Source organism: Pongo pygmaeus, chromosome 5 (genome assembly GCF_028885625.2).
Source record: "Pongo pygmaeus isolate AG05252 chromosome 5, NHGRI_mPonPyg2-v2.0_pri, whole genome shotgun sequence".
NCBI classification, from domain to species: domain Eukaryota; kingdom Metazoa; phylum Chordata; class Mammalia; order Primates; family Hominidae; genus Pongo; species Pongo pygmaeus.
The window spans coordinates 28,130,857-28,202,018 of NC_072378.2; the positions used below are offsets into that span (position 1 = coordinate 28,130,857).

Genomic DNA, 71,162 nt, shown 5'->3' on the forward strand with positions numbered 1-71,162 from the left:
TCTTCGAACCTGGAGAAAGTTTAAGCTTAGCTGGCATAAGCCTTGATTCACAGTCAGCTATAAACTGGGGAAGAGGGACACAGATGACGTCTTAGTACTTGGTTAGGCCCAAGATAACTAAAAGGTAAGAAACAAGATGGTAAGTGTTACAGAATGTGTTCAAAATTCATAATAATCATTTTGATCTAACTCAATAAGTTGGTTTTTATTTACCTGAATGTGAAAGATTCCCCCTAAAGAGTAGCAAAATTAATGTAAACTAACATAATTAACATTGACTAAACAGTGAAGTTCTATGGATGGAGCAGTCTCACAATGTCTTAATGATAAAGAAGCTGTTTAAGGCATTCTTCTCATCTATACTATCATGGTAGAGAAATATGGATTCCCCCACCCAAATTCTGAAAACAGTATGTACGTGGCAACAAATACACTAGATTGACCCAGAATCTAGAACCTCAGAGAATAATACATAAACCCAAATGGCATGAGTTAGAAATTTCTCATAAATATAGACAACATCAAATTTTTGGAGCTACAAAGGCCATCTTACTGGTACATTTAGTAAATGTTTATTAGCACCTATCATACAAGGCACAAAGAAGAGCAAAAGACCTCATGGATCTGACCAATTTGTGAAAGATTCATTAGAGGCAAAATGAATGGTCAGAGCAGCAGCCCCCCAGACCAGAGCCATCCAACCAGATGTCCTAAAGTGCTGGCTGAGGGCAATTAAGTCCAGAAGGCCATTTAAATCCACTGGGTGAGAACAAACTATTTTAGGTCCTACAACTTCCAGACCACTCTCCCATGGCCTCCTATCAAATGACTTCTTCTCCCATTCACTTTCTGGAATGTAGAAGATAACTCATCATCCCAGCCAGACTACATTGTCCAATACCCGATGATGTATAGTGGTAAATAAAGCCCTTGTCCACAATTTCTGTAACCATTAAGGGCTCCAGGGTGGCTTCAGTTCAGTGACAAATGAGCACCAATGTTGGCATGAATACCATGAGTCACTGTGAAAGAATTTTTTTCCCTACATGGCTTCTCTGATGTTGAACAAGGTATGAAGTTCGAGTGAAACCTTTTCCACATGTGTCACACTGATAGGGTTTCTCACCAGTGTGGATTTTTTGATGTTCAATAAGACTTCTATTCCGTGTGAAACTTCTCTCACACTCGTTACATTTATAAGACACAGGAGCCTCAGTATTTTCCCACTGGCTTTCCGTCCTACCCTGACTTTCCCAGGACTCCCCATGCTCAGGATTCTGAACATTTTTATCACCATGAATCCTCTGATGTCTCAGGAGATGTGAATTCCGCCTAAAAGCTTTGCCACACATATTGCACTGGTATGGCTTCTCCCCAGTATGAATTTTGTGATGTTCAAGGAGGCTGCAGCTCTGGCTGAAGGTCTTCCCACAGTCATCACACTCATAGGGCTTCTCCCCAGTGTGGGTTCTCTGGTGTTTGATAAGGTTTGAGCTGTGACTGAAGACCTTACCACATTCTTCACACTCATATGGCTTCTCACCAGTGTGGACTCTCTGATGAATGACGAGGGCAGAGCTTCCAATGAAGGTCTTCCCACAGTCTTCACATTCGTAGGGTTTCTCACCAGTGTGGATTCTCCTGTGTTTAGTCAGGCCTGAACTTTGAGCAAAACTCTTTCCACATTCATGGCAATAATGTCGCCTACTCCCTACGGCATTTTTCTGCTTTCTTTGTAACCTGCCCTCCTGTTCACCAGCTTCTGCACATGTAGGAATCTGGGCAATGTCTTCCCTCAGGTGGCATGATATCTTCCCATGCTCCTTTTCTGGAAGCTTCTTGACTGGAGGCAAGTCCCTGCTCTTAGTCTGTATTTCACCACCTGAAACAATAAATGGCCGGCAACTGTGGGTTATGCCCTCCCGTGGGAGGAAAGCTCTGTGATGAGTACCAGGGAGGCAAGAATTACAGAAGTCTATATATGCCCAGGATGAGGATTTAAGTGCTAGAATAAGAACGGGAATAAAAGGGGAGAACAGGGGTGCTGGGGAGGAAGGAGACCTGAGAATGAGAATGGGGCCATTGGAAGGGTACAAACTGGGAGTGGAGGGAAAATGGTGAGGACCCAGGACTATGCAGGGGACATATGTGGTGGTTCTAAGCTCTAAGAATAGTAAGGCATGGCCATGCACCTAGGATTAGATTTTGAAAGAGCTGAGCAGAGGGTGATAGTAACAGGGCAAGTGGAAGGATTTCTGAAGCATCTGCAAGAAATGGCAAAAGCAAAGACTAGAAATTGGTGATGAATCAATGACATGGGTCGTCATCTCTAACTGTGCCCCAGGCAGAGGCAAAGTTCTCAAACAGAACTGGCATTGGCGCTAGGAGTTCTGAGAGCCCCTACTGTGCCACAAATAAGCTATGAGATTTCAAACAAGTGAGGTAATCTACGCCTCTGCACCCTCACCCCTAAGGTCAGGGTCTGTAGTTGATGTCTAAGGTTGCTTCTGGCTCTCACATTCTGAATCCGTGGCCCATTTCCTGAAGAGGCCCCCCAGCTTTCCTCTTCAGTCAGGGATAGCAACAAGAAGACATCAACATTTACTGAGCATCTCCTATGAGCCAGACCTGTACAAGGAGTTGTGTCAATTTCACCCCACTTATCCTAACTAGAACACTGGCATGGCAGAGGAGAAAGCAAGGTCAAAAGGAGTAAGGAGGTAGTAGTCAGTAACAGGCTTTCAGGAATGGTGATTCTGAATCCAAACATAATGGGGGCTCAACAGCTTCTAACAGCCCAATAGGTTCTAATACGCAAAGAATGCCAAGAAATCTTAAGACAAATTAGTGTCTCAGTCTTACCAAGGGAGACCAGGCTACTATGGTTCTCCTGCTTTTCATCTCTGTAGAGGTTCACCTGAGATGAATCCAGCTGTGTCCACCCAGGAGTGAGTGTCAGGGCCACATCTTCCATTTTCAGCAACCCCTAAAACAATAGATAGTCCTAACTAGCTTCTCTTGCCCAAAATTACCCCCAAAGCAAAGAATGAACATCCCCTTTAAAGAGGCTCTTTAAAAAAGATCAAGTGTGGCACACCTACACCAATTTAGCTTTATCTCTAATAACATCTTAATCAAAAAAACCTGCTAAATGAAAGAAATATTACATGCATTTTAGGATAAGTACTTTCATATAAATATCTAAACAGTCCAGAAAGTAAAATGGTTTGGAAGACAAGGGTCAATGCAGCAAAAGGAATGGAACTATGTCCAAAATTTTCAAAAGATTTGCAGTATGCTTTGGCAAAGTGACAGTGGGGGTTCATTTACATTAATAGCTTCAAAAATACAATGAAATCTAGGACTGAAGTGAGAAAAATTAGGGGAAAAAAAGGATACTACACAGCCTCAAACACTGAGATCTTCAAGCAGGACAGGAAAGGCTGAGTAGTAAACTGAAATCTAGGTTGAGAAAAGATTGTTCATATTGTAATATAAATAACTTCAAGATACTATGCCTTATCTGACCTTTCAAGTATAAGTTCTTTGAGGGCAAGGGCCAGGCCTTTATATCCCTCACCAACAGCACAGCTTATTATATCTTAAAAAGCAAAACAGAATGACCATCCCAACAAAACCTTCAGTTTGCTTTTGTGGAACTGCCCTTGTTGAAGGAAAAAAATCACATTGAGGAAGAGGCTGACCGAAGAAATGTAGGAGGAAAGATCTGAGAAGTACAAAGAAAACTCCAAGGTTGTTGTGAAACTGGAAAGTCCTCTTAGGTGGGCACCAAAATGAAGGTGGACAATTATATGCAACTTTGGGATAGATGAGAAAACTCAAATTCATGTAGATGTAGGATAGGGGTGGGGTAGGACCGGGGAGGGAGGAACTTAATGCAGAGCCTAACAGTAGTGAAAGGTATGGGGTGCTGGGGAGGGAGAGGAGCTCCAGCTCACCTGGGACCCTGGAGTGAGCCTGGAAGCTACCATTGCATCTTCTCTGCAGCACCCTCCCTGGGCAAGCCCAGGAACCTGGAGAACTAAGAAAGAAAGAAGCTCTGGATGAGAACTACCCTAGTATTCAGCCTCCCCACCTTGCAAAATCCAAGTTCAAAAACTGGGGCAGTAAGTTCTTGCCAATAAGTTTATACAGAATGTGTTCCTTTCAAAAATGCCTGATTCCCACCAGCTCCAGCCCTAGGGCCGAAAGAAGTCTGGTGCGCTCTGCAGATATACAAAAACCACGTGCAGAATCCTTGGTAGGAGTGGTGAAATGAAAGCAACATAACAAAGCTTTCCATTTGAAGACCTTTGGGTTTTGAATTTTGCTAGGAGATGGGGAGTAAAGAGGGTTTTTTGTTTTTGTTTCGTTTTGGTTAAAATGTCTTTAGTAGATATTAGGATGCTTTCCACTTCAGGTATGAAAAACTAGGAGGAGGCCAGGCACAGTGGCTCATCCCTGTAATCGCAGCACTTTGGGAGGCTAAGACAGGTGGGTTGCCTGAGTTCCGGAATTCGAGGCCATCCTGGGCAACCTGGAGAAACCCGTCTGAACCAAAATTACAAAAAATTAGCAGGTGTAGTGGCATGGGCCTGTGGTCCCAGCTACTCAGGAGGCTGAGGTGGGAGGATTGCTTGAGCCTGGGAGACAGGTTGCAGTGAGCCAAGGTCTCACCACTGCACTCCAGCCTGGGTAACAGAGTGAGACCCCCATCTCAAAAAAAAAAAAAAGAAAAAAAAAGAAAAAGAAAAACTAGGAGGAGTCAAATAAGGCTGGGTCCAGAAAGGAGGCAATGGAAGACTGGAAGACTGCTTAAATAGAACTTGCTCAGACTCAGAAGTAGAAGAAACCTTAGGTTTCCCTACAATAAGTCAATTTGCAAGGGGCAGAAAATAAGTTGGTTTAGGCCAGAAACTCTGCTGAGAAATAAAGATTGCATGTTGGATGGCATGTCCAAGTGTTGTATGTCTTAGGAATCGGGCCAGTTGTTCACAGCAGATGAGGAACAGCATGGAACACACAGCTGCTTCCTATTAAGTGATTTTCACTCTTCTAGTTACAGACTTTACAGGGTTTAGATTTACACTCTTCTATTTGCAGTAGTCCTACTATCTCTGGAATGTTCTGGCTGGCTTTACAAATTCTGCCTTATTTTCTTCATAGCACCTACCAATATCTAAAATTATATTATTAATTTATTTGCTATCCTCCCTGCTAGAATGTAAGCTCCATCCAAGCAAGAATTCTGTCTTATTGGTGGCTCTCTCCCCAGTGCCTACAACACTGGCTACCATAGATGAGGGCTCCCTAAATATATCTTTAATGAATGGAGATCACCATGTTGTTTAAAAAACTGATTCTTTCTAGACATCAATTTTAATAAAATCAGATTTACTATGTCCTAGTTTAGTTAGGAAAGTTTTTCACCATTGTGTGAAATTTCTCTTTTAGTCTCAGTCTTAAAATAGTCTCTCTGTGATGAGTATATAAAGTAACTGTAAATGGATCTTTTAGGTGATCCTTAAATGAAATTGGATGAAGTCTATAGAATACAACCCAGAAGAGAATACTCACCTCTGTCTTGTAAGGGCTGGGATCCCAGAGATTCATGCTTGAACAGAGCCTTCACTGGCTGGCACTGGCTACTTTGAGACCCTTGAGTTTGTGTCAATAGTGCCATCTTGCAACAGAGCAGTTCTTGCCCCTGGTCACCAACGGGAACCTAGAAGTCACGATTTTTAGTTATCTACCCAACATTTCTATGTTTTCCATGTGCAAGTGATTTCTATTTTCTAGGCACTGTTTCTACAGGCCTTATGATATTAACACAATTAATATAGATAACAACCCTATGAGCTATTATTTTGGATTTTTATGATAAGTTGCTGAAAATGGAGATGTGGCCCTGAACCTCTCTCCTGAGTGGACAGCATTTTTGTTGTTGTTGTTTTTGTTTTTTTGTTTTTTTTTTTGAGACGGAATTTCACTGTTGTTGCCCAGGCTGGAATGCAATGGCATGATCTCACCTCACCACAACTTCCACCTCTGGGGTTCAAGCAATTCTTCTGCCTCAGCCTCCCTAGTAGCTGGGATTACAGGCATGTGCCACCACACCTGGCTAATTTTTTGTATTTTTAGTAGAGACCGGGTTTCTCCATGTTGGTCAGGCTGGTCTCGAACTCCCAACCTCAGGTGATCTGCCTGCCTCAGCCTCCCAAAGTGCTGGGATTACAGGCATGAGCGACCACACCCAGCCAAGGGTGGACAGCGTTTAAGCAGCTTGCCCATGTTACCCAGCTAATAAGTGGCAATGCTAGGATGGGAGCTCAGACAGAATGACTCCAGATCCCGTGTTCTTACCATTACTCTAGGCTCCCTCATTATATACATCTGTGTGTTTACGAAAACCCTTTGGACACTGGTGCTAAATTCTCAAAGAATACTAATATATTTTCTAATCTGAAAAATGAGGATAATAATTTCTACTTTATGAGGTTTTGGAGACCAGTAAATAAGATCACAGTATGTGAAATCACCTAACACAGGGCCTGGCACATAGTTATGTCCTCATTAAAAGCAGGTTTCCTTCCAGACATTTATAGTTAAATTACAGTTTTCAAGTTACTGTCTCACGTGCAGCTCAGAATTTCCCACATATTTTATGAAGAATGAAGCTAAGAGATTTGCAATGACTTCCCACTGCTACAGGGCTTGCGTGCAATAGACCTAAGTCAAGAACCTTGGTATCCAGCTCACCAGTTAGAAGATTTGGCCACACAGGTCCTCTGAAGGTGTGTGCACAGGGACACAGGACGATGCAAAGAGGAAACAGTCCCTCATAAAATAGGGAAGAACATGGAGGTAAAAATCGGCCCACTTTCTACCAGAGGTTCATAACCAGTGGTCCATGGACTTTCTCTCAAGTGGTGCATGAACTCAGACAGGACAAAAACTAATCTTATTTTTACTGATCTTTAAGAGAGAGTTAACATTTCCTTCAATTATGAATGGAAGCAACAAGTCAAGGTAGCATAAGCAGTACCCAGGACTTTGTCACCAACAAAACCTGCACATGTTTTCACACCACATTACAACCAGGCAAATAGATGCTTATCACCATTTTGAAATTGCCAATTATAAGCCCTGTCCCTAGGTCTTATTATTTAGTGCAGTAATAAAAATCCATATATATGACTTTAATACAAATTTAATTATTTGCTAACTGTATGTCAATATAGTTGTGTTCTTTTGTAATCCTTGATAATTTCTTTATATATTTAAAAATATAATTCTGAGAAGGAGTCCAGGGACTTCACCTTACTGCCAAGGAGGCTCACAGTACAAAAAGAGATGAAGAACTCTTGGATCTTAAAGGAATGCCCCTCACTCCGATCTGGGATTTCAGGAGGAAACAGACCACAGCGCTCAGATACTAAACCTGTTCTTTCTACCTGCGGCGCCGGCTCATCCAGCTGCCTCTCCAAATACTCCAATAGCACCACCACCTCCTCCCCGCTCTCTGGATGCTGCTCCCGCACCCAGCTCTGCAGATTCCCCGGCAGGATGGTCAGGAACTGCTCCAGCACCAGCAGCTCCAGGATCTGCTCCTTGCTGTGCATCTCAGGCTGCAGCCATTGTCCGCAGAGCTCTCGGAGCCGGCTCAGCGCCTCGCGGGGACCCGCAGCCTCCGGGTAGCGGAAGCCTCGGAAGCGCTGGCGGGAGCGTTCGGGGCCGCGAGCAGGGCTGCAGGGTGCGCTCACCTCCGCCGCCAAGGCGGAGGCTTCCTCCTTCTCCACCTTCACGGTCAGGAGCCCCGTCTGGTCTTCTGCAGACTGGGCGTCCAGGGCTGCGTTTTTTCTCGGTTCTCTAGCCATTCTGACCCAAGGCAGAACTCGGGTCTCACTCTAGTTGCGACCTGTATATCTTCGGAGAATTCTGGAAAGGTGGTAAATTTTCCAGTAAAACTGCAAGTGGTCCCCCTCCTCTCATGCCCAGGGGCCCAGGACACCCCTTGAGGCGCAGCTGCACAGATCTCTCTTATAGTCCGTGCCTTTGCAGGGTCGTCCTCTGCACCCCACTCTGAATCCCACAGTAAGTATTACCAAAGGATGTCTTTGGGAGTGAACGTGATCACTCTCCAGACATAGGAGGGAAGTTGAGGCTGGGGCACAGGAAACCTCGATAGGAACTAAGGCCACTTCCTGGGCTCTCTAGGAAGCTTCTCTCGGTGGTTGTCTCCGAATTAACCCATTAGCTACCCTGTCCTTACCTCCACGCAAGGGAAGGCAGTTGAGGGAAAGAGAAGGAAAGGATGACAGACCTTGGATCATAAGAAATAGGACTGAGCCTTTAAATCCTGGAAGGATGCCGCTGTGGCTCATATTTCTTTCCTATGTAAAGCTTGCTTAAGCAGTTGGCATAAAATTGACACTAAAATTGAGCTGGAAAGCAGGGGTTCCCCATAGCCCTAAGAACCCTGGCAGGGGGACCTTTAGTCTCTCTCAGAAACATCAAGGCAGCAGAACACATCACCAGGCACTTGCCTGGAGTGAGCAGTGGCTGCCCTTGGTCCTTCCCCACTCACCCCCTTAATCTGTCACTTTTTTTCCTCCTCCTTAAGGCCAAACTACTCCTCCCCACCCTGACTGTAGCCCTCACCTCCCACTAATCCTCAACACACTGTCCCACTCCCCCAGTCACCACTTTGCACATTCCATGGCTGCTTCTCTGGCAATCAGGCTTATGCTGCTCTCCACCTCCAGAAACTCTCTAGTCTCTGGCTTCAGGGACCCCGTTCTCTTCTACTTTCTTCCTTCCTGTTTCTTCCCAGCCCCCAATCACAGTCAAGCACAGTGGCTAGATATGCAGGTAGCCAGGTTACCTGTGTAATCCTGGCTTACCCTCCCTGTGCCCGACTTTTCCAATCTGTAAACAGGGAAAGTAATAGTAGATAGGGATGTTGTTGGCATTACTAGGGATTAGATAATGTTGCGAGCACTCTTGTGTAAAGTGCTTAGAACAGTGCCTGGCATGTGATAAACTAGGCCTATCCTATAATAGAAGAAAGCCCTGAGAATTCTTTGAGCTAGATGGGACTCGATTTTAAGCCATAATTGACTGTAAGTTATTTGACTGGACACTTCAGTAAGCCCCTTTCTGCCCAGTGGAATGGAGAAACTACAAAATGCAAGTTCAGTAGTTTATTAGGGGAAAAAATATCATGTCAGTACTTTCCTGAGTTCTTCTTTCTCTGCCTGTGCCTCTACATTCCAAGGATTAGGAAATAACATAAGAAAATGAGAAGTCCCAAAGACTGTTGCAAATGAAAAATACTACAAAATATCTTTCTCTTGATGAGCTACCACAGAAGGTAGAGGGCACTGCCCATGAAGTATCCTTATAAGTGAACTTGAATCTAAGTACTTTTCTAGATCCTAATATTTACAGAAATAAGTTAGCAGTTTTCACACTCTGTGTCACACAGAATTACTGGGGAGCTTTTAAAACATCCTGACACCTAGGCTGCAACCAAGATCAATTAAATCAGAATGTCACAGGATGGGACTCAGGCATGAATAACATTTTTTGGTTGTTTTTGTTTGTTTTGCGACAGAGTCTTGCTGTGTCACCCAGAGCTGGAGTGCAGTGGCACAATCTTGGCTCACTGCAACCTCCACTTGCTGGGTTCAAGTGATTCTAGTGCCTCAGTCACCCGAGTAGCTGGGATTACAGACATGCGTCACCATGCTGGTCTCGAACTCCTGGCCTCGAGTGATCCACCCACCTCAGCCTCCCAAAGTGCTGGGATTACAGGTGTGAGCCACCACTTTCCTAGGTGATTCCAACATGCAGGTGAGTTTGAGAGTTAAGGAATTAAATGACACTTTAAAAAATCAGCCAAATCCAGCATGTGGGACATTCTATAGAACAGAATGATGCAGGACAAGTGAGCCCCAAAATTAGGGCTTAGCTCAAAAGGATGCTTTGCTTCGCCCAGGGAAGAGTTCAAGGGCAAGCCAGTGGTATTAGGCAGCAACTTTTATTGAAGTGTCAGTGTACAGCAGCAGCAGAGGTACTGCTCCTTACAGAGCAGGGCTACCCCCTAGGCAGTGTGCTCAGACTAGCAGCTCAGAAGCAGTTCTGCAGTCACATTTATACCTACATTTAATTATATGCAAATTAAGCACCAGATTATGCAGAAATTTCTAGAAAAGGGGTGTTAACTTCTGAGTCACCTGGTCATGGCCATGGAAAGGGGTGGCAACTTCCCTGTGTTGCCATGGCAATGGTAAACTGACATTGCACACTGGTGGGTATGTCTGGTGGACAGGTGATATTGCCTCTTCCCTCTTTTAGCTAGTCCTCAATTTGGTCAGGTGTTGGAGCCCCACTTCTGGAGTTGAATTCTGCCTCCTACCTCATTCCTCCCTCAGAGATTAGATATGCCTTCTTAATTTTAAGCGGGCTGCAGAAGGGCAGTGGTCCATCTTCTGTAACTGCTTCCTGCTTAGTTTATGGGCATAGGCCCTGCCTAGCACTGGAAGAGTAAAACTCTGGATACCATATCTAAAGGCAGGATGCTTTTATTTTCTGGGTCAGTAGATGGGATGGGTTGGAAGCCCTGTGACAGCATTTTCTTTATCTGGATCTGTTGTAATTTAGAAGACACAGATTTTATAAAGACGTTAAACAAGCAAGGGCCAAAGATTAGTAATAACAAGATGGCTATTAAAGGTCCTAGGAGAGATAAAAACTAGGTGAGACTTTGGATGGCACTTCTGATAATTGACTAGATATAGTTGGGGTCAGTGCCCTTATTATAGATATGTAACACGGTAGCTTGCTTATAGATCTTGTGAATGTTAAATTCAACCTGTTCAGAGTTGTTACTACATGTGCAGCAGGTTTTATTAATAATTGCACAGACTCCATCTTGTTTGGCCAGTAAATAACCTACACATTGGGGCTGGCAAGTCAGGGGCTCTTCTCCGGGCATTCCAGACACCCATCTTGTGACGCTATTTCAGGATGGGTAACCCTCAGGGGTCAGGGGACTTAAAGCATTTGCTAATAATTGCACTTTTTGGCTATTGTTAAATCTCTTTTGTCCTGTCCCTATTGTTGTAAACTTTAAAGGCCATATTTAAATGGCTCATAGGGGTTTGAGGTCCTATTGCTGCTTTTTGTAGCTTCCTCCTAGTATAAGGGGCAGATTGAGTAAGAAAATGCATACCTAGGAGAGCTTGTCCTTTTTGGGAGTCTGAGTCTGCATTAGTATACTTCCTGAGTGTTTCACCAAAATGACCCTGAAATAGAGTGGGATTTTCTCATTTTCCCTGAGTTATTTCTATAACCTTGTCATAAATGACTGGCTTAACCACACAATTTTTCCTTACCTTTTTTCTTTTCATGGCACAGCAAGGAAATGAAATACTTGCAAGTCATGACAAGTTAAATTAAAGAATATGGTAAAATGTCTAAACCTTTTTTTTTTTTTTTTGATTCTCTGAAAACTGGCGAAATTTTTCCTTGTATAAACCCAAATTAGAGATAGACAATGCCCCATGTACTCTAAGTGTTCCTCCATTTCCATCAGCTACCTCCTGCAATGGACATAGGTTTGACTTTAGGGGCTTATATGGGGCCCTACTCCTGGTGGTCCTGGTTGGGCTTACTTTTTTGGGCCCTGAGGGGTAAAGGCTGGGGCTAGTTGGATAAGGGAAAGGGGTGCCTGATGACCTTGAGTTAGAATCCTTCATTAGAAAACTAATGGGACTACTCTCAGAATAGGATTAAGGAGACTTCAGAGAGGGCATAGGCCTTCTAGGGGAAGCTGCTTGGAGAGGATCCCTTAGGTGTGGCTTTCTGGTGTCTGGAAGTAACGTGAGCCACTACGGAGCCATAGAAGCCTGTGCATAAGAGATCTCTATTTTCCTTTCTTTTTACAGAGCAAAACTAATTGTTAAATATCACTACGATGTAAAGAATCATGCCTAGGCCAGATCTGTTGGTTGGCCAGTCTGTATTGAACGCAAACATTATTGCAATAGTAAATGAGTTTCTTTTTAAAATAATTTCTCTAGTTTAAATTTACTCCAGTTGTCTAAAAGGCACCCTAGTGGCGAGTCTCTTGGGATGCTCGCCATTGTCCCCATGTTTAATGAAGATATCTACAGGCGTTTTGGTTACCCTAAGTTTCTTTTATTTTACTTTTTAAGAACAAGTCTCACTCTGTCACTCAGGCTGGAGTGCAATGGCGCAATCTCGGCTCACTGCAACCTCCACCTCCCAGGTTCAAGTGATTCTCATGCCTCAGCCTCCCAAGTAGCTGGGATTACAGGGGCCCACCACCATGCCTGGCTAATTTTTGTGTTTTTAGTAGAAATAGGGTTTCGCCATGTTGCCCAGCCTGGTCTCAAACTCCTGGGCTCAAGCAATCCACCCATGTCAGCCTACCAAAGTGCTGGGATTACAGGCATGAGCCACTGTACCTGGCCTAGTTAGCCTAAGTTTAGCAAATGCCTAGTTACTTTTCCCTTTTAATTTCTCACTTTGTTCTACAAAGAAGGCATGAATGGAGGGAGCAAAGTGTTACGAAAGTGCATTATGAGCTGAGCTATGAATGGACAGTAGAATGTTGAGCCTAAATTTTGCACACAGCAAGGGTTATGCAGAGTGAGGCTAAACAAATGGTGACAGTGGAAGGGAGAAAGGAAAAGGGGTTGCCCAAGGGGAAACCTTGGAGGCCCTGACTTGCTGGAGAACCTACCTACTAGCAGAGACACTGAAAAAAAATGTTTGGGTGGCCACTTGTTTACTGCTGTAGGTGGCTGGCTGTCATGCCAGGGGATTGGGTACTCCCAGCTTCTTCAGCCAAGAGGGCTGGAGCAAGGCAGTTATAAGTCAGCATGAAGGAAGGGGACTGCAACTGGCTATTAGGGAAGTAACTTCTAACTTTAGAGCAGACAAAGGTGAGACCAATATTTCCCTAGAGGTAGGGACTGTAATCCACAATCCTAGAGGGCATGTCAATGCTGAAAACCCCAGAGCATCTGCTGGGGCAGCCAAAAATACCAAAACCCGGAGTGCCTGAGTTTCAGCCAGCGAGGGTCTCCTCACCAAATACTGAAAATCCCATGGAGGCTGGACATGGTGGCTCACACCTGTAATCCCAGCACTATGGGAGGCCAAGATGGGTGGATCACCTGAGGTCAGGAGTTTGAGACCAGCATGGCCAACATAGTGAAACCCCATCTCTACTAAAAATACAAAAATTTGCTGGGCCTGGTGGTGCACGCCTGTAGTCCCAGCTACTCAGGAGGCTGAGGCAGAAGAATCACTTGAACCTGGGAGGCGTAGGCTGCAGTGAGCCAAGATCACGCCACTGCACTCCAGCCTGGGTGACAGCAAGGCTCGGTCTCAAAAGAAAAAAAAAAGACTGAAAACAAAACATATTTTAGGACTAAAAATGACTGGTGGAGCAATAAAATGGAGTCAGAGGAGAAATAACTGGGCGAAGATGTGGCATGGATGTGCTTCAAGGCACTCAAACAGGGGACTTTTAACTGACCACCTATCCAAAGGCTTTTACTTCCTATCTTACCCGATATTAGGGGGTCGGAGAGGGGAACACAGGGAACATTCACTTATCCTCAAGAGTCAAAAGGCTCTGACCGATCTTTCACATGGGACCCAGGTGAAAGTCTCTCCAGATTTCCTCAGCTTAGGTGGGCTCAGCTGTCACATGGTGGACCAGGATGGGACTGGTAACCCACTGACCTGCTGGCTGGAGCACTGGGTCCTATATGAGGCAGCAGCATTATGACTGCTTACACATCTACTTGGCTCCACCTGTCAGGGAAAATGATGGCTCTGAACAAAGCCTCTGGTTACTGTTATAGCTCTGTAGTGTTGGCAGCTCTTTATTGTTAGAGCTATTGCAGCCTTAATCACAGACTGCTTTGCCATCTCTCCATTCACCTTCTCACCAATCGCCATCTCTCACTGGTCTCTTGCTGTCTTGATGACTACCATCTCTCATCATCTCTCGCCAATCACCACTTCTCTGCTGATCACTGATCATCTCTTCTGTCTCGCCGCCTTACTACTGTCTTGCCTTAACGCTGATTGCCTCCTTCTCCACTGTCTCTGCTGTCTTCATCCCATCTGGGTTGACAGATGATGCAGGACAGGTGAGCCCCCAAATTGGGGCATAGACCAGGAGGGTCCTTTTTTTATTTCTTTTTTTTTCTTTTTGCTTGTTTCATAAAATGTATGAATCAAGAGTTCTCAGCTTCATTCAGGAAAGAATTCAAGGGTGAGCTAGTGGTGTTAGCAACTTTTATTGAAGCAGTAATGTACAGCAGCACCAGAGGTACTGCTCCATTGCAGAGCGGGGCTAACCCATAGGCAGCGTGTCCAGAGTAGTCGCTCAGAAGCAGTTCTGCAGCCATATTTATACCCACTTTTAATTATATTCAAATTAAGAGGCAGATTATGCAGAAATTTATAGAGAAAGGGTAGTAACTTCCTGGTCGTCAGGTTGTTGCCATGGAAAGGGGTAGCATGGCAATGGTAAACTGACATGGCACATTGCTGAGCATGTCTCACAGAGAGGTGCTTTTCCCTCTTCCCTGTTTTGGTTAGTTCTCAATCTGGCCTGGTGTCAGTCCCACTTCTGAAGTTGAGTCCAGCCTCCTACCTCAGGAAGACCTAGATTCTTCAACAAATAAATGGCATTAATAAACATTTGGAGGAGAAAGGGGAACTATAGATTAAAAGAGACTGAATAGACTTACCAACCAAATGTAATGGTAATGGTAAACCTTATTTGGACCCTAATAAGAACAAAACAATTGCAAAAAGACATATTTGAGACAATTGGGAAAACTATGATCGCACCAGTACACTCCAGCCTGGATGACAGAGTGAGACCCTTTCTCAAAAAAAAAAAAATTTAAATAGAAAAACTTTGACACTTTCAGAAGAAAATTAGGAGTATTTCTTTATGATCTTAAGTAAAGCAGGAATTCTTTTAAAATACATAGCACACACTATGAAGGAAAAAAATTAGTAAATTTGACCTCATTAAAATTTAAAGCTATATCAAAAGACACCAGAAACATGTGGAAAACACAAAAGACTGAAAGAAGATATTTGCAACCCATATAATCAACAAAGATCAATAGCCAGAATATATAATGAACTTCTATGTATGAACAAGAGAAAAGCCAACAATCAAACAGAAAAATTAACAAGGAGTATGCACAGGCAATTCACAGAGGAGGAATCTTAAATGACCAATAAACATAAGCAAAGATCCTTAGCCTTGTAATTAGAAAAGGCAAATTTTAAGCCAGTTCATACCTATACCTTAGCAAAATCTAAAAGTGTTTCAATAATATTTGCTAGTAAATGTGTGAAAAAACTCTTACACAGCTGATGGGTGTATACATTCACACATTTATCTTAAAAAGCAATTTCAAAATATATGGTAAAGTTGAAAATAATACACACATTACACATTAGGACTCAATAAGCTTTAAATTATTTAACCTTGTACAGAACAAGGATGTTGAGTTACTGTTCTGGGTTGGACACTATTTTAGGTGTTCAGGATACAACAGTGGCAAAAAGGACAAAGGTCTCTGCTCTCATTGTGTTAATATTCCAGTGGAGATTGACAATAGAATAAACCATAAGCAGAATGCATACATAAACTTTAACTGAAAGTTATGAGAATGACGGTTTCAAAAAAAAAGAAAATCAGGATACGAGACCCTAGTCATTTTTTTTAAACCAGTCTATTTCTTAGATTGTTTATGCAGCTGGTGACCTTGAAAGATAATGTTTTCCCCTGTGCAATTATCAGGCTCACTTAACCCCTTGCTGTAAAAGCTGCAGATTCTCTAAGCTCAGGCTTCTCTGGATGCAACACAAACCCACTGTGTGCAGAGCATCCATCTGGGCCCATCATGTCACCTTCTTGAGACTTGGTGGCAGTGGCAACTGATGCAAATATGATAGCTGCTTGATATCTATGAGTAACAAATGGCAGGCTTGCTATCTATGGGAAATGGACTGGTAAAAAAATGATCAGGGCCTTATATCCTTGGCACATACAGCAAGATGTGCAGAAACACAAAAGGCCCAAGAGGGACTGTCTCTCCTAATAAGGTTTTTTTGGTTTTGTTTTTTATAGAGATGGAGTCTAGCTATGTTCCCAAAGCTGGTCTCAAACTCCTGGCCTCAAGTGATACTCCTGCTTCAGTCTCCCAACATGCTGGAATACAGGCATGAGTCACTGGGCCTAGCCTATCCTAATTGGGAAAAAAATAACAATTGTAACTTTGAAATAGTAGGACTGTTTGGGGTGGGTTATTAATGCAGTAGAAAAAGGCAATGAAATTCTGAAGGCAAAGTGTAAAAGTCATAGGGCCTCCTTGTAATCATATAAAATTATTTTGTTTCTGACTTAGGCAATTTGTGTTATATGCCAGATTCTAATGACAGGCTAAGCTATTGCCTTGTTAGTAGAGTAAAATCAAACCTCAGACCCCCAAAATCTAAGATTGCACCTACCAGTTCTTGTTGAAGCCCCTCTGGTCTTGCTTGTTCTTGTATCCATTACTCTGATTATGCATACACATATATTTCACAATTGGGAGCACTATTTATGAATTTTCCTTAGACTCATTCATTCCCTTTCAGTCTTATGATGATAGAGCTTGCACGCCTAACTATTTTTTTGATAATTATAATTCCCTTAAGGCATAAACGTATACAGGGATAGTAGGCCAGTACTCACTATAGACATATTTTAACTTCTGCACAGCTTTTGCCCCTTGAGTAGTAGTTGCCTTGTTTATAAACTGCTCATCTGCTTTTTTCACTCTTATCTTTTACTCGTCTCTCATGTCTCATCCAATTAATCAGGAAATCCCATTAGAACTATCCCAATATATCTGCAAACTAAATCACTTCTCACCATCTCCACTACTACCACTGTTTTTCATTACCATTATATGTTCCCGGGATTACTGCAGTAGCCCCCTTACTGAGTTTTCTTGCTTGCACCTTTGTCTGTCATATGTTTTATTCTCAACACAACAACTACAGTGATCATTTTAAACCCCAAGTCAGATCTTAACTTTCCTCTATCCAAAAATATCGAATGGTTTCCCATTTACTCAGAATAAAAACCAAAGTTCTTACAGTTTTTGAACTCCTATATAATCTGGCTACTTGCCTCCTCTCTGATCAGATTTTTCACTGCTCTCCCTCATTCACTTTGCTCCAGCTACAGCCAGTGAGCTGTTCCTTGAATGCTAGACATATTCTCACCTCAGAGCTTTAGCAGTTGCTGTTTCCTCTGCCTGGGATTCTATGCCCCCGATAACCACATGACTAGCTCTCTCACCTCCTTCAGGTTATCAGTGAGGCCTTCCTCATGACTCTATTTAAAATTTTCACCCCTGTTGCCTGATGGAAGTCCCTGTCCTCTTTTCCATAGCACTTATTACCACCTATGTACTTTATTTTTTAGTTGTTAATTGGCCTACATCCCATAGAAGGTATGTGAGTGTGAATGCAGGATTTTTTTCTGTTTTGTTTATTGTTCTAATACCGATGGCTCCAATACTGCACATGGTACACACAAGGTAAACATTTGTTGAATGAATTAATCAGAAATTTGAGTTGATCAATGAATGATCACCTCAACACAAATCCACTTCATTCACATTCCACATTCCACATTCTCATAACATCCCAGCCAGTTCTTTTTTGAACTGACTCTCACTCTATTCTTTTCCCTCTTTTCCTTATCCTACATATATGCTTACTGCCTTTTTGCCAGTGTTTCCTCTTTTGGCACCACAGATTTCACTTTTCTCATGTTCTCCTCATATTATGCCTCCTTCATATACTTTTCAGATAAACACAAACCTCATACTCTCATATTTTATTAGGAAGATTTTTCTCTCCTATAATAAGCCCCTTCTTTCCATTGGATTATTGTTTCCAATGGTAAGGTGAAGACTGAGAAAAGGACAGCAGCTCCAATTAAGGAAATTACAGAAAACAGAATTATATGGGAAGGTACGTGGAACACTCAATGGGAGCATGTACCAGGATTCTGAGTGTGGAAAAAAAAAATGGATCAGATTAGAACATCAGCAGGGACTTTCACATTAAAAAAAAAATGACACAAATATAATGAATTTGGGAAAAGCTTTGTCCAAAATACAAGCCTAATTTTCCACTACAGAATTCACCTGGGAGAGAAACTTCTTAAATGTCAAGTGGACATAGAAGCTTTCTCTTCATGATTGGTATTCTGTTATCACCAGAAAATATACTCTGGAGTTAGACCTTAAAAATATGATTAGTGTGGGAATGCTTTCAGTGGGGTTTTCAGTTTTGTTCTGTATCAGAGACTCCACAGTGGAGATAAATCTTATCCATGTAAAGAATGGGGAAAGGCCTTCATGAAGAGGTCAAGCGTCGTTCAACATCAGAGTGTTCTCAACAGGGAACTCTGTCTTTTAGACAAAAGATGTCTAGATGTCTTCTAGACATCTACATGTCTTCTATAAAAACTCAGGTGTCAAAGCACTAAAAATGAACAGAAGATGAGCTAATACCAGAGGCTCCAAAATGCATGCAATACAACCTACTACTGAAGAGGAGAGTTAAATGCCATACCTCTGAGGCAGTTTCCTGGGAATAAAAGTTTCTTTTTACATTTTTTTTTTTTTTTTGAGATAGGGTCTCACTCTGCTTCTCAGGCTACAGTGTAGTGGTGTGATCATGGCTCACTGCAGGCTTGATCTCCTGAGCTCAAGCAATCCTCCCACCTCAGCCTCCCAAGTAACTGAGACTACAGGCACATCCCACCACGCCCACCTAATTTTTAAATTTTTTGTAGAGACGGGATTTCACTATGTTGTCCAGGATGGTCTCTAACTCCTGGGCTCAAACGATCCTCCCACCTTGGCCTCCCAAAATGCTGATTACAGGCGTGAGCCACTGCACTCAGCCTTGAATCAAAGTTTCTAGAAAGCCAATTTTAAACTTCCTAGAAAGCCCATAATTAAACTCTCTAGAAACATTTCTAGAATTCCCATAATTAAATTTGCTAAGAAGCAAACTATTTGTTGTTGGTGTTTAAACCCTACATAATTGATTATGGGTGTTAAGAGCATCTGCCTTTTCCCACAGCTTCTCATCCTTTTTTCATTCATATTTTCTGCCACTTGTGTTCATGAAATTCATCATTATATTGAATATTACACAAGATCTTTGATTAAACACTGAAGTCTCTAAAAGTCCCATAAGAGGTACATTTCTTTTGTGCTTAAAGGTATAAAAACTTAATTCTGACACATCCTAATATTATGATCAAGTTAATTGTCCAAGTAACAGTTGAGATGTTGGCTATAAATGTTAGAGGGTGTCTGATCCTTCTAGGGATCAGTATGTATAAGTCTTCAGAACAACATAGAGGGAAACAATTCTCCCAATTCCACAGAAACTTTAAAGATGTCTAATTCTTCAGGTATTTTTGACTCCCTTAGTACAAATCATAGAGATCTTACCAAACTGTTACAATACAAGCTGTATATTGTTCCAACAATCCACAGCATTTTTTTTTCTAGTTCTGTATGTTCTTTGTGGGACTATAGATGACTCATGGAATTTCCTTTATATGTTAAATGAGGAAAAAATGGGATGATCTTTTGTCTGTCACTTATCTTTAAACAGTGCTGGAAGTAGGATAAGGCAAGAGAGGCATTTAGGTCACAACATCTCAGAGAGTGGGTTCATCCTTACTCTTTGTGCCCTCAGTGCCTTTTTTGCCTCACTCTAGCCCCAGCCCTGTGTTTAGTTAACATTAGAGTTCATTAAGACCTTTTATATTTATCTCTTTGATCCTTACAACAGCTGCTAAGTGGCCTTGCTAAGAGTTTATACATATCCCTTGACACCTGATTCTTAACTTACATTACCACTTTCTCTCTTGAAAACTTTGTGTTTAAATAATATTGTTTCTATAATGAAAGAGTTCCTGATTAATTATTACATAATCTGCTCATCTGTGTATGTTTATTTCATACCAGATACAAAGTAGAGTTGTAGAATCTACAAAATAAATGAAAAATGTAGTCCTTGACCTTGTGATGCCTAGAAATTTGTCAGAGAAAAAGGCAAGATTTTAAAAGACAGAAAATAACACTAGAAAGTACAGAGAACTTGAATATGACTTTTGAATGTGGGTGGTGGTAAAAGAACATGGAGTTTAGAGTGATAATGTAAGTGTTTGTCTCCTCCATCCAATATAGATTTAGGTGACCTTGGGCATATCCAATGAGATAACCATTGTAAAAACACTTTAAAATGTAAATCAGAATGCTGAATAAATGTTAGTTGTTTTTACTTATTATCCAAATCATGAATTAGGTTATTTAAAATGGAAAGAATTTTATGTGGTAGAGTTCATGTCCTTCATGAATAGGTTTGGTGTTTTTCTTTTCATTTTGAAACAGTCTCACTGTGTCACCCAAGCTGGAGTGCAGTGGTGTGACCTCGGCTCACTGCAACCTCCACCTCCCGGGTTCAAGTGATTTTCCTGCCTCAGCCTCCTAAATAGCTGGGATTACAGGTGCCTGCCAACACACCCAGCTGAGTTTTGTATTTTTGGTAGAGACGGAGTTTCACCATGTTGGCCAGGCTGGTCTCAAACTCCTGACCTCAGGTGATCCGCCCACCTTGGCTTCCCAAAGTGTTGGGATTACAGGCGTGAGCCACCACACCCGGCTGGTTTGGTGTTTTTCAAAAGTACTGTACTACTGGTAACGCTAAGATTCTGGTGGGAGCCTTGAAACTTATCCTATTAATATCTACTGTTGAAAAAAAGTGACCTATTCATGCAATTAAAATTAGTGTCAAGGCTCATCAGCTTTACTTTCTTTATGCACTTTTCCTCAATTTTGCTAATTCTAATGTCATGCCTCAACTTCATCCCCACTGGACAAGGAATATTTGATTGATATGGGTTCTCATCTGTGAGCACAAGCTTCCTCTCCCACACCTTTCTTACGGCTATTCTCACTTGTTGTTCACCCCGCTGCTTCTCTTGGTTCAGGAGTTCAACATCGAGACTGTTCTTCCCTCTCTTTCCAGTGCTCCTCCATACTCAGGCATCTCTAATAGCTTTACACACCTCTATGAAATTCTGGGTTGACAAAAAGGCCCAAAATAAACATGTGAGCTGGGTGAGGATTTGGACTGTCTTAAATGACTTTTTTCTCAACATATGTAGACATGTATTTTGCCCCTGAGTCTGCTACATCCAGTGCAATTAGGAGACTGAGGGTGGAGTGAACTGCAAGGGGATGGCATACAAGGGACCATTTATTTATCATGGTGTTTCTTTTAGGTGGAACAATTATGTTGGCTTCATCTACTTACTGTTCTCTTCCCTAGGTGATTCCACTCTCTAGGCAATATGCAGGCCCAGAACTAAGGTAAGGCAAGTGAGGCTTGCCTTGGGTGGAAAATTTAACGAAGTGCCAAACAACTTATTAGTTAAGATAAATAATATTTTAATAAATCAAAATTAATGCAATGAATCCATGATAAGCAAAATATCAAAATTATAAAGTTGGGATCATTATTACTGGATTTTTCCTTTTGCTTCAGGTCTCAATATAGCTAGGCAAAGCACTGTTACTAATCCTGTCTTCATTTAATATTTTGATATTTTGTTTGAAACAGGTCTTACTGCTGAACATCCTGCTGGATCAAAGCCTTTGCATTTGTGTTCCCTCCACAGGAATGCCCTTCCTGTATATCAGCAAGGCTAGCTCCCTCATTTCCTGTAGATTTTGATTCAAAGGACACTTTCTTGGTAAGATCTTCCCTGTCCATGCCACCTAAAGTTTTTACCATTACCTGTCTGCCCCCCACACATATGCACTTCATATTTCTTTTCCCTTTTCAAAAACTTTTCCAATATTTACTACTATCTTACATTTTATTTCAATTGTTTTGGTTATAATGGCAGAGATTTTTATTTTGTTCACCACTATATCTCCAGTGTCTAGAAGTGTGTCTCCACAAAGAACACACATTTGCATGGATGCACACAGGTGAACAGATGGAGAACAGCAGGCAGCTGGTAGTATGGTGGGGAGGTGATAAAGGCAACTTCTAGAGCAAGCTCGTCCAATGCAGGCAGCCCAGGATGGCGTTGAATGCAGTCCAATATAAATTTGTAAACTTTCTTGAAACACTGAGATTTTGTGTGTGTGTTTTTCTTTTTATTTTCTTTTTACGTTTAAAATTTTTTTTCACCTAACCCTAACCCTAATCCTCTAACCCTAACCCTAACCCTAACCTTACTTTTTTTTTTTTTTTTTCCCTCATCAGCTATCTTTAGTGTTAGTGTATTTTATGTGTGGCCCAAGACAATTCTTCTTCTTCCAATGTGGCCCAGGAAAGCCAAAAGATTGGATACCCCTGTTCTAGAGCTTTGCTGCCCAATACAATAGCCATTAGGCACACATGACTATAGAGCAGTTAAAATGTGGCTCATCTAAACTGAATGAGCTGTAAGTGCAAAATACACACTGGATTTTGTAGGCTTAGTGGTTTTTTGTTGTTTTTGTTAAATACATAATATGTTAATAACGTTTTATACTGATTATATGTTGAAATGATGACATGTGGGGTCTATTGAATAAAATATATTGTAATAAGTTAATTTTATCTATTTTTACCTTTTTAAATGTGGTGACTGAAAAGATGTAAAATTACGTGTGCAGTCGCAATTGTAATTGACGTTGTATTTCTGTTGGACAGTGTTGTGCAGAGTTATTCAACATTCCTAGAGAAACGTGGAAAATGGCTTAGGTGGCTCATCACTGTGGAAGATGGATGAGCCATGATTGTAGATCTTTTGTGGTTTGCGAAGGGTCAACGAGGCTGTGAGGACTTACCTCTCAGCAGAAGCTGAGGCCCGGGGCTCTAGGGAGCCAGGATGCCAGGAGGGACCCTGGAAGGGGGACCTCTGCCTCGGGGTTCAGTGGACAGTTGGCCTCAGGAATCCCCACCTCCTGCCCACCAGCGGCCCATTTCCTTTCCTGTAGTTGGGATCCTATTCTGCAGTCTGATGTCTCCTGGTGCTTGGGAAACTTCGAGCTACAGGCACAGCTAGACAGAGCAGGTTTCAGAAGTCTGGCTTTTTTGACTGCCCCGGCAGGAAAGGAACTTAAAGAATCAATTTTCTGTTGTTTGTCTATCCAGGAACGAGGGACATCCTGGAGAATCCATCCTGGTTTCTCCACTCCAAAACAGGCTGATTTTATCTAAATCAAGATATTTTATCTAAAGCAAGAATGTTGAGATTTGGAGGTAGGACAGGTGAAAGATGATGAAAAGTGTATTCTTGTGGATTGCAGAATTATGATAAAGCTCCATCCAGCATCTCAGAGTTGTGAAGATGAACTGAGGTAACCTCTGGAAAGTGACTACACACACAGTGCTTCAAAGCTGTCAATTTCAGTATCCCACAGGACACTGTGGTTGACTATCAAATGTCTGGTCCCCTATTCTGTCATGTTAAGAGATTCTTTCTTTTTTTTTTTTTTCTGGATAACAATATGCCCACTTAAAAATATTTACCTCTCCAAACACTTGAAGATAGAGGAAGCCTTTTGACCCAGTTCTAGACAACGAGATGAAAGCAAAACCACTGAATGGAGTTTTTAGGAAAATCGTATATTTTATGACCAAAAAAAGAAAAATGAAAAAAATAATGACTCAACCAGCCCATACCTTTGGCCCTTCTTTCTTCCTAGAATTTAGAGAGGAGTCCCTTGGTAGAATAGCCATCTTTTCATGAGGAGGCAACCATGAAGATGAAAGCCATTTGCTGGAGGCAGAAAGTTATTGAAAAATATTGAAGCAGAAAGAGAAGAAACATGGAATATTCATTATGTCATGGAGCTGCTATAACCACTTTGAACTGCCCCTAAGAAGACACAAATTTTAGCCAGGCATGGTGGCTCACGCCTGTAATCCCAGCACTTTGGGAGTCCGAGGTGGGTGGATAAACTGAGGTCAGGATTTCGAGACCAGCCTGGCCAACATGGTGAAACCCCATCTCAACTAAAAATGCAAAAAATTAGCTGGGTGTGGTGGTGGGCGCCTGTAATCCCAGCTACTCAGGTGGCTGAGGCAGGAAAATCGCTTGAACCTGGGAGGCGGAGGTTGCAGTGAGCCGAGATTGTGCCACTGCACTCCAGCCTGAGTGACAGAGCAAGACTCCATCTCAAAAAAAAAAAAAAGACACAAATTTTAAACTGGTTGGCTACTCCTTGTATTGAAACTTTCTCAATAAGTTTATCTGAATGATTCTTGTTCATTGGGACACCATTTCAGTAATGATCAGGTCATTAGCAAGGACTTTTTAGAAAAAGTATAAAAATAAATGTGGAAATGCCAATGACTTAAAAGTCTTCTAAAGGAGGCATATATTACTCCAAGTTCTTTCTTAGTCTTTGTCAAAATACACAATTTTTGCCCAGTTTTAATCACTGAACAGACAGAATATTGATGCAGTTTTAAAAATTGTTTATAGATTTAGTGGGTACAAGTGCACTTTTGTTACATGGATATATTGCATAGAGAAGTCTGGCCTTTTAGTGTACCCATCACCTTAATAGTGAACATTGTACCCAATAGGTAATTTTTTTTTCTTGAGGCAGAGTCCCACTCTATTGCCCAGGCTGAAATGCAGTGTCACGATCACAGCTCATTGCAGCCTTGACCTCCTGGGCTCAAGCAATCCTCCCACTTCAGCCTCTCAAGTAGCTGAGACTACAGTTGCATGCCACCACACCTGGCTAATTTTTTATTTTTATTTTTGCAGTGATAGGGTCTTTCCATGTTGCCCAGGCTGGTCTTGAAATCCTGGGCTCAAGAAATCTGCCTCAGCCTCCCAAAGTGCTGGGATTATAGGTGTGAGCCACTGTGCCTGGCCCCAGTAGGTAATTTTTCAACCTTCACCCCCCTTCCATCCTCCCATCTTTTGGAGTCTCTAATATCTATTATTCGCCTCTGTACATCCATATGTACCCATGGTTTAGCTCCCACTTATAAGTGAGAACATGTGGTATTTGACTTTCTGTTTCTTAGTTATTTCACTTAGGATAATGGCCTCCAGCTCCATCCATGCTGCTGCAAAAGACATAATTTCATTCATTTTTATGGCTGATATAGTATTTTTTTTTTACCTAACCTTATGCTATAAACACTATCCCATGTCAGTTTTTGTTTTTAATTTTTGTTTTTGTTTTAGGTGCTTCAAAATGGTTCTCATTAGTGAACGTCTCATATTGACATAAAGCAAAATATTGCTTTTATTGTTGTTTTTGTGTGTAAAGGTCACTAAATATATGTGTAAAGGCAGTCTGAAGTAATTTGGAAAGGAATTGAATTCCAGTTTGTCTCCAGAACTCTATAAATTTGCTTATTAGAAATTTCTTTTTTTTTTTTTTTTTTTTGAGATGGAGTCTCGCTCTGTCACCCAGGCTGGAGTGCACTGGCACGATCTTGGCTCTCCGCAACCTCCATCTCCCAGGTTCAATCAATTCTCCTGCCTCAGCCTCCCAAGTAGCTGGGGCTATAGGCGTGCACCACCACACCCAGCTAATTGTTGTACCTTTAGTAGAGACGAGGTTTCACCATATTGGCAAGGCTGGTCTCGAACTATTGACCTCAAGTGATCCGCCTGCCTTGACCTCCCAAAGTGCTAGAGTTACAGGCGTGAGCCACCACGCCCGGCCAGGAATTTCTTAATAATAAGTATAAGTATAGATTGGGACAAACTAATGTTAAGTGCCTCCTGGTGTAATGCAATAAGAAATATATAATATCACCTATGTGATCAGCCAAACAGGATTACCTTGAATTCCATCTTGAAGAAAGAATCAGATAAATTCAAATTGTGAAATACTAAAAAAAAAAAATCACCCTGGACTCTTCAAAACTATGTCAAGAAATTAAAAAAAAGTTGAGGGGACTGTCTTAGTCCCTTTGGACTACTATGTCAAAATACCATAAACTGCGTGGCTTATAAACAACAGAAATGTATTTCTCGCAGGTCTGAAGGCTGAGAAGTCCAAGATCAAGGTGCAGGCAGATTTGGTGTCCAGTGAGGGCCTGCCCTCTGGTTCATAGATGGCATATTCTAGCTGTGTCCTTACATGGTGGAAGGGGCAAGGTAGCTCTCTGTGGCCTCTTTCATAAGGGTACTAATCCCATTCATGAGGGACCCACTCTTATGACCTAATCACCTCCCAAAAGCCCCATATCCTAATACCATCACATTGGTGATTAGATTTCAATATATGAATTATGAAGGGACACAAACATTCAGCCCAGGCAGAGAAACTGTTCTAGATTAAAGAGACTAAAATGTTATGATAAATGCTATGCATGATCCTTGGATTCTAGATTTAAAAATACACACAAAATACCCAATCCCACCTCAAGGACATTTTTGGAACAATTGAAGAATTCTGAACATATCCTGTATGTTTTGAGGGTAAGGATGATATTGTGATTATGAAGGAAAATGTCCTTTTTATGCATTCATGACAGAAATAGTTAGAGGTGAAGCATTATAATGTCTGCAATTTTCTTTCAATTGAGTAAGAAACCAAATCGTAACAACTAGTGAATCTAGGTAAATGATATATGGGTGTTTGAACTTTTCTGCAGGTTTGAAAGTTTTTAAAATAAAAACTGGGAGCTGGGCATGGTGGCTTATGCCTGTAATGCTAGCACTTTCTGAGGCTGAGGGCAGAGGGCCAAGAGTTCAAGACCAGCTTGGGCAACATCTGTCTAGAGACAGGGTCTAGCTCTACAAAAAATCAAAAATCAGTTGGGCATGGTGGCACACAGCTGTGGTCCCAGCTACTCGGGAGGCTGAAATGGAAGGAGCACTTAAGCCCAGGAGGTCAAGGGTACACAGTGAGCCATGATAGTACCACTCCACTCTAGCATGGGCAACAGAGTAAGACCCTGTCTCAAAAAATAATAAAATAAAATAAAAACTAGAGGAGAGATTTATGAAACACAATTTTGAGAAATTTTAAGAAAGGTAGTGAAAGGTTACCTGTGAGAACAATTCCATTTTAGCTGAGCATTCAACATCTGGTACTTTCCTTGATGATTAAAATGTATTGTTATTTCAAAAACTGTCCCTATTTTCTTAAAGTTCTTCAAATATATTTCTATGCTCTATGCAAATGAACATTTGCTCATCTATAAATAAAATTTAGAAAATAAAAGCCCATCCTCCCACTAAAAAGGTATGGTAGGCATTTATTTTTATCACTATAAGCATACTTTTTGCACCACTGCTTTTTCTGCTAAGTCAGGGGTTAGCAAACTGCTGCCTACAGACCAAAATTGCCCCATGGCCTGTTTTTTAATTGTCTGAGTGAGGAATTATTTTTATATTTTTTAACGGCTTGGGGAAAAATCAAAAGAATAATAAAATTTAGTAACGTGAAAATCATATGAAATTCACTTCAGTGTCTATAAATAAAGTTTTGTTGGAACACAGCCATATTCATTCACTTACATATTGTCTATGGCTACTTTTGACCTACAAGGGCAGAACCCTAATTAAGCAAAATGTTATTCATCCAAAAAACAATTTCATTCTTCCCATTAGAAAATATGCATTGCAAAATTATACTCAATTATTATAGTTTGAATAATAATATAATTATATTGCATCAATGAAAACGTGCTTTTTCTTTTGTTATAAGCATGTAATATACACCATGGAATACTACACAGCCATAAGAAAGGAATGAGATCATGTTCTTTGCAGGGACATGGATGAAGCTAGAAGCCATTATCCTCAGCAAACTAACACAGGAAGAGAAAACCAAACACTGCATGTTCTCATAAGTGGGAGTTTAACAATGAGAACACATGGACACAGGGAGGGGAACAACACACACAAGGGCCTGTGGGGAGTGGAGGAGGGGAGGGAGAGCAGCAGGACAAATAGCTAATGCATGTGGGGCTTAAAACCTAGATGATGGGTTGATAGGTGCAGCAAACCACCATGGCGTGTGTATACCTATGTAACAAACCTGCATGTTCTACACATGTATCCCAGAACTTAAAATAAAAATTTAAAAAAACAGTTATCTATTCCTTGGAATAATTGAACAAATTGTTGATTATGCTTTATCATTTAAAATAAATGTACATTTTGTCGTAAAAAAAAGTATGTAATAATATCCTCAATTTTGCCTCTTGGCCCACAAAGCCTAAAATATTTACTATTGGCCTTTTGCAGAAAAGGACTGCCAGCCCCTAGTCTAGGTCATAACTTTTCTAAAGATCAAAAATATATTCTAAATTTCATTTTCCTGTGTCGCTACCTGAAAGAAGTATTTCATCAACCAGCTTCGTAATTCAAGTCTACATCAGATACTAAATGGCTTAAATTTACAATTATCCAAGTAAGACATATCCATTTCATTGGCCTATCAAGTAGTTTATAACTCCAAAATTTTCTTTACTTACACAAACTCTATAGTACTCACCCTATCCATATGATATTTTCACTATACATGTGACCATTCACATATAATACTCCCTGCTGTTTACCAGTTCCTAAATTCATATAATTTATGTATGGAACCAATTCTTATCCCCTTCAATCAAAGTACTAAAATTCTACTTAGAGCAAATGATATAATTTGGTCTTATTCAATTTAATTTCCCCCATTTTGTTGTTTAGAGTTCTAGCATCAGGAAGGCATCATTCTTAAGTTTTGACCCGGCTGTCAAACAACTGAGCAGATCAACTTAATTAGAGAGAACCAAGATGATGTTAATGCCTATTTACATTTTAAGATGAGAGATAAATGATCTTGCATAAAATGTTTATCATTTCTGAGTGAGATCTAATGTGTATCGAGAAAGTAGTTTCCAAACTACAAAGTTTCTGAAGAAGTCTCCCTAGATAGAAAGACATCTGTCTACAAGATCGAGTGGGATGCTTCTGTATGTTTCTAGGGTGGAAAAGTCTGTGAATTTAATAATTAAAATCATGACTCTGGGCCGGGCATGGTGGCTCACACCTGTAATTCCAGCACTTTGGAAGGCTGAGGTGGGAGGATCGCTTGAACCCAGGAGTTTGAGACCAGACTCAGAAACAAAGTGACAACCGTCTCTACAAATAATTATTAAAAAAATCAACCTGGCGTGGTGGTGGGCACCTGCAGTCCCAGCTCCTCGGGAGGATCTCTTGAACCTAGGAAGTCAAGTCGGCCCTGAGCCATGATCGTGCCACTGCACCCCAACCTGGGCGACAGAGTGAGATCCTGTCTCCAAAAAAAAAAAAATTAAAAAAAAAAAATTAAGTACGACTCTGGTCTTCACCTAGCTTAGAGGGTGAGCTCAAACTGATTCCAAAAGAAGTTTTGGTTCTTGCTTCCAGTGGTAACAAGGGGGGTTGGGAAGTGATTAATTAAACATATTTCCTCCACGAAGAGGGTGGACAAGTTCCTTTTTTAGGAAGGAAAAAAGGAGGATCGTTGGTAGTAGGGATCTTCCACAGAGGGGTAAAGTTAAGGAGGTGGAAATGAAAGGGAAGAACAAAGGGTGAGAAGCAAAATGGTAAAAGCGAAATCGAAAAAGAGAAGTGGGTGTTCCAACAGTAGAGGGGATTATTGACGCAAATTCGTCCTTTTATGTTCCCACACGGCTCAAGTTGGGGAATATAAGTCCTAAAAACAGGCGCGCCCTAATCCTACCTACTTCCCACAAGAAGCCTTCACGCAGCCAAGGCCCGTCCCACGTAGCACACGCGCGGATTCGTTTTCCGTTTGGTAACTGACAGGAAGCGGAAGCCGTGCGTGGGAGGCCGATTCTAGTGCGCCTGCGTGGCCGCGAATCACCAGCCAGCCTCTGGGTCTGTAGTAACCGCCCAGCGTTGAGGCGCGGCTCTTGCTCCCAGTATCCCGGTCCAGCTATTCTGAGGACATCATGGGCTCTCGGAGAAGGCGACGGAGCTCCTCGGGGAGCCCACCATCCCCGCAGAGCAGATGTTCCTCTTGGGATGGCCGTTCCCGCTCTCACTCCCGCGGCCGTGAGGGCCGCAGGCCTCCTTGGAGTGAGTCGGACGTGGGCGCTCTTTACCCCCTTAGTCGCTCTGGGTCGCGAGGGCGGCCCCCAAGATTCCGCAACTACGCCTTCGCGTCCTCCTGGTCGACCTCGTATAGTGGATATCGCTACCATCATCACTGCTATGCAGAAGAACGGCAGTCAGCGGAAGACTACGAGAAGGAGGAGAGCTATCGGCAGAGGCGGCTGAAGGAGAGAGAGAGGATTGGGGAGTTGGGAGCGCCTGAAGTGTGGGGGCCGTCTCCAAAGTTCCCTGAGCCAGATTCTGACGAACATACCCCAGTTGAGGATGAAGAAGAGGTAACGCATCAGAAAAGCAGCAGTTCAGATTCCAACTCGGAAGAACATAGGAAAAAGAAGACCAGTCGTTCAACAAACAAGAAAAAAAGAAAGAATAAGTCGTCTAAAAGAAAGCATAGGAAATATTCTGATAGTGACAGTAACTCAGAGTCTGACACAAATTCTAACTCTGATGATGATAAAAAGAGAGTTAAAGCCAAGAAGAAAAAGAAGAAAAAGAAACACAAAACAAAGAAAAAGAAGAATAAGAAGACCAAAAAAGAATCCAGTGACTCAAGCTGTAAAGACTCAGAAGAGGAGTTGTCAGAAGCCACCTGGGTGGAGCAGCCAAATGTGGCAGATACTATGGATTTAATAGGGCCAGAAGCACCTATAATACATACCTCTCAAGATGAAAAACCTTTGAACTATGGCCATGCTTTGCTCCCCGGTGAAGGTGCAGCTATGGCTGAGTATGTAAAAGCTGGAAAGCGAATCCCACGAAGAGGTGAGATTGGGTTGACAAGTGAAGAGATCGCTTCTTTTGAATGCTCAGGTTATGTCATGAGTGGTAGCAGGCATCGCAGAATGGAGGCTGTACGACTGCGTAAGGAGAACCAGATCTACAGTGCTGATGAGAAGAGAGCTCTTGCATCCTTTAACCAGGAAGAGAGACGAAAGAGAGAAAATAAGATTTTAGCCAGTTTCCGAGAGATGGTGTACAAAAAGACAAAAGGGAAAGATGACAAGTAATGATTTGTTGCACAGCAGGACTTTTAACAACAAGAATTTTACGTGACCAAAAGTGTTAAAAGACTTTACAGTGCTACTGTACTTACCATATTAGTAAGTCCCTCAGGAAAAAGCTTCTTTTGAGATATCCTTAGCAGCTTATTTTTTGTTATTTTAACTTTAAAAAGTAATATGTGCACATGGTTTTAAAAATATTCAACCATTATAGGAGGAGAGTTAGTAAAAAGTGAATCTTTCACTTTAGCCCCTGACACCTTTCCCCCCAAAATATATATTTTTGGTGTCTTATATACAGAATATACATTCTGTGCATATACAAGGGTATATGTTGCAGCGTAAAGATTAAAAGCTATTAAAGTTTTTTTTCACTTGTTACTCTGTTTTGCCATTCATTTGCCCCAGGGGGACCAAAAGAAGCCCAGAAAGAACAAAGGATTCAATCAAGTGTATACTTCTACTTTCAGTTAACAGACTGGCTTAGAAAATAGAAAAGATTTAGTGGCTCTTACAAATGAAAAGTCTAGAAGAAGGATTTTCTGCATGGCTTTAATTGGACATTGGTTTTCTTCTCCACTTTTTTTTCTCCAAGGGTCATCTTCCTTGGGCTGGTTTCCCTTATATAACAAAAGGGCTGCCAAAGCTTTTGAGTTTGGTTATCTTTTTTCTGGTCCACCTCTGAAGAGAGAACATTTCTTAGTTGCTAATCCAAACAAGAATCCAGAGAGTCACCATAATGGGATAAGCTTGGGTCACATGCCCACTCAAAACAAGTGTTGTTGCTTAGGAAATAGAATGGCTTATCTGTGGAGTCATAGACCAGTTATAGAGGAATGGATTCTTGAATGAAAATCAGGGTAATTTTGGGCAAGGGGGATAGACAACCAATAAATGCCTACTACAGTTTCGAATGATTTTTTAAAAAACATATAATGAAAGTACATGTGCTAAACATGAACATTTTCTTGACGAAAAGCTTGGCTTTGACTATTAGAAGTCAAATTCTAATTTAAGACGATATAGGGTTTATTCATTTATTCATAAAAAGAGATATAAAAGATGAAGATCAGAGTGCTTGAGTAGATTAGGGCCACCTAGACTAGCAAGAGAAAGAAAAAATGATAAGGTATAAAGAAGAAGGCCCAGGCATGATGGCTTGCCTGTAATCCCAGCACTTTCGGAGACTGAGGTGGGAGAACTGCTTACGGCTAGGAGTTCAAGAGCAGCCTGAATAGCATAGCGAGACCTAGAAACACACACACACACACACACACACACACACACACACACACACACACACACACACACACACACACACACACACACACACACACACACACACACACACACACACACACACACACACACACACACACACACCCCACCACCACACCACACACACACACACGGGGTTCTAGAATCTGGCAGGGCAGTGTGATGTGGAAGGGCACATTTACCCTTCCACAGGATGTGACATGGCTGATACTGGACCACACCAGCTTGAGATTTTCGCCAAAGGGGGTTGTGGCATATTGGTGATAGACATGCTGTTACATGTGCATATTTCCATTTTTAGAACAAACTATACCACATTATACACATGGATTGACACCTTGCTCTTTTCAATTAATACATCCTGGAGATGTTTTATATCAATACATATGAATCTTCCTTTCTTTTAGATAACCTTGTAGTATTCCATTATATGAAAGCACCATATTTTGTTGGATGGTTAAGATGTTTTTCTGTATTTTACTATCACAGAGCACTATATTGAAAGCCTCTGTGGATATGTGACAGTATATCTGTAGCATATTCATCTAAAAATAGATGAATATTAGGTCAAAAAGAATCCTTTTGGTCATCTAGAAATGCTAACCTCAAAACAGAATTATTGAAACACAGGGAAAATATCAGGTGCTTCCTATGTATTAGGCACTATGGCTGGTACTGGGGATAAACCAAGAAACAAGTTAGACTTGCTCCTTGCCATCATAGAATTTTACATTTTACTGGGGGAGACAGACTTACAAAAGCCAACAGACAAAAATTACAAATTACAGTATGATGTGAAGAAAGTAACGGGCTAGAGACAGAATTGGGGGGAACTTTTTTGATATAGTGGTCAAGGAAAGTCTAAGAATGCCAGATTTAAGCTCTGTGTGCTTTTAAATTTTAATAGATATTGCAACACCACCTTCTATGTTTACACACTCACCAACATCATCACCAATATTGTATTTTCAAACCTTTTGATCTTTCCCAATCTAAGGTGAAAATGGCATTTTATTTGTATTTATTATTAAGAGTAAGATAGAGCATCTTTTCATAGATGTATTTACGAGTCTTTGATAACCTTTGTCCTCTGATAACCTTTGTCCATTCTTCTATAGCGTTGTTGGTCTTTTTTCTTAACTGGTCATAAAAACTCTTTAATAAATTAGATCTTTATCAAATATCTTGCAAATATAACTCTGTGTTATTTACCTTTGACTTGTTTTTCTGAGAGACACTTGACTATAATGCCCTTTAAAGCCTAAAAAGGTTTTCTAACAGTGGCTAAACAAATATCTTTATCTTTCTCGCTTGGAAGAAGATGCAGCTGAGAAACTGACTTCTAAATAAGCCAAGGTAAGATCGGTGAGCTTCTTTCCCAGAAAGATAAAATACACACCATGCAACAAACAGTATGTCTAATGCCTACAGTGGAATACTCATGATAGCTTTTTTGCTGTAGTTATGCTTAACTTGCCATTTAATGTTGCTGTTAGAGAGGGACTTGGCCAATAAATCTGCCTTAAAAGAGATTTCAAGAGTTGGAATTTGGCTGCAGATCACTGTTGTCTCAGGGGAGCTAATAAAAAGGGTTACAACTTTTCCTTTGAAGTAGTTTTGCCCAGAGTATGTAGCTATGGATTGTGAAATAGAAGAAAAACAGTATAATGAAAATTTTGTATTACGTTTACATTTCAAGAAACCATCAGAATCACTTTATTATTTCACTCTGCTCAAGCAGGAAGTTGAACAGATCAAATAACTTGTCTTAGCCACTAGAGTTACACTGAGTTTTATTCAGTGCTGAGAAACAGCTTAAGAAAGCAAACTAGTGAGGCTGCGCTGATTTACAATTGATACATTTTATGAAATAGCATTAATGTTCTCACAGACCATTATTATATGACTTTGTGGAATTATCAAAAGTAGTGTTTCACAAAATATAAAAATCTCCCACTGGCATAAGGGGTCTAATGTGTATTTCATGTTTGTTTGTTTTAAAGTTCTGTAGCACAAGGGAAGGTGTTTCTTAACCTTAGCCACCAGCAATTTAGGGAGTAAGAAATTATAGATTTAGCAAAATTGCTCTTTTTATTCTTAGCCTAACGAATTCAGCTAGAGTTTAATCTGAATTTATGGGGGATATGTCTAAGATTTCACCATCAAATATAAGGGAGGTTTTTGGTAAATTTGAGATGTATTTATTTTTGCCTTATAAAGGAATCATCCATCTATTTATTTTTTATTAGGAGTTTCTGCTTTTAGTCAGAAATATATGTTGAGTTTTATGAAATGACATTGTAGCATTTGTGGAGATTATATGATTTTTCTTTATCAGCCTAATATGGGTGACTTAAAGTTATAGGTTTCCTAATATTAAGCTATAAATTTGTTAGATTCATTTGTAGGCTTTGATTGTTTAGAACAATCACTGGACAAATAATTTATTTAAAAACTCAGAGTAATGAATGAGACCTTGCTGTATACGTAGAAGCAGAGAGAAGAGCAGGAAGCATCATTACCAGAAGATAAGAACTGTAAATCTTATGCTGCAGCATGGTGGCATGACTCGTAATGCAATAGCATCTCTACTGATAATATGGAAAAGAAAGTTCTTATCTTGAATATCCTATGAATGGACCTGGCAGGAACATGATCACTATAGTTTACAAAAATAAGGATAATCCTGGCAAATGAAAACCTCAAGTTTGAAAATTGATTTGTATTGTAGTATTTTGTCTCTCGTGGTAATAACAGTGTTTTGAGTTATTCTCACCTTATCTACCCCTACCCCTCCCAAAAGATACAGACTGTTTAAATGAAAAATGCACACTTTGAAAATTAAAAAAAACTCTTCTTTGTTTAGCTACTTTAAAGGTTTTGATTTTCATGGGATATCCAATGCAATGGCAATAATCTCAGCCTTGATAATAAAAGTGACAGATTTAAGAAACTAGTCATAGTAGGGAATTTTAGAGGGGGAGTAAATAGGATATAGTATTTACTTTCTATTTAAATTAAATTTTCTTTATGTTTATACCTTATATAATTTTTGAAAAAGTCCTTTTCTAGATATTAAAAATAAGATATATGAGTTTTCCGTTCAAGAAAGAATATTGACTTCTAATTAGTAACACATTTATATTGACTAGATTTGTTGGCCTAATGAAAAGTTTTAAAGTAAACATATTTAATTTTTACTTTAAAAATATGCTTTCAAAGATACATTCAGACACCTAAGAAGAAAAGATAACTGCTTGTGATAATGAAACTGGTTGTTTTTTCTTTTCTGTTATGATAACTTCAATGCTTGAAACACTGAATAAATTACATGTCAGTACAATGTTTTGTATATTTAATGATATTTCAAAGCTTCTGTCAACTGATCAGTTAAACACAAAAGTTTGTTCAGATTTTTTAAAGGGTTTTTTTTCTTTCTTCCAACTTTTGTTTTAGGTTCAGTGGGTACATGTGCAGGTATGTTACATGAATAAAGTGCATACTGCTGGGGTTTGGTGTACAAATGATTTTGTCACCAAGGTGGTAGCATAGTACCTTACAGGTAACTTTTCAATCTTCACCTTCCTCTCACCCTCCACCCTCAAGAAGTCCTTGTGTCTGTTGTTCCCCTGTTTGTGTTCATGTCTACTCAATGTTTAGCACCCACTTATAAGTAAGAACATGCAGTATTTGGTTTTCTGTCCCTGTGTTAATTGGCTTAGGATAAATGGCCTCCAACTGCATCCATGTTGCTGCAAAGGACATGATCTCATTCTTTTGGCTGCATGATATTCCATGGTGTATGTACCACATTTTCTTTTTCCAGTCCACCATTGATGGGCATCTAGGTTGATTCCATGTCTCTGCTATTGTGAAAAGTGCTGTGATGAACATACACATGCATGGTCTTTATGGTAGAACAGTATATTCCTCTGGGTATATACCCAATAATGGAATTGCTGGGTCGAATGAGAGCTCTGTTTTAAGTTCTTTAAGAAATTTCCAAATTGCTTTCCACAGTGGCAGAACTAATTTACGTTGCCACCAGCAATGTATAAGCATTCAAAGAGTTTATCTTATTCAAAAACTATAAAAACCCAGTTTGTGATACTGTGGGAAAGAGAGAGACTATTTCTTTTCTCTGTTGTAGAATTTATTTTGATGAAGTGATATCTGTTGCTTTTATTCCCCCTGAAACTTACATTGATTGCAAAGTGTTGTTGATTTATTTTCTCTCACAGTAATAGCCCTAATTTCTTATTACCTTAAATCTTTCAATCCAAACATATGTCCATTGTTTAGTTTAATTTTCGAAATACTTTGACAATTATTTTTGCCATTATGTTTGATGAATTTTTAAATTGGGAAAAATGGCGAAGTATGTGTGTTTTATTTATGTGAGCAAAGTGAAAATGTTGGCTGTTTGTGATAACACTCAACGGAGCTGGCCTGTTTTTACATGAATAAAATAAACATCCGCTTTAAAATGAGAAAAAAACAAAAACAAAAACAAAAAACCAACAATCTCAGCTCACAACGAAATGACCCTCCCAGCCATCCTCAGCAGGCGGTACCCATGTTAGTCTCCTTCTGCGGTGCCTAAGCGGCAGCACCATCGAGCCACGGTCCTCCAGCGTTCCTAGAGCGGAAAAGAAAGCGCTCCGAAGAGCTAGAGCTGACACTCAGCGATGAGCTAAGACGGTGTTTCAGAGCGTTTGGCTCCTCTGAGGCCCCTTGGCCAGGTGAGGGGACCCTGGAGCTGGGCCCCGGGCTGGGGCGGAACTGTAGCCTAGGGGCCTAGGGAGCAGCTGCTTCCCGGCGGGTGCAGAGAACCGTCCCTCGACCGAGGGGGTGGGGTCCGTAGCGGAGGTATCGGTCCTGGGGCCTATGAGAGTGATGAAGCTGTGGATGTAGTAAACAGAGTACAACCTTCTGCTGCATATTTTTCATCCATTCAGCGCAATTTTAAGTAGATATTAAAGGTAGGCGTCACCGAGAAGGTAATATTTGAGCAGAAATCTGAAGGAGGTGGGTGGAAAGACCTAAGTGGCTTTTGCGGGCAGGAACTTTCTAGGTAGAGGGAATAGCAAGTGCAAAGGTCTTAAAGCAGGAGCTTGCTTGGCATATTTGAGGAATAACGGGGAGACCAGAGTGGTTGGAGCAGTGAACAAAGGCGACTTTTGTAGGGAATGATGTCAGAGAGATTGGGGTATGGAGAGGAAGAGTGTAGAGTAAATGAGAACTGTATTGTGTAAGGAATTTTGTCTTTTTTTGGTGTGTGTTTTTGGAGGATTTTGAGTAGAAGAAAACACGATCTGACTTATGTTTTAAAGCATCTTTACTTGGAGACTCATGATGATAATAGATTGTAAGTGGGCAAGAATGGAATCAAGAAAACTTAAAAGTTAAGAGTAATTTTTTAAAATTCCAAGTAATTCAGGTGGGAGATAAGGATATCTTGAGCCAGTGATCAGATTATGATCTGCTTTGAAAATAGAGACAATAATATTTGCTACTGGGTCAGATGTAGGGTGTGACAGTAAGAAGGCAAATATAAATCCAAGGTTTTGGGCCTGTGGGTGCATGAGATACTGGAGGAAATATCTGAGGTTTAGCTTTGGTACCTCATGTAAGTTGTTCAACTCTCCCTGTCTCAATTTCCTTCTCTCCACGATGAAATTAGGAATAGTGTCTTCTTTATAGGGTTGTGTGAGGGTTAAATAATTAATATGTGTGAAACATGTAGTATAGTTGTCCTGGCTCATTGTTTTATTATGCTGAGACATGAAGTGTGAGTGGGCATTAACAAGAAGAAAATTGGAGGGTTGGGGGGTGGTCCAAGCAGAAGGAATAAGCTGTGGAAGGGCCAAGGAGCAAGAAGGAGTATTGCAAATTTGAGGAAATAAAGTACTTCCTTAGATCAAAAAACAATTTAAACCATATTAAATGTTTTGAACTTGATCCTAAGGGTAATAATCGGCCATTACATGTAACAGGCATAGCAGGGACATAATAATATTTCATATCCTCCTTAGAATGATCACTGTTTGCACGTGGAAAATAGATTGGTGTCTCAGACCAGTCTGTTCGTCACAGTGGTCTGGGTAGGAGAAGACGATGGCAAAGGGGATGAGAAGTGGATTCATTTGAGAGATATTTAAGCAATAGAATCAATAGAACTTGATTGATCAGATACATGAGATATGAAAGGAGGAAGGAATGGTCAGTTTTCTGGCTCAAATAGCTGGGTAGATGGAGCTCCTCCCAAAACAGTTTATCAAATTATTTATTATATATTGTGTTTGATACATTTAATCACATTATAGAAATGAACTCACCACTAATTCAGCATCATACCCAGCCAGGCACTGTGGCTCATGCCTGTAATCCCAGCACTTTGGGAGGCTGAGGACGGTGGATCACTTGAGGTCAGGAATTCGAGACCAGCTTGGCCAACATGGTGAAACACTGTCTCTGCTCAAAATACAAAAATTAGCTGGGTGTCATGGCAGGCATTTGTAATCCCAGCTACTCAGGAGGCTGAGGGAGGAGAATCACTTGAACCCGGGAGGCTGAGGTTGCAGTGAGCCAAGATTGCGCTGCTGTACTCCAGCCTGGGCAACAGAGGCAGACTCCATTTCAAAGAAAAAAAAAGAAAAAACACATCATACCCTATATATACATATCAACATCATACCACATGTTTGTTTATATACCAATACTGATATAAATACCAGTATATATATGTATGTGGCATAGATATATTTATATACTGATATCGATATAGATATCTCTATAGATATAATAATATGAATACAGGTCTATATATAAAATATGAATACAGGTATATATACATAAACAATAATACGAATTATGTATATATATATACATATGCCTGTATTTGTGTCATTATTTGTGTAACTAGGGTATCTATATTGGTAAAGATAGGTAGAGATCTAGAAAGAGATTTCCTATAGGGAATTAGCATAGGTCATTATGGAGGCTGGCAAGTCTCCGTATCTTCAGAGTGAGTTTTCAGGCTGGAGACCCAGGAGAGCAAATGGTTTAGTTCCAGCTCAAGCCCAAAGGCCTGAGAACCAGGAGAGCTGATGGTGTAGTTCCTGTCTGAAGGCCATAGGCTTGAGATTCAGTAAGAGCTGTTTTAGTTCCAAGTCTGATGGCAAGAAAAAAGCAAGAAAAATGATTCAGTTTGAAGCATTTTAGACAGGAAGAATTCTCTTACTCAGGGGTGAGTCAGCCTTTTTGTTCTAGTCAGACTTTTAACTGCTTGGATGAGGTCCACCAACATTATGGAGGGCAGTCTGTTTTAGTCTACAGTCTACCAATTTATTTTTATTTTTATTTTTTTCAGCTAATTTTTTATTTTTTTATTTTATTTTTTTAATGTATTATTTTCTTTTTTTTTTTTTAAGTATTTATTGATCATTCTTGGGTGTTTCTCGGAGAGGGGGATATGGCAGGGTCATAGGATAATAGTGGAGAGAAGGTCAGCAGATAAACACATGAACAAAGGTCTCTGGTTTTCCTAGGCAGAGGTCCCTGTGGCCTTCCGCAGTGTTTGTGTCCCTGGGTACTTGAGATTAGGGAGTGGTGATGACTCTTAAAGAGCATGCTGCCTTCAAGCATCTGTTTAACAAAGCACATCTTGCACCGCCCTTAATCCATTTAACCCTGAGTTGACACAGCACATGTTTCAGAGAGCAGGGGGCTGGGGGCAAGGCCATAGATCAACAGCCTCCCAAGGCAGAAGAATTTCTCCTCCCAGACGGGGCAGCCGGGCAGAGGGGCTCCTCACTTCCTAGACGGGGCGGCCAGGTAGAGGCGCTCCTCACTTCCTCCCAGACGGGGCGGCCGGGCAGAGGCGCTCCTCATTTCCTGCCAGACGGGGTGGCGGCCGGGCAGAGGCGCTTCTCACTTCCCAGATGGGGCGGCCGGGCAGAGGTGCTCCCCACTTCCCAGACGGGGCGGCCAGGCAGAGGCGCTCCTCGCTTCCCAGATGGGGCGGCCGGGTAGAGGCGCTCCTCACTTCCCAGAAGGGGTGGCCGGGCAGAGGCGCTCCTCACTTCCTCCCAGACGGGGTGGTGGCCGGGCAGAGGCGCTCCTCACTTCCCAGACGGGGCGGCCGGGCAGAGGTGCTCCTCACCTCCCAGACTGGGCGACCGGGCAGAGGCGCTCCTCACTTCCTCCCAGACGGGGTGGCGGCTGGGCAGAGGCACTCCTCACCTCCCAGACGGGGCGGCCAGGCAGAGGCCCTCGTCACTTCCCAGATGGGGCGGCCGGGCAGAGGCGCTCCTCGCTTCCCAGATGGGGCGGCCGGGTAGAGGCGCTCCTCACTTCCCAGAAGGGGTGGCCGGGCAGAGGCGCTCCTCACTTCCTCCCAGACGGGGTGGTGGCCGGGCAGAGGCGCTCCTCACTTCCCAGACGGGGTGGTGGCCGGGCAGAGGCGCTCCTCACCTCCCAGACGGGGCGACTGGGCAGAGGTGCTCCTCACCTCCCAGACGGGGCGACCGGGCAGAGGCGCTCCTCACTTCCTCCCAGACGGGGTGGCCAGGCAGAGGCACTCCTCACCTCCCAGACGGGGCGGCCGGGCAGAGGCCCTCGTCACTTCCCAGATGGGGCGGCCGGGCAGAGGCGCTCCTCGCTTCCCAGATGGGGCGGCCGGGTAGAGGCGCTCCTCACTTCCCAGAAGGGGTGGCCGGGCAGAGGCGCTCCTCACTTCCTCCCAGACGGGGTGGTGGCCGGGCAGAGGCGCTCCTCACTTCCCAGACGGGGCGGCCGGGCAGAGGTGCTCCTCACCTCCCAGACTGGGCGACCGGGCAGAGGCGCTCCTCACTTCCTCCCAGACGGGGTGGCGGCTGGGCAGAGGCACTCCTCACCTCCCAGATGGGGCGGCCAGGCAGAGGCCCTCGTCACTTCCCAGATGCGGCGGCCGGGCAGAGGCGCTCCTCACTTCCCAGACAGGGCGGCTGGGCAGAGGTGCTCCTCACTTCCTATACGGGATGGCGGCCGGGCAGAGACGCTCCTCACTTCCTATATGGGATGGCGGCCGGGCAGAGGCGCTCCTCACTTCCCAGACAGGGCGGCCAGGCAGAGGGGCTCCTCACATCCCAGACGATGGGCGGCCAGGCAGAGACGCTCCTCACTTCCTAGACAGGGTGGCGGCAGGGCAGAGGCTGTAATCTTAGTACTTTGGGAGGCCAAGGCAGGCGGCTGGGAGGTGGAGGTTGTAGCGAGCCGAGATCACGCCATTGCACTCCAGCCTGGGCAACATTGAGCATTGAGTGAGCGAGACTCCGTCTGCAATCCGAGCACCTCGGGAGGCCGAGGCGGGCAGATCACTGGAGGCCAGGAGCTGGAGACCAGCCCGGTCAACACGGGGAAACCCCGTCTCCACCAAAAATACAAAAACCAGTCAGGTGTGGCAGTGCGCGCCTGCAATCCCAGGCACTCGGCAGGCCGAGGCAGGAGAATCACAGGAGCCCGAGGCAGGGAGGTTGCAGCGCGCTGAGATCACGGCAGTACAGTCCAGCTTCGGTAACAGAGGGAGATCGAAGAAAGAAGGAGAGGGAGACCAAAGGAGGGAGAGAGGGAGGGAGAGGGAGACCGAAGGAGGGAGAGGGAGGGGGAGGGGGAGGGCGAGGGCCAGTCTACCAATTTAAATGTTAATCTCATTCCAAGAGAATTGGAGAACATTCCAGAATAATATTTGACCAAATATCTGAGCACCCTGTGGCCCAGTTAAGTTGACACATAAAATTAACCATTACAATACCAGTCTTTTATTTTCTGGCTAATAATCATCACTTTGTTTGAGACAGAGTCTCACTGTCGTCCAGGCTGGAGTGCAGTGGCGTGATCTCAGCTCACTGCAACCTCCACCTCCCGGATTCAAGTGATTCTCCTGCCTTAGCCTCCCGAGTAGGACTACAGGCATGTGCCACCACACTCAGCTAATTTTTTGTATTTTCAGCAGACACGGGGTTTCACTGATAATCATCACTTTCTTGGACTTTTTTACTTATATTAAGAATACTAGGAATTGGCTTTTTAAAGTTTAAGTTCATTTTGACTAAGAAAAATAATTATCAGCTGGGAAGTGTTAACTATATACACATTCAGGAATATGTAACAGGGAACTGTTTGGAGGTTAAGCCACTGATTAAGTGAGCCTTCTCCCATTCTCCCACTTACCGCATGCCCATTGATTCAAAGGCATGTGTCAGCAGCTGACAGATGGTATTTCACTGATCTATAGGGATACTCAAGCATAGTCAAAATCAAGAATGCTAAATCCCCACATACCACGGGCCTGCCCCAAAGGATGATAGGGAATTGTCTGAGTTCATTTTTAACATGTTGGATTTGAGAGGCTTCTGTAGGGTATGCTGGTCCCAAATAGGCAGAAGTAAATTCAAGTCTGACACTTGAGATATCTGACCTGAAGAATAAGGAAATCATCAGCATAAGGACAGTAATTGAAGTCACAAACATACTTATACTCTACATTAGCCCTTTCTAGTTTCTGCCCTATCTTTCTTGTTCTATTCAATGTATTACTTTTTTGAAATTTGTCATTTATGCTCACTCTCCATTTTCTCATTTCCTATGGCAGGCTAGCTATTCTCACTAACAAAATTACCTTCACAGAGGTCACTAATGACATCTTTGTTTTTGAATCAAGTGTCTATACCAGGTCTTAGATTAATTCACCATCTTATAGCATTTACACTCTTGAACACTGTGCTCATATCATTTCCCTTATAAATCAGTGAATTCCTTCTGTTCTTTAGAATTATCTCATTTACCTCAAAACTTCTGTGAATTAGGTATTATCTTCATTTTACAAATGAGTAAACTAAGTCCAAAAGGATAAGTAACTTGCCCCAGGTCACAACATGTAAGTGACAGGGCTGGATTGGAACCCAGGCCTGTCTAAGGCCCAGGGTCTTTCCACCATTCCACATTTACAGAAATAGACCTCCTTGACCTTCTGGATACTATTGTCTTTTTTCTCCTCCTACCTTTCCAGTTCCATCTCACTTCTGTTTCTTATATGTAGATGTTTCCCAGGATTCCGGCTCCATATAACGTTTTCCTAGCCATAACTAACTACTACATTGAACATCCAACAGCTTTATGCTGTCTTTTTCTTTGTCTAAAAAAACTTTCTCTATTTCCTTGTCTTTCACTTGTCTTTTTTCTTTTCTTTTTCTTTCTTTCTTTCATTCTTTTTCTCTCTTTTCTTCCTTTCTTGATATAGGTCTTGCTGTGGTTGCCCAGGCTGAACTCAGACTCCTGGGCTCAAGCAGTTCTCCCTCCTCAGCCTCCCGAGTAGCTGGGATTACAGGCGTGTGCCACCATGCCCGGTGTCACTATGTTGCCCAGGCTGGACTCAAACTCCTGGGCTTAAGCAGTCTTCCCACCTCAGCCTCCCAAAGTGCTGAGATGACAAGTGTGAGCCACAGTGCCTAGCCTCAGTTATTTTGAGGGCTACGAAATGGTGATTTTTCAAATCTATTATTCCTTCTACATTAGATAGTATTCTGTAAGATAGTTTTTTCCTTCTGTATGTATGTTTAGAAATGGTTGTTTCATAGAGAAAAAATGGATAACAGGAAATGTATAAACCCAAGAAAATGTTATTGTTCTTGTTAGCAGTACTATTACTGTTTCTGTCATTCTTGTTACTATATTTTTAGGAGTGTCTCTGAAGATACAGTCCAAAGAAAGTTCTCCAAAACAAGGAGAGCAGTCTGAAGCTGGGGATGGCGACAGCATTGGTGAGTGCCCATTCCTTGGCTCCCCTGAATCTGAAGAAGGAGGGGCTTCGGATAGTGAGGGAGGATCACTACTCTACTTGGGAACAGGGATTCAAGCTGCAAGGAAACAGTAAAGGCCTTGGACAGGAGCCATTGTGCAAACAATTCAGGCAGTTGCGTTATGAAGAGACCACAGGACCTCGAGAAGCACTAAGTCGGCTCCGGGAGCTCTGTCAACAGTGGCTACAGCCCGAGACCCATACCAAGGAGCAGATCCTGGAGCTGCTGGTGTTGGAGCAGTTTCTGATCATCCTGCCTAAGGAGCTCCAGGCCCGGGTGCAGGAGCATCACCCAGAGAGTGGGGAGGACGTGGTTGTTGTTCTGGAGGATTTGCAGCTGGATCTTGGAGAAACAGGACAACAGGTGGTAAGGGTCAGATGTGCTCTTTTTCAGGAATGCAGGAATTGAGATCTCTGGCCAGACAGGTGGACATGGGTTCATCAGCGGAAGGAGAATTACTAAGCTTTGATTCAGTTTTTTTCCAGTCTAGCTGTTAATTTCTATAAGTCTTACCTCAACCTTACCTGGCCCTTGCTGGGAGAAAACTGATTGTGCACCAGATTCCCCATCTTCTTTTCTTTGCCCCTCTGGGGTTTCTCTTTGTTCTCTTTTTTAACACCTAGGTGTTTTACTGAACAGCAGTTTCCTAAACCCACATATATCTAATTATGCCTCCATATACCTAATTGTCCCTAGGACCCAGACCAGGCAAAGAAACAAAAAATGCTTGTGGAGGAGATGGCCCTTCTGAGAGGAGTACAGGAACAGCAGGTTCGGCCTGAGTGTGAAGTTACAAAGCCTGAGAAAGAGAAGGGTAAGAATTGGATTGCATCTTCTGTGTGTGAGATGTGGTGAACTGTGCCTTTCCCTCTGAGGTTGTGCTTAGCACCCTTGTATTTTGTTTTTTGCTTTTGTTTTGAGTCAGGTTTACTGAAGCATAATTTACATGTAGTAAAATTCACTCTTTTTAGTACAGGTCAATGAGTTTTCACAAATGCGAAATAATTATGGTCTAATCAGGACCACGATCAAGAGATAAGAGATGTCTATCACCCCAAACATTTTAGCTGAACAAAATAGCAAGGAAAGGGTACAAAGGGAACCTGGACCTTCACCTTGCTCTTCTTCCTCTTACTGTAGGGGTGAATAAAAAAAGCAGTGCTAGGCCAGCTACTTGGGAAGCTAAGGGAGAAGGATCACTTGAGCCCAGTTCAAGGCTGCAGTGAGCAATGATTGTGCCACTGCACTTCAGTCTGGGCAACATCTCTTAAAAAAGCAAGTAGTGGCCAGGCATGGTGGCTCATGACTGTAAACCCAGCACTTTGGGAGGCCAAGGCGGGTAGATATACGAGGTCAGGAGTTCAAGACCAGCCTGGCCAAGATGATGAAACACTGTCTCTACTAAAAATACAAAAATTAGCCAGGTGTGGTAGCGGGTGCCTGTAATCCCAGCTACTCGGGAGGCTGAGGCAGAGAATTGCTTGAACCCAGGAGGCGGAGATTGCAGTGAGCCGAGATCACACCACTGCATTTCAGCCTGGGCGACACAACGAGACTCCGTCTCAAAAAAAAAAAAAAAAACAAGTAGTGCTAGTTTCTTAATCAAGGCAAAGAAGGCCACATGCTTCATTACTCGTTTTTTTAAATTTCCTTCAAATTATTTTAAATGGCCACTATCTTTCATTTCTAAATGTCACCTGGATTTTTTTTTTTTTGGTTCTATATTTTCTTTTTTGTTGTTTTTCTATTGAGACAGGGTCTTGCTCTGTCTTCAGGCTGGAGTACAGTGGTGCAGTCATAGCTCACTACAGCCTTGACCTTCCAGGCTCAAGTGATCCTCCCACCTCAGCCTCCCAAGTAGCTGGGACTACAGGTGTGTGTGCCACCACACCTGGCTTTTTATTATTATTATTTGTAGAGACAGGGTCTCCCTATGTTGCCCTGGCTGGTCTTGAATTCCTGGTCTTAAGCATTTCTCCCATTTGGGCCTCTCACAGTGCTGGCATTATAGGTGCAAGCCACCTCACCTAGCCTTCTTTATTTTCTTTGTCACTGAAATTCTTCTTCCTAATTTTTGCTCCTTACATTTTTTCATTTCTTTTTTTTTTCGTCATAGAACTAATTACATTATATTGTAGTTTCTAGTTTGCTTCTCTTTTTCTCTTGCCAGACTAAAAGGGAAGGGGTTTTGTTTTGTTTTCTGAGTCAGCTACAGTCCCTGGCCTAGCATAGACCCTCAATAAATGTCTGTTTGATGAATGGCTGGTTTTATATCTAAAATCATGCTTTACATGCTGCCTATTCCTCTGTTCAATTTCCAAGTCAGCTTCAAAGTTACCTTTCTTCTGGGAGCATCCTGAATAAAGTAGCTGAAACAAAGGGGCCTACCTTTTCTCAATAGCCTTGCAGAAATGATTACCATGTAATCAGTGATGGGTGTATAGTTTAAATACAAAAAGTAAATGTGGCTGCTGTAATCCCACTACTTTGGGAAGCCAAAGTGGGAGGATTGCTTGAAGCCAGATGTTTGAGACCAGCTTGGGCAACACAGTGAAACCCTGTCCTCTACAAAAAATAAATAAATAGCTAGGCGTGGTGGCATGCAGCTGTAGTTCTAGCCACTTGGGAGGCTGAGGCAAAAGGATTGCTTGAGCCCAGGAGTTCAAGACTGCAGTGAGCTATGCGATTGCACCACTGTACTCCAGCCTTGGCAACAGAGGAAGACCATGTCTCAAAACAAGTGAATGTAATGTCAGTAGACTCTTGAAAATGTCCCTTACCCTCTGGATCTGTTAAAAATGTTATTTTATATTCAAAGTTCAGGTTGTTTTTTGGTTTCATCCTCTCTTGCTTTTTTAAAGTTGTATATGTGATTATGTCATTACTGGAAGAGTCTTATTCCTTTCCCTTAATCTCTCACTCCTGCCCCCTGCCCCCTGCCCCTGTGTAGGATTGAATACTTCATTCTGTTGTAGAGGGTCTTTGTACACAGTACATTATTACTATGTACAAATTTTTAATTTCTTCACTCCCCACCTGTGACCTTCCTTTCTCTGATGTCTCTTTACTAATCCCTTCACTTTCATTTTTCCTTTCAGCTGTCATCCACTTTCTCCTTTTTAATAATCTGCTGAATTAACTTGCTCACACTGATTAACCCTCTTTTGTTTGTTATTAGTGCTGCTTAGAGTCTCTTTCTTCTATTTTCTCCATCCAGCTTTCCTTTTACTTTCTCATTCTGACTTTGCATCCCCAGTCATGCTCCTAGCCTTTAAAGAGTTATCCTTAGCTACAAGAAAAACTGGTAAATAAAAATATAAAACGAAACAAAACAAAAAACTTCACATTCTTCTCACCCATCTGCTTGTGTATCTGAGCTTAAGTTTTCTCTGTTTTCATTTAATTTCACCCTTAGGACACAGGCCATTTATTTAGTAAATATTTGTTTAATGTCTGTTATGTACCAGGCTCTGTGCTAGAGAAAACAAAGTCTGCTCCGCATGTGCTTACAGTCTCCTGCGGCATTGTGCATCAGGGGTGCAGGGAGAGAGATAGACATGAATAAATTATCATAGTGTTGAGATAAAAGCTCTGTTCAACCACACAGGAGAGCAGTTACTGCAGTCCAAGGAGATTAGGAAAGGCGAAGGCATTTTTGTGAACTTCATGTTATTGTCAAGGTCTTATAGTACATTATTCTTTCTTTATTGATGAGGACACAGAGCCCAGATAATTTACCTTACTTTTTTAAGATTACACAGTTAGTGATAAAATTGGCACCACATCTACATTTCTTCATTTTCAGTTAAAATGTCATCCCTTTCTTATGGGCCCTGGGGGCCTCAATTAACCTAGCTTTTTTTATTTTCCATGTGACAAGTTATCTTCAAGACTGTACAGCCATGCCCTTTAAGACAGTTTATTTGCTTGCTTGCTAGCTTCTCTGTGTGTGGTATCCCATGATAAAATTTAAACTATTTAAAATAAGTCACCTCCCACCAGAATTCCCCATCTTTCCCCAAAGGCAGTCACAGTTAACAATGTCTTGTGTACCATTCTGTAACTATTTTATACAGTCACAAGCATCTACAATGTTTTTACTTTGCACACATGGCTTCATTAAATTTTTTTTTTCCTTTTAGTTGCAGATTCCTTTCCCCAAGCATCAAAAGACAAGTAATTGGTGGTATATATTTAATATTGCAGGTGAGGAGACAAGGATTGAGAATGGGAAGCTTGTTGTAGTAACAGACTCTTGTGGAAGAGAAGAGTCATCTGGGAAAATATCTGAACCCATGGAGGCTCATAATGAGGGCTCTAACTTGGAAAGGCAGCAGGCCAAGCCCAAAGAGAAGACTGAGTATAAATGCTTAGAACGTGGGCGGGGATTCATCCAGCACTCGGACCTGATTGAACATGCGAGTACACACACGGGAAAGAAACTCTGCGAGTCTGATGTGTGTCAGAGTTCTAGTCTTACAGGACATAAGAAAGTCCTCTCTAGAGAGAAAGGTCATCAGTGTCATGAGTGTGGGAAAGCCTTTCAGAGGAGTTCACACCTCGTCAGACATCAGAAAATCCATCTTGGTGAGAAGCCTTATCAGTGCAATGAGTGTGGCAAAGTCTTTAGCCAGAATGCAGGCCTTTTGGAACATCTCAGAATTCATACTGGAGAGAAACCTTATCTATGTATCCATTGTGGAAAAAATTTTAGGCGCAGCTCTCACCTTAATCGACACCAGAGAATTCACAGTCAGGAGGAGCCCTGTGAGTGCAAGGAGTGTGGAAAAACCTTTAGTCAGGCCTTACTCCTCACCCACCATCAGAGAATCCATAGTCACTCCAAAAGCCATCAATGTAATGAGTGTGGAAAAGCTTTCAGTTTGACCTCAGACCTTATTCGACACCACAGAATTCATACTGGAGAAAAACCTTTCAAGTGTAACATATGCCAGAAAGCCTTCCGACTAAACTCACACCTTGCTCAGCATGTAAGAATCCACAATGAAGAAAAACCCTATCAGTGTAGTGAATGTGGAGAAGCCTTCAGGCAAAGGTCAGGTCTTTTTCAACATCAGAGATATCACCACAAAGACAAACTGGCTTGATAAGGTGTTCTCTCCTTGTAGAACATCAGAGAAGGCACATTGACTAGCAAACAGCACTTTAGGAAAAGTCACCGTAGCCCACTGTGGCATCAGAAAATTCTTGGGGGCTGAGTTGGAGGCTCCCTGCGTCTATTCCCTCTCCTTTGCTTTCCTTGAAGACAGCTTTGGACCACAATAATTTCACTCTAGATGATATGCTAGGATCAAAGTTAAACAGCATTCTTCACTGCAGGACATCTCAGAGCATTTAACATAACTGCGTGATTATATACTCTAAGCAATAGAGAGCTTCATGACTGAGTAAGGGTTTTGAAGTTAGCAGTGAATCAAGTGCCCACAGATTTGCAGGCTTAAGCAGAACAAGGGAAGATTGATATTTTTGTATATGCTATAGCAACTTACTCCTATGAAATAAAATTGATGATGTTTGGAAGTATATTACTCTCAAAGGTGTCTTAAAGTACAGGTTAATGGTGAACATTTTCCCCCAGTGGCTTCACCTCATTCCTCCCACTGGCCTTACCCCTTCCTTCCCCAGTGGAAGCATTTTCAAAAGCAAAGATAATTTTTGCTGGTGAACTTTAGAACTTGCCTTCAGGTTTAGCTTCATGTAATTTTACCATTTCCCATCCCCATTCCCCACCACATTGTGTCAAGATTCAAGTTATAAATCAATGTTTTACTTAGACTTTGAAAGAGATTTCATGAGTAATTTGAATGAACCTTGCTGAATTAATCTGAAGAGCAACTGTCTGACTTGATAACTCCAGTGCCAGTATAGTGGTTGCTGCATAGACACTATTCAGTAAATGTCTGCTGAAAGAAATTGGACTTTTTCCCTTTAATATTGATGATGCAATTTTGAAATGTTGCTTGTCGTGGAATACTTCGGAAGTTAAACAATAAAGTCAGCTTGGAGAGGAGATCATGATCTTTATATTGTGAATACCAGAATGTCATAGATGAAGAATATTAAAATTAGGGGCGTCCACTCCAAAACATATCACCAGAGTGACAAATACCACTTACTAATCGTTAGTAACTGCAGAGGGTATTCCTGTCAGGAGAAGACTTCTTGGTCTTCCAATGTGAAAAGATCAGTGAACCCTCATGCAGTGATTGGGACTAGATTCAGCTGCATATAATTTAAAAACAAAAAAGCATGAGTGACTTCATACAAGTTTATTTTTCTCTCTAATAGAAAAGGGCTGGAGATAATTAGTCCATCCTTGATGGCTGCTGAAGCTCCAGTTATCACATGCAAAATGTGGACAAAAGGCAGAGGAACAAAAAGAGGCTTATCCCAGTTCAGTCACCTCCTTTTGAGCAGCCTCTCCAAAAATCACTTAGTAAGTATGTCATAGGCAAAACCTAGGCAAAGAAGGCTGGAAAGTGTGTCTTATTCTGGATTGCAGAGTGCCCAGCTGAAAATTAGGCTTCCATTACTAAGGATAAAGGGGAGAATTAAGCTGATCAAAAGCAACAATCAATACAATTTCTTGGAGGGGAAACAAATCTGTCATAGAAGCAGCTGCAGCTTTTTTTTTTTCCATGTGGAGTATCGCTCTTGTTGTCCAGGCTAGAGTGCAATAATGCGATCTCGGCTCACTGCAACCTTCCCTTCCTGGGTTCAAGCAATTCTCCTGCCTCAGTCTCCCAAGTAGTTGGGATTACAGGCATGTGCCACCACGCCCAGCTAATTTTGTATTTTTAGTAGAGACGGGGTTTCACCATGTTAGTCAGGCTGTTCTTGAACCCCTGACCTCAGGCGATCCACCCACCTCAGCCTCCCAAAGTGCTGGGATTACACACATGAGCCACAGCGCCCGGCCTTCAGCTATAACTTTTTGAGACACTAAAAGATTTCATGTAAAATCAGTTGTAGTGTGTTGCTTAGGAAGCCAGAAAGCTATGTATATTTTATTCTGCCTTTTTGAGTAAAATTAAGTTGATGTCCGGAATTTTCCCCCAAGTATTTTGAGGACTATGTTAAGATCAGTATCTAAACATTTAGCACCATCTCATAGTTTAAATCTATTTGATTCTGTTGAGTTTAAGAAAGTACATAGAATATATTATTATTATGAAAATGAAAAGACTCAAAGTGTGAAGTACTTTCCCTGACAATTATCTGGAAGGCATATATTGGCTTTCTCCATGATGATTTTATAGAACAGGTGTAAACATTCTAAATGTATTGACACCTTAAACAACTTACTTCTTCCTTATGGATCCAAAGGAAATGGTGTTCTTGTTATTTCCCTTGGGTCAGACCCATATCCACCTGGGCATAAATGTCAACTAGAGATATATTTAATTAATAATGTCTTCTTACTACTTAATTCTTAAAAGTTATAGAAACATTTAACAAAGGGCAAATGTCATAACAAATCTCAAGGTTTTGCTTGCAGTGCAAGACACCCTGAAATGTAAATTAAAAATCCCTATTCAGAGGACAGGAACCCAGGAGGGATGTATTGCAGCAATATTTTCTACTGATCAGGCATTTCTGTTTGAGTAGTATCCTGTAATATCCAAATATATAGTGAAGTGGGAAGTCGCTGTTTCTCCATTTCCCACTCACTCACTTGTTTAAAAAACTGATAAAGTTACTAAGTAGTTTGCCATTAAAAGTAGTATGGGAAAATAGGAAAGTGGAAAAATAACCCTAATAGTCTGTATTAATATCTTCATAAATTCTTATTAATTTATGCCTGATAGAAGTTCATATCCATTCTTTAAAAAACTTGAAAAATGTAAAGAAAACAAATCATCTTGTTCATGGTACAGATATAACCTCTTAATGTAGATTTGTAGATAACTGGCCTTTTTCACACATAAACAATTGACTTTTCTCACTGGACTTTATGTCATGAACCATTTTTATTTGTAACAGACAGGATAGTCAGTTTACCTATCCTCACACCCTGTTCTAATCCACTCCTGCCATAATTCTGAGTGTGCAGCCTGCCATGTGACCTGTCCCCCACCACTGATGATTGGATTAGGAAGGGACCCTCAAGCCAGTCTTTAGATGCCCATAGGAATTTGACATTGGATCACAGATTTTGATTGGTGTTTATTAGGCATTTGAACCCAAAAGTAATACAGAGTTGGAGGCCAGGTGCAGTAGCTCATTCCTGTAATCCCAACACATTGGGAGGCCAAGATGGGAGGATCACTTGAACCCAGGAGTTCGAGACCAGCCTGGGCAACATGACGAAACCCCATCTCTACAAAAAATAAAAAAAATTAGCTAGGTTGGTGGCGCACACCTGTAGTCCCAGCTACTTGGGAGGCAGAGATAGGAGGCTTATTCAAGTCCAGGAGATCAAGGCTGTGGTGAACCATGATTGCACCACTGCGGTCTAGCCTGGGCAACAGAACAGGACCCTGTCTAAAATATACATAGAAAAAGAGAGAGAGGACACAAGCGCACACTGGGACAATTTTTGTGGCCACATGAAAACCAAATAGAGACAAACTGAGAAACAAAAAATGAAGCGGACTCCTGAAGTGGGAATCCCATGAGGGCTCCGAGATAATCAGGTGTGGCAACTTCAGCCCTCAGCCTCTGCAATCCATATATATCCTGGTCTTGGGAGTCCATAGAATACTGTTTCCTTCTAATAAAGGTTTCAAACAAATCCCTGCAGATTTATTAAAAGTCTTTGTGGAAGATAATTTTCCATATAAGCTGTGCAGTATTCTATGGTATATGTCCCCAGTGTTAATCATTTACGTCATTTACAGTTTGATCACCATAAACAATTTTTCAGTGAACATCCTTGTATATACAACTTTGCCTACTTAAAGAATTTTTTTCTTTGTTCAGTTCCCACAATGAGAATCAATGAGGCAGAAGGTAGGCATATTTTCTAAGGCTTTTGATGCATTTTCCAGAATGCCCTCCAGAAAAGTTACACTAATTTGTATACCCTGTTAGCAGCCTATGATAATGCCCAATTTTCTATACCCACATAAACTGGGAATTATTCTTTTGAATATTTGACAATCTGATGTGTACAAAAGGGATTGCTTTTTTTTAATAAACCATTTTTTAGAGCAGTTTTAAATTCTCAGCAAAATTGAGAGGAAGATACAAAGATTTCTCATATACCCACTGCTCCCATTCATGTATAGCCTCCCCTATTATCAACATCCCCTCCCAGGGTGACATTTGTTACAACTGATGAACCTACATTGACATATTATCACCCAAAGACCATAGTTTACATTAGGGTTCACTCTTGGTATAGTTCATTTCATGGGTCTGGACAAATACATAATATCGTATCCACCATTATAGTTTCACTGCCCTAAAAATCCTCTGCCTTACCTATTATTCATCCCTCCCTTTTTCCAGCCCCTAGCAACCACTGACCTTTCTACAGTCTTTATAGTTTTGCCTTTTCCAGGATGTCATGTATACAGGTTGAGTACACCTAATCTGAAAACCCAAAATCCAAAATACATTAAAATGTGAAACTTCAGCACCAACATGATGCTACAAGTGAAAAATTTCACACCTGACCTCATGTGACAGGTCATAGACAAAATGCAGTCAAGACTTTGTTTCGGCTGGGCGCAGTGGCTCAAGGCTGTAATCCCAGCACTTTGGGAGGCCAAGGCGGGTGGATCACCTGAGGTCAGGCGTTTGAGACCGGCCTGGCCAACATGGCGAAACCCCGTCTTTGCTAAAAATATAAAAATTAGCCGGGTGTGGTAGCATGCACCTGTAGTCCCAGCTACTTGGGAGGCTGAGGTACGAGAATCGCTTGAACCCAGGAGGCGGAGGTTGTGGTGAGCCAACATTGTGCCACTGCACTCCAGTCTGGGCAACAGAGCAAGACTCAATCTCAAAAAAAAAGACTTTGTTTCATGCACAAAATTATTTAAACTGTATAAAATTAGCTCTATGTGAGTAAGGTATATATGAAACAAATGAATTTCGTGTTTAGACTTGGGTCTTATCCCTAAGATATTTCATAATGTATGTATATATTCCAAAATCTGAAATTGGAAACACTTCTGGCCCCAAGCATTTCAGAAAGGGATACTCAACTTGTAGTTGAAATCATACAGTATGTAGCTTTTCAGATTGGATTCTTTCACTTTGTAATATGCATTTAAATTTTCTCCATGTCTTTTCATGCCTTGGTAGCTCATTTCTTTTTTTTGTTTTTTTTTTTTTTGACATAAGGTCTCACTCTGTTGCCCAGGCTGGAGAGCTGTAGTACGATCTTGGCTCACTACAACCTTTGCTTCCTGGGTTTAAGCAATTCTCCAGCCTCAGCCTTCTGATTAGCTGGGACCACAGGCGCATACCACCACGCCCGGCTAATTTTTTGTATTTTTAGTAGAGATGGGGTTTCGCTGTGTTGCCCAGGCTAGTCTCCAGCTCCTGAGCTCAAAGCGATCCACCCACCTCAGCCTCCCAAAGTGCTGGGATTACAGGCTTGAGCCACCGTGCCTGGCCAGCTTATTTCTTTTTAGCACTGAATAATATTCCATTGTCTGCCTATACCACAGCAAAATAAATATCTGTTAAACGACTGTTATCCAAAATACAGAAAGAACTCTTAAAACTCAGAAATAAGGAAACAACCCAATTCAAACATGAGCCAAAGACCTTGACAGACACCTCATTAAAGAAGATATACAGATGGAAAATAAGCATATGAAAAGATGCTCCACACCATATCCCATCAGGGAAATTGCAAATTAAAACAACTGTGAGATGCCACTACACATCTATTAGAATGACCAAAATCCAGAACACTGACACATCAAATTCTGGTATTGATGTGGAGCAACAGGAGCTCTCATTCATTGCTGGTGGGAATGCAAAATGATACAACCACTTTGGATGACAGTTTGGTAGTTTCGTACAAAATTAAACATACTCTTACCATATGATCCAGCAATCGCCCTCCTTAGTGTTTACCCAAAGGAGCTGAAAACCAGTGTCTACACAGAAGTTTGCACACAGATGTTTATAGCAGCTTTATTCATAATTGCCAAAACTCAGTAGGTAAATGAATAAATAATGGGTCTGTTTTTTAAAGAGTGTTTTATATTTTTACTATTGAACATCTTTTCACATGTTAATTTGTCACTTACCTTGTTTTGTATGTAGTAATGTTCATATCCTTTACTAATTTTTCTACTAAAGTCTCCTTTTACTCTTAAACAGAAGTGCCCTTAAAAATCAAATGGGGAACTTGCATATCAACATTTTAAATGCACGTGTCCTTTGGCTGATCATTTCTAATATGTGGCATTTATCCTAGAAATATATTCTTAAAAGAATGTAAAGGTATTGAATGGTGTTCCCTCTAGCATTGCTTTTAAATAAAAAATATAACCTAAGTATGCATCAATAGGATAGTTAAGTAAATTATGGAACACCCATACAATATTACTTAGCTGTTAAAGAATAAGCTGATCTGTGAAGATCTCCAAGCTGTCTTAACCGAAAAGAGCTAACGTGCAAAATTACATTATGATACCATAAGTGTTTTAAAATGTATAAATACTTATTCACTAAACAAAATGTTCATTAAGTGCTACTGTGTGGCCCGTAGTGTCCTAGATAAATATGAACAAAATACAATGGTTAACGAAAAGAGGGGACACTTTTCGTTTTATGGTCCTTTTGCAACTTGACTTTTTTATTGTACATATATTATGTATACTTAAAGAAAATAATTTGTACAGCTTACTATAATGGTCTTTTTATTGATCTGTCTCTACTACCAGCCAGTGATGACCCCGAAGACAGACATTTACCACTCTGTTGGTTTTCAGTCGAAATGATGTACATAAATTTGGGGCGTGCTTGCACCGTCCGAATGGGCCTGGGGTCCGGCGGCGGAGAGCGACCTGGGCGGGGCGGGAGGTGGCAGCGGGGGTCCTCCCGGCTCACCAGAGAGACGAGCGGCCGTGTTCCTAGAGAGGCAGGGAACCCGCCAGACTCCGCCACTCGGCTGCGGGCGCGGCGTGGGGAGAAGCTTTTGTGCCGGCCCAGCTGCTGGAGGCGCCGGCAACACCCGCCAGCCCCGCCAGCCCCGCCAGCCCCGCCAGCCCCGCCAGCCCCGCCAGCCCAGCGGCTCGGGCTCTGGGGAAACCGGCGCTCCCGACAGGGGAGCACCGGGCCTCTGCACTCCCTTGGGAGCATTTCACGAGGTCAGCTACGTCTTTGTTGTGCGCGTTCCTGAACTTTTGGTCCATTAACCAACAATTAGACACGCCGGTATTCAGTGCCTGGCGCGGTGCTAGATGCTGGGTGTAATCTCAGAAAAATACATTCAGGGGCGCGCCTGAGGGTGCTGGCTGCTGGCATCTCAGGTGCTTTACGTGCATTCGTGAAGAAGCCCATCAGTATTTGTTGAATACCAGGTACGTGCCGGGCATGTAGAGTCTATGCAGAGATAAACTCCTGTCCTCAAGAGCCCGGGTGGGGATGGGGTTGGTGATCTGTAATACGAGATGGAGATGAGGGTTGGATGCAGTTTTCCATTGGAACACCCCATCTCAACCTGTGTGGCTTACTTTTCCTGTCTATATGTTAGGGTTAGGGGTGGCCAGGGAAGGTTTTACAGTAGAACATTTGCGCTGGGCCTTGGGAATTTACCCTTAGAAGGGCGGTCCTGACTGTATAGAGTGGGTGGAAAAAAATTGAGTACTTAGCATGGCAGTGACGTAAGGAATTTGGGAAGACCATGGCTTTCTTGAAAGCAGGAACCAAGTCTTTTATTCCAGAGTTAGCTTTATGCCTGGAAAATAATGAGATGCTCCGCAAATGTTTATTGAGTGACAAACAAATCAGCCAAACCCAGTAAAGATTAGATCCTGGGGAGTTTGAATTTACTTCAACGAGTTTAATGAAAACTTTGTGTGTGTGTATGTGTGTGTGAGGTATGTTGAATATGGTCACAATTGTGCTTTAGGGAATATTAATCCAGTGACCATAGAAGCGGGGAGTTGGGCATGAATACCATAACAGAACATTATTGTAAGAGTGAATGAAAATGATAGTAAAATAATAAGAAGGAAAGAATGGCTGCAAGAGGCGTTTTTAAGAATTGACTTGACTCACTGATGGTATATAGAGGCTGTTTAAAAGACTGAATGCGTGGAAGATGATGGTGATGCCAGTAGAAATGGAGAAATACAGAGTGAATGCAGCTTTGAGGGACTCTGATTTCAGTTTGAGATCTGTTGAAATTATAGTGCAGTAGAGGCCCACAGCTGCTGGCATTTCAAGATGTGGGTTTGGAGTGCAAAAAGCAAGCTGGAGCCAAAGATTTGAGTCTTCTTGGGACAGAGATATATTGAAAGTGTGACTAAGGAGATCACAAAGGAAAAAAATGAAAAGAGGGAATAAAAGAACTTGATGCATGTTTACTGTTTTTCAGTTGTGTATTGTTGCATCAAAAATAAAACTCTAAACTTAGTGGCTGAAAACAAGCTCAGCTTATTGTTCCTCAGGATTATGTGGGTTGACTAGGCAGTTCTACTGGTCTCACCTGGAATTACTAATAGAGCTGCATTCAGCTGGTGAATTATTTGAGCACTAGGCCTGGCTGGGCTTTAGCTTGGGCATCTTGGTTCTCATCCACATGACCTCTGTATAGCTAACTTGGGCTTCCTTACAGCATGGCAGTCTTATGGCAGTGAGCCAAGAGCTACAGCAGCACTCTCTCTTACAATGTCATTTCTGCTGTATTCCATTGGTCAAAGCAAGTCATAGTCCAGAACAGATTCAAGGGAAGGAAAAATAGACTCCACCCCTTGATGAGAATAGTGGCAAAATCTCATCACAAAAGGTATTTGAGGATGGGAGACTTTGGAAACATTCTGTTACACCTACATTTAAAGTGGAATATTCAATGAGAGTTACACAGATATAGATGACCTTTGAGACTGTATTATTTGTCCATGAAGGCAGCCATCTGCCTCCTCAATGGGTAAATTATCCCTTCTCCCCAGCTGAAGTGCAAGCTACTCTAGCTTTCTTATTGCTAACCCTTCGTCCCTCATGTTCTACATCCCTTACCTCTGGACTCAGGCCCTTTAGTACTAATTCAAAATATACTTCTGATTCATTTCACTAATAATAGAAGCAAGCAGGCTCAGCTTTTGAGCATTAACTACAGTGGAGACAAAAATGTAAGTAGGTTACATACAGTTTTGAAGCTCTTATAATTTGCATGTTGCTGATAAATTCTTATGCCTCAGATCTCTATTTCTGAATATAGACCCCACGCTAAGTGAAGCTTTAGCCTCTAAGCTCAACATGTATGAAGCTTTGCCAGGCCCTGCTCCTGAAAATGAAGATGGCCTTGTGAAAGTGAAGGAGGAAGATCCCACCTGGGAGCAGGTGTGCAACTCACAGGAGGGCAGCTCCCACACTCAGGAGATTTGCCGCCTGCGCTTTCGGCACTTCTGCTACCAGGAGGCTCACGGACCCCGGGAAGCTCTGGCCCAACTCCGAGAGCTTTGTCATCAATGGCTGAGACCGGAGATGCACACCAAGGAACAGATAATGGAACTGCTGGTGCTGGAGCAGTTCCTGACGATCCTGCCCAAGGAGCTCCAGCCCTGTGTGAAGACATATCCTCTGGAGAGTGGAGACGAGGCAGTGACGGTGCTAGAGAATCTAGAGACAGGAAGTGGAGACACAGGACAGCAGGTGGGAAGAGAACGTGTGTGGTGGTGTGGGAGAAGAAAAGGGGGACATGTATCAGTTTATTTTTAACGTTTTATTTTGAAATAACTTCTAATTTATAGAAGTATTAGAAGAATAGAGAACTCCTGCAAACTCTTCATCCAGATTTGCCAGTTGTTAACATTTGTTTCATGACGTCCCATTGTTGTGTACACACTCGTACAATGAAGTGCATTCCCCCTCAATATGCATATGTATACACACACATACATACACATATGCAGTATTTTTTTTTCCTCAGACTATTTGAGAGTTAGTTGCAAACACTATATCCCTTTACCTCACTGTTGCCCAGGCTGGAGTGCAGTGGTACGATCATAGCATCATTGCAGCCTTGAACTGTAATGGTGGAAGGCTCAAGCAATCCTCCCACCTCAGGCTCCTGAGTAGATGGGACTACAGGTGCATACCACCATGCCTGGCTAATTTATTTTTAATTTTTTGTAGAGGGGATGGGGTCTCACTATATTGCCCAAGCTGATCTTGAACTCCTGGCCTTAAGTGATCATGCTGCCTTGGCCTCCCAAAGTGTTGGGATTACAGGCATGAGCCACTGCACCTGGCCATTCGGTGTGTATTTCTGAAGAGTGAGGATATTGTATAACCAGAATACAAAAATCAAGTTTAGGGAAATTAAACTTATGATACTATCATATAACCTTAGTCCTTATTCATATTTTGCCATGTTATCCTAATAATGTTCTTTATGATAATTTTCCTCTGATTCAGGATACAAGCCAGCATCACATATTGCACTTAGTTGCCATATCTCTAGTCTGTGAATCTGGAGTAGCTGCTGTCTTTGTCATGACATTGTTATTTTTGAAGAGTACAGCTAGTTTTTTTGGAGAATATCCCTCAATTTGAGTTTGTCCTGTATTTTCTCATGATTCAGGCTGCATATTTTGGCTAGAATACCACAGAGGTAATGTTGTGTTCTCAGTGCATTACTTCAGTAAGTGCGTAGTGATGATTTGTCCCATTACTGATGAGGTTATGGTGGTACCTGTCAAATTTCTCCACTAGAAAGTTACCATTTTCCCCTTTGTAATTACTAAGTAATCTATGGGAGACATTTTGAGGTGGTGTACATATCCTGTTCCCCATTAAATTTTCACCAGCTAGTTTAAACATCCACTTGTTTGTTGTTTTTGTTTTCCTGGACTGGGATCCTTTGCCTGTCTTTTCTGCCTTGTTTGCTGCTGTGTCCCCAGCATGTAGAACAGTGCCTGGCTCTTAGCATGCAGTCCATATATGCATGCCCTTTCAAAATAAATCTTTTGTTTCCAGGCCTCTGTCTATATTCAGGGACAGGACATGCACCCAATGGTGACAGAATATCAAGGAGTCTCTTTGGAGTGTCAGAGCCTCCAGCTCCTGCCTGGGGTAACCACCCTGAAGTGTGAACCTCCACAGCTTCCTCAAGGGAACCCCCAAGAAGTGAGTGGTGAGTGCTAGAGTGAGTTTAGTGAGGACACTGGAAGCTGGCCACTGACACTTGCACAGCCTTCTTGACCTCAAGTTTTTATACATTGTGAAATGATTACCACAAGCTAACTTACATATCTCACAGTTACCTTTTATGTGTCTGTGGTAAGAATTCCTAAGATCTACTCTCATGAAATTTCAAGTATGCAATACATTATTACTAACTATAGTCAGCATTCTGTATGTAGGTCTTCAGAGCTTATTCATCTTATAACTGCAAGTTTGTACCCTTTGACCAACATCAAGTTTTATTTTTTTGTCTAACCCTGTATCTGAACAAACTTTTAAAGACCTGCTTTATTTTACACTGTGCTTTTTAAGCTGGTTTATTTAGTATGTATGTGTTGTGGACAAGTACATATAATAGTAAAAGTGAATCAGGGCAAGGCTGTTTTTTTCCAGCAAACTTTATTCCTTCTAAAAATGCAACAACAGCAATAAAAAGATTCCATAGTGATCCATTATGGAAGCAAAGAAAAGCAGAGCAAAGAAAAGTGATGTTCTGTTTTATATTTTTGGGTTAGAATTACCACATGTGCTCTTCATTTGATGATTTTGTACTCTACCATCTGCCAACTGCCAACTCTGTGACCTAGGCAAGTCATTTAATAGGTTATTCAGTTAGTCAACAATTATCTGTTTGATCTCTGTGTGTACTCTGCCCTCAGCTGTGATTCTTCTGAATGTGCCTAGGACTTTGGAGGCAATAATTTGGACCTTCTTGATTATTTTGAGGATTGGAAATAATCTTTTAAAGTAACAGCACAGTGGCTGGCATTGTGCAGTCATCATCGCCATTTTGATTATTGTTGGTTCTTTGGGATCAGTACCTCCTAACAGTTTTTCTAGTTCATGGCTAACATCTCTTCTCAATTTTTTTTTAATATCTTTATTTTCCTGTCTCTCTCTCCATCTTCCTTTCTTCTGCTTTCCTGTTTCCCCTCAGTCTCATCTCTCTACTCTCTACATCCTTTCTTTTGCCTCTGTGTTCTCTCCTTGATCCTTCCTTTATCACCAGCTTCTTCCTCCCCTTTATTTTTATCTATGATTTTTATTTTTTCTTTATGTGAAAGTGCATGACTGTAAAGCACCTTGTGAGTTCATAAATCCCACTCCATTTTTTGGGTGAGAGACCCTAAAGTTGTAGAATTTTAGAATTTCTGACAGAATGAAAGCAGTTGTGATGCTCTTTCTCACACTGTAAAATCTACGTCTTAGTTCTTGAATGTTTAACAAACATAACATTTGGGGGAAAAGGCTGGGTCTCCAAAAAGGGTACCCTAAAGGCCATCATGTCTCATTTAGGACTCTTGCTCTCTCTCTCTACAGGGCCTGTTCCCCATGGATCAGCTCATCTCCAGGAAAAAAACCCCAGAGACAAGGCTGCAGTGCCTGTGTTTAACCCAGTCAGGTCCCAGGTAAGTAGGATGCCCAAGCTTGTAGGAATGTCAGTAGTGGTCTTTCTCCCTCATTCCGTGTTCCTTGCCCTTCTCTTGGCTCACACTCATCATCCTGAGAGCCATTCAGGTGGCATAGTCCCTCTGCCTTCACCTTGTCACAGAATATCACAAAGTGCGTTGCATCATTCAAGGAGCTTGTATTGATTACATGCCATTGCCTCATTTCATTGTTTAGGAGGCACGTCTAAATCTCAAGGCACGGGAGTGAGGGGTGGAGTGAGGCTCCTGATTTCAGAAAGTGCTCCACTCATTTGATGTTGAGTAACTGATATTTTCTCCTTTGAAGTCTCTGGTTTATCTCCCCAGCTTTAGAACAAGGGCCCTTTCTCACATTACTTTATATTCAGCACATATGCAATTAATGCTTGGTGATAATAATGGAAATTCTATATATCCAAGGTAATACTTAACATCTTCTTCACAAAATGGATTCTGGTTTTTTTTTCTTATTAGTGGTTGATTCATTATCCTAGTCATTTATTTACAAAAAAAAAAAATAAGTCTCTCATTTAAGTCCTCTTGCATACTGCTGCCACATCAGTTTCCTCAAGACACTTGCTCAGTCCTCTTCTATGGCTTCTAATTGATTTTTAATTCTATCAGACCCAGTGCCTCCTGTTATTAACAAATACTTCCTGAAAAGAAGTGTCTAGAAAATAAAACCTATTCATGCACATTCTGAAAATCAACATAATTCCCTTAAATGTAATATAATGGTATAATGTAGAAACAAAAAAGTTATTTATTTTAAAAGTAGTGTTTCAAAATGCAAGTGCTTGACGTGATTATAACTAAGGAAATAACAACGTAGTCAGGTGTTTGCACTGAAATATAATTAGTGAGTTCAAATTAAGGAGGAATAAGAAGATCAGAAGCCCAAGAAAATCAAAGGGAATGGTATAGGTGGACAGTGGAATGAAACTAGTATTGAGTCAGCTAATACAAGACTAGACAGAGAAAGTGGGGCCCTTAATTGAAGTAAGGCTTAGATGTTGTAAATTGAATTATGTCCCTCCAAAAGATATATGAAAATCCTAACCCCAAGTACCTGTGAATGTGACCTGATTTGGAAACAGGCTCTGTCTTAGTCCATTTTGTGTTGCTAATAACAGAATTCCTGAGACTGGGTAATTTATTTTAAAAAGAGGTTTATTTAGCTCAAAGTTCTGCAACCTGGGAAGTCCAAGATCATCAGCCTATCTGGTGAGGATCTCATGCTGCTTTAGCTCATGGCAGAAAGTGGAATGATGGAGAATCAAGTGTGTGCAAGGAGACCACACATTAGAGGCAGCCATCCTTTAAACAGCCTGCTCTTAGAGCTGAGCAAGAGCAAGAATAGAAAGCTTATTCAAAGAAATTACAATAGGCCGGGTGCAATGGCTCTCACCTGTAATCCCAGAACTTTGGGAGGCCATGGCAGGAGGATTGCTTGAGGCCAGGAGTTTGAGACCAGCCTGAGCAACACAGCAAGACCCTGTATCTATTAAAAAAAAGAGAATAGGCCAGGCTTGGTGGCTCACGCCTGTAATCCCAACACTTTGGGAGGCTGAGGCGGGCAGATCACGAGGTCAGGAGTTCGAGACCAGCCTGGCCTACATGGCAAAACCCCATCTTTACTAAAAATACAAAAAAAAAAAGTAGCCAGGTGTGGTGGCAGGCACCTGCAATCCCAGCTACTCGGGAGGCTGAGGCAGGAGAATCGCTTGAACCTGGGAGATGGAGGTTGCAGTGAGCCGAGATCGTGCCATTACACTCCAGCCTGGGCAACAAGAGCAAGACTCTATCTCAAAAAAATTAAAATAAAATAAATTAAAAATAAATTTAAAAAATAGAGAAATAATAACAAAAATCTTCACGAAACTTGTGAAAGATATAAATGTCCAGGTACAGGAAGATCTGAGAACACTGAACAGAATCATCCCAAATAAGACTACTCCAAGGCATATAATAATCAAACTCTCAACTGTCAAGGAAAAAGAGAGGATCTTAAAAGCAGCAAGAGAAAAGAAACAAATAAGGAGCTCCAACTCGTCTGGCAATAGACTTCTCAATGGCAATCATACAGGCCAGGAGAAAGTGGAATGACATTTTCGAAGTACTCCAAGAAAAAAACTGACATTCAAGAATATTGTATCCAGCAGAATTATCTTTCATATGTGAAGGAGAAAGTCTTTCCCAAACAAAAGCTGAGAGAGTACACCACCACCAGACACATCTTACAAGAAATGCTAAAGAATTCTTCAATCTAAAAGGAAAGAAGACTAATGTGCATAAAGAAAACTTTTGAAGGCATAAAAGTCACTGATAAAATTAAGTACATGGACAAACCCAGAATACTTTATTACTGTAATAGTGACATACAGTATACTCACAACTGTGAAGCCCCAAGACATACCTATCAAAAACAATAATAAGACTGGACACAGTGGCTCATGCCTGTAAACCCAGTTCTTTGGGAGGCTGAAGTGGGAGGATCACTTGAGACAAGGAGTTTGAGACCAGCCTATACCTGGAGACATGAGACAGAGTGAGACCATATCTTTAAAACAAAACAAGACAAACAATAATAGCTAGCAACCTGTTAAGAGATAGGTAATATAAAGATATAAATTGAGGCAACAAAAAGTCAAAATCTAGAGGAATGGAATTAAAGCATATAATTTTTTTCTGTGTGTTTCTGCCTTTGTTTCTACTCTTGTATTTGGGATCTAAGATAAGTTGTCATCTCTTTAAAATAACTTATTATATCTGAAGGTCTTTTTTGTAAGCCTCATGATAACCACAATGCAAAAACCTATAATAAATTCACTAAAAATAGCAACAAATGAAGGCATACTATAAGAGAAAATCACTTAGCCACAGAGGTTTTGTTGTTGTTGTTGTTGTTGTTTGAGATAGGGTCTCACTCTTTACTCTGGCTGGAGTGCAGTGGTATCATCTCAGCTCACTGCAACCTCTGCCTCATGAGTTCAAGTGATCCTTCCACCTCAGCCTCCCAAGTAGCTGGGACCACAGGTGTGTGCCACCATGCCTGGGTAATTTTTTGTATTTTTTGTAGACCTGGGTTTTTGCCATGTTGCCCAGGCTGGCCTTGAACTTCTGGCCTCAAGCAGTCTGTGCACCTTGACTTCCCAAAGTTCTGGGATTACAGGCATGAGACACCATGCTCGGCTGTATATAATAATTATAAATACCTATGCATGCAACACCAGAGCTCCCAGGTATATAAGGAAAACATTAATAGATCTAAAAGGAGAGTTAGACTGCAATACAGTAATAGTAGGAGATTTTAATACCCCACTGTCAGTAATTGACACATCATCCAGACAGAAAGTCAACAAAGAAACAATGGAATTAAACTACATGCTAAATCTAATAAGCCTAACTGATATTTACTGAACACGTAACCCAACTGCTACAGAATGCACATTCTTTTCATCAGCACGTGGAACATAAGAATAGATTATATCTTAGGCCACAAACAAATCTGAACAAATTTTTAAAAAATATAAATCATATCAAGTATCTTTTCTAATCACAGTGGAATAAAACTAGAAAGCAATAACAAGAAAAACCTTGGAAACTACACAAATGCATGGAAATTAAATAGCATGCTTTTGAACAACTAATTTGTCAGGGAAGAAATTAAGAAGGAAATTTAAAAATGTCTTGAAACTAATGAAAATAGAAAATGTGACATATCAAAATTTGTGGGATACTGCAAAAGCAGTACTAAGAAGGAAATTCATAGCAATAAACACCTATATCAAAAAAGTAAAAAGACATCAAATGAACAACCTAATGATACACCTCAAGGAACTAGAAAAGCAAGAACAAACCAAACCGAAATTAGTAGAAGGAAACAAATAATAAAGATTCGAGCAGAAATAACTGAAATTGAGACCAAAAAAAAAAAAAAAAACCCAGAAGAACAATGAAACAAGAAGTTGGATTTTTTTTCAAAGGTAAACAAAATCAAGCCTTTAGCTGGACAAACAAAAAAGGAGAAGACCCAAATGAATAAAATCAGAAATGAAAAAGACATAACAGCTGAGACCTCAGAAATACAAAGAAACCATTAGAGACAATAAATTTGAAAACCTAGAAGAAATGGATAAATTCCTAGATGCATGCCAACTACCAAGATTGGACCATGAAAAAATAGAAAACCTCAGCAAACCAATAACAAGTAACGAGATGGAATCTGTAATAGAAAGTCTTCCATCAAAGAAAAGCCCAGGACCTGTTGGCTTCCCTGCTGAATTCTACCAAACATTTAAAAAGAACTGATACCAATCCTATTCAAACTCTTCAAAAAAAAAAAAAAAAATTGAAGGGGAGGGACTACTTCCAAATTCGTTCTAGGAGGCCAGCATTGCCCTAATACCAAAACTAGACTAGGATACAACATAAAAAGAAAACTACAGACCAATATCACTGATGAGCATAAGTGCAAAAATTCTCAATGAAACACTAGCAAACTGAATTCAACAACACATTAAAAAGATCATTCACCATGATCAAGTGGGATTAACTCCAGGGATGCAAGGATGGTTCAACATATGCAAATCAATAAATGTGATATATCACTTTAATATAATCAGGAGCAAAAACCATATGATTATTTCAATAGATGCTGAAAAGCATTTGATAAAATTCATTGCTTTTTGATAAAAACCCTTGTCAAAATTGGTATAAAAGGAACATACCTCAAAATAAGGGCCATATATGACAAACCTACAGCTAACATCAAACTGAAGGCCTTTTCTCTAAGGACTGGAACAAGATAAGAATGCCCATCTCACCACTGTTGTTCAACATAATACCCGAAGTCCTGGCCAGACCAATTACGCAAGAGAAAGAAATAAATGGCATCCAAACTGGATAGCAAAAAGTCAGGTTAGTCTGTTCACAGATGTTATAATCTTATACCTAGAAAAACCTGAAGACTACACCAAAAAAACTGTTAGTGCTGATAAACTAAGTAAAGTTGCAGGATAAAAAATCAACACTCAAAAATTAGTAGCATTTATATACTTCAATAGTGAACAATCTGAAATATAAATCAAGAAAATAATCGCATTTACAATAGCTACAAAAAATATAAAATACTTAAATATAAAATATTTAAATTACTAAAAATTTAAACACCAAATTAAGTTAAATTTAGTGTTTAAATTCCCTAGGTATTTTATATTTTTTAGTATTTTATTTATAATTTATAATTTAGCATTTAATTTCAATACTAAAGAAGTGAAAGACCTGTATAAGGAAAACTAAAACTCTCATGGAACAAATTGAAGAGGACACAAAAACACTGGAAAGATATTCCATGCTAATGGATGGGAAGAATTTATATTATTAAAATGACAATACTTCCCAAAACAATTTACAGATTCAGTATAATCACTATCAAAATACCAATGACATTCTTCACAAAAATCAGAAAAAAAAATTCATGTGGTGAGCCCTAAATCTAATGACTCATATTCTTATAAGAAGTCCATATTTACAAATTGACCAAGGGGTTGAAAAAAAAGAAAGAAAAATGCCCAAGTGAAAACACACACAGGGAGAATGCTATGTGATGACTGAGGCAAAGATTTGTATAACACATCTGGAAGCCGAGGAACACCAAGAATTGCTGACAAACACTAAAAACTTGGAGAGAGGCAAGGAAAATTATCCCGTAGAGCTTTTTTTCTTTTCTTTTTTTTTTTTTTCTTTCTTTTTGAGACAGAGTCTTGCTCTGTTGCCAGGCTGGAGTGCAGTGGCGCGATCTCGGCTCACTGCAACCTCTGCCTCCCTGGTTCAAGTGATTCTCCTGCCTCAGCCTCCCGAGTAGCTGAGATTACAGGCATGCGCCATCACGCCCAGCTAATTTTTGTATTTTTAGTAGAGACGGGGTTTCACCATGTTGGCCAGGATGGTCTCGATCTCCTGACCTAGTGATGTGCCCACCTTGGCCTCCCAAAGTGCTGGGATTACAGGCATGAGCCACCATGCCAGGCCTCCCATAGAGCTTCAAAGATAACATGGCCCTACTGATATCTTGATTTTGGATTTCTAGCCTCCAGAGCCATGAGATAATACAATTCTGTTGTTTTCCACTATTGAGGGTGTGGTACTTTGTTACGAGAGCCATAGGAAAGCAATGTAAGTTACAAAACAAATTACGGACTGATAAAGGGAGAAAATAAGGAGGTATGATATTACAGATACACTTCCTTCATTGTGTTTCGCTTTATTGTGCTTTGCAGTATTGAAAGTTTGTGACGACCCTGTGTGGAACAAGTCTGTCAGCACCATTTTTCCACAGCGTATGCTCACTTTGTGTCTCTGTGTCATGTTTTGGTAATTCTTAAAATGTTTCAAACTTTATTGTTATATTTGTCATGGTGATCTGTGATCAGTTATTTTTGATGTTACTATTGAATTTGTTTTGGTGTGCCACAAACCATGCCCATTTAAAATGGCAGACCTAATCAATAAACATTGTATGTGTCCTGACTCCTCCATTGACCAGCTGTTCCCTCATCTCTTTTCCTTTCCTTGGTCCTTGCTATGTCCTGAGACACAATAATATTGAAATGAAGCCATTTATAATACTACTACTACAGTGACCTCTATGTGTTCAAGTGAAAGGAAGAGTCACATGCCTGTCAAGTTCAATAAAAAGCTAGAAGTGATTAAGTATGGTAAGGAAGGCATGTTGAAAGCCAAGATAGGCCAAAAGCTAGGAGGCCTCCTGTGCCAAACAGGCAGGTTGTGAATGCAAAGGAAATTTTCTTGAAGGAAATGAAAAATGCTACTCTGGTGAACATACGAATGATAAGAAAGCAAAAAGCATTTTGCTGATATAGAGAAAGTTTGAGTGGTTTGGATAGAAGATCACACCAGCCACAGCATTGCCTTAAGCCAAAGGCTAATCCAGAGCACATGTCTTACTCTCTTCAATTCTGTGAAGGCTGAGAGAGGTGAGGAAGCTACAGAAGAATAATTGGAAGCTAGCAGAGGTTGGTTCGTGAGGTGTAAGGAAGAAGCCATCTCCATAAAATGCATCAGCAACAAGTGCTGATGTAGATGCTGCAGCAGGTTATCCAGATCTAGCTAAAATCACTAATGAAGGTGGCTACACTAAACAACAGATTTTCAATGAAGATGAAACAACCTTATGTTGAAATAAGATGACATCTAGGACTTTGATTGCTAGAGAGGAGAAGTCAATGCCTGGCCTCAAAGCTTCAAAGGACAGCCTGACTTGTTAGGGGCTTATGCAGTTGGTGACTTTAAAGTTGAAGCCAGTGCTCATTTATCATTCTGAAAATCCTAGGGTCCATAAGAATTATGCTAAACCTACTCTGCCTGTGCTCTAAAAATAGAACAACAAAGCCTGGATGATAGCGCATCTGTTTACAGCATGGTTTACTGAATATTTTAAGCCTACTGTTGAGACATACTACTCAAAAAAAAAAAAAAAAGATTTCTTTGGAAATATTACTGCTTATTCACAGAGCACCTAGTCACAAGAGAGCTCTGAAGGAGAGGTACAAGGAAATTAATGTTTTCAAGCCTGCCAATACAGTACACATTCTGTAGCCCATGGATCAAGGAGTAATTTTGACTTTCAAGTCTTATTATTTGAGAAATACATTTTGTAAGGCTATAGCTGCCATAGATAGTGATTCCATAGATAGTGATGGATCTGGGCAAAGTAAATTAAAAACCTTCTGGAAAGGATTCATCATTCTAGATGCCATTAAGAACATTTGTGATTCAAGGGAGGAGGTGAAAATACCAACATTAACAGGAGTTTGGAAGAAATTGGTTCCAACCCTCATCATTGTCTTTGAGAGGTTTAGGACTTCAGTGGATAGTGTAGCTGCAGATGTGGTGGAAAGGACTAGTATTAGAAGTGGAACCTGAAGATGTGACTGAATTGCTACAATCTCATGACAAAACTTGAACAGATAAGTTACTTCTTATGGGTGAACAAAGAAAGTGGTTTGAGATTGAATCTACTCCTGGTGAAGCATTGTTGACATGACAACAAAGGATTTAGAATATTACATAAACTTAGTTGATAAAGCAGCAACAGGTTTGAGATGATTGACTACAATTTTGAAAGAAGTTCTACTCTGGGTAAAATGCTATCAAACAACATTGCATGCTACACAGAAATCTTTTGTGAAAGGAAGAGTCAGTCAAGGTGGCCAATGTTACTGTTGTCTTATTTTAAGCAATTGCCACAGCCACCGAAACCTTCAGCAACCACCACACTGATTAGTCAGCATCCTTCAACATCGCAGGAATCCCCTCTACCAGCAAAAAGATTACAACTCTCTGAAGGCTCAGATGATTATTAGCATGTATTAGCAATAAAGTATTTTTAAATTAAGGTATATACTTTTTTAGACATAATGCTTATGTACAATTAATAGACTACATAGTATAGTGTAAACATAACTTTCACATGCACTCGAAAGCCAAGAAATTTCTGTGACTTGCTTTATTGTGATATTTGCCTTATTGTGGTGATCTGGAACTGAACCTGCAATATCTCTAAGGTAGGCCTATGTTTAAATGAGGTGGGCTTTGCCTTTTATTATCAAAATAATTATCTGTAGTTTGGAATAGGGTGATGATGAGTTAAAGAGAAAACATCTTCTGTCTTGAAACCCCCTCCTTGTCAAAACAGATATTCATTCTGTAAAAGACTGGCACTATGTCCTTTTTCAGGCTACAAGAAAGAGAAAGTAGATTGGAAAATGAGAGAAAATCAAGAGGCTAATGAAACCATGTGGTAGCCTTTTGGGACAGTGTCGGAGAGATAGAAAATCTCAGACAGTTCCCCAAATAAATAAATTCAGTGTATGATTTTTTCCAGCCTACATATCATTACTAGCTTTGAAACGTTTTTAAACAATCTTTGTTCATGAAATTCAGTGAGATTTCTGCATTTACATTAGATTCTAAGTCTGTTAAAAGGAGTCTCAAAACTCCA

At 41.2% G+C, this 71,162-nt stretch overlaps 4 protein-coding genes across 17 annotated transcripts in view; 3 read left to right on the forward strand and 1 right to left on the reverse strand.

The window, feature by feature from the left end:
* Positions 1-549: 549 nt before the first annotated feature.
* ZKSCAN4 (zinc finger with KRAB and SCAN domains 4) lies at positions 550-8,200 on the reverse strand. Of its 4 annotated transcripts, none has more exons than XM_054492055.2 (5): positions 7,764-8,200; positions 5,578-5,725; positions 3,960-4,042; positions 2,863-2,986; positions 550-1,882 (listed from the first exon to the last, which is right to left on the reverse strand). In XM_054492055.2, the coding sequence occupies exons 1-5, from the start codon at positions 7,875-7,877 to the stop codon at positions 1,020-1,022; spliced, it is 1,332 nt and encodes a 443-aa protein (XP_054348030.1). In that variant the 5' UTR covers positions 7,878-8,200; the 3' UTR covers positions 550-1,019. The 4 variants fall into 4 exon arrangements, with proteins under 4 accessions (XP_054348030.1, XP_063521979.1, XP_054348029.1 ...); XM_063665909.1 differs by having other exon boundaries at positions 7,542-8,200; XM_054492054.2 differs by having other exon boundaries at positions 7,455-8,200.
* Positions 8,201-30,087: 21,887 nt separating this feature from the next.
* On the forward strand, positions 30,088-31,754 carry NKAPL (NFKB activating protein like). Its single transcript, XM_054492057.2, has one exon. The coding sequence runs from the start codon at positions 30,088-30,090 to the stop codon at positions 31,255-31,257; it is 1,170 nt and encodes a 389-aa protein (XP_054348032.1). The 3' UTR covers positions 31,258-31,754.
* A 5,065-nt stretch (positions 31,755-36,819) lies between these two features.
* ZSCAN26 (zinc finger and SCAN domain containing 26) lies at positions 36,820-50,400 on the forward strand. 7 transcript variants are annotated; one of them, XM_054492061.2, is made up of 5 exons: positions 37,135-37,271; positions 44,250-44,330; positions 44,418-44,735; positions 45,066-45,183; positions 48,576-50,400. In XM_054492061.2, the coding sequence occupies exons 2-5, from the start codon at positions 44,316-44,318 to the stop codon at positions 49,475-49,477; spliced, it is 1,353 nt and encodes a 450-aa protein (XP_054348036.1). In that variant the 5' UTR covers positions 37,135-37,271; positions 44,250-44,315; the 3' UTR covers positions 49,478-50,400. The 7 variants fall into 7 exon arrangements, with proteins under 7 accessions (XP_054348033.1, XP_054348034.1, XP_054348037.1 ...); XM_054492058.2 differs by having other exon boundaries at positions 36,820-37,271; positions 44,250-44,735; XM_054492059.2 differs by having other exon boundaries at positions 37,025-37,271; positions 44,250-44,732.
* A 5,836-nt stretch (positions 50,401-56,236) lies between these two features.
* Positions 56,237-71,162, forward strand: part of PGBD1 (piggyBac transposable element derived 1) — a 21,071-nt gene continuing 6,145 nt past the window's right edge. Inside the window, exons 1-4 of one of the 5 annotated variants that reach the window (XM_054492064.2) lie at positions 56,239-56,878; positions 58,721-59,174; positions 60,501-60,657; positions 62,028-62,116. In XM_054492064.2, the coding sequence (XP_054348039.1) occupies positions 58,779-59,174; positions 60,501-60,657; positions 62,028-62,116 (642 nt within the window). In that variant the 5' untranslated portion in view covers positions 56,239-56,878; positions 58,721-58,778. Of the gene's footprint in view, positions 59,175-60,500; positions 60,658-62,027; positions 62,117-71,162 lie in introns of all 5 variants that reach the window. The other 4 variants (XM_054492063.2, XM_054492066.2, XM_054492067.2 and 1 more) reach the window with 4 other exon arrangements.

Bases quoted from the DNA above. Each gene is read 5' to 3' on its own strand.
- ZKSCAN4 (XM_054492054.2), bottom strand. From the start codon at position 7,877: ATGGCTAGAGAACCGAGAAAAAACGCAGCCCTGGACGCCCAGTCTGCA. The intron at 5,726-7,454 runs GTAGAAAGAACA...CGTGACTTCTAG, and splicing joins TGGATGAGCCGGCGCCGCAG to GTTCCCGTTGGTGACCAGGG. The intron at 1,883-2,862 runs GTAAGACTGAGA...TTATTGTTTCAG, and splicing joins TAGTAGCCTGGTCTCCCTTG to GTGGTGAAATACAGACTAAG.
- NKAPL (XM_054492057.2), top strand. From the start codon at position 30,088: ATGGGCTCTCGGAGAAGGCGACGGAGCTCCTCGGGGAGCCCACCATCC.
- ZSCAN26 (XM_054492058.2), top strand. From the start codon at position 44,316: ATGGCGACAGCATTGGTGAGTGCCCATTCCTTGGCTCCCCTGAATCTG. The intron at 44,736-45,065 runs GTAAGGGTCAGA...AATTGTCCCTAG, and splicing joins GAGAAACAGGACAACAGGTG to GACCCAGACCAGGCAAAGAA. The intron at 45,184-48,575 runs GTAAGAATTGGA...TTAATATTGCAG, and splicing joins AAAGCCTGAGAAAGAGAAGG to GTGAGGAGACAAGGATTGAG.